Source organism: Lutjanus erythropterus, chromosome 4, assembly GCF_056507025.1.
Source record: "Lutjanus erythropterus isolate fLutEry1 chromosome 4, fLutEry1.hap2, whole genome shotgun sequence".
In the NCBI taxonomy this organism is placed as follows: domain Eukaryota; kingdom Metazoa; phylum Chordata; class Actinopteri; order Lutjaniformes; family Lutjanidae; genus Lutjanus; species Lutjanus erythropterus.
This window is the reverse complement of record NC_139320.1, coordinates 6,299,435-6,371,523: the sequence shown is the minus strand read 5'-3', so window position 1 is coordinate 6,371,523 and position 72,089 is coordinate 6,299,435. Positions and strand designations below refer to the sequence as shown.

Genomic DNA, 72,089 nt, shown 5'->3' with positions numbered 1-72,089 from the left:
CATAGTGTTAAAGTTGAATAATGTTGTTAGTAGTTACGGTTGGCAAATATGATGTTTATAGTAATGTAACATAGGTTCCATTCATGTATCTTTTACATATTTTTGAAATGCTGCTGTTTTTTTGCATGTAAGCACTAAAAATTCAATAAGCACTATAAAAATAAGTATGTATTTGCAACTTTGAGGATTTCTAGGTGTATTGTGGAAAATGGCATGTTTTTAGATAGTAAGAATCAATTTGTATGTGTACAGGCAAATTGTTTTTCTTATGTACTGGTTATAGGCAGTAGGTACATGCCATGCAATTATAGCCAATATTTTTGCGTGGTAGTTCATCTGTTTAAATCTTTTGTGTGTTTGGTTGAATTGTTTTTTGTATAGTGTGTCTTTCTAAATGTGTAATATGACACGTGTTTGTTATAGGGATATTATGTTGTAGAAGTGTTTGGTTGCTGTGTTTTTTCTTTTGTTTTGTGTATATGTTTGTAGTGTTCTCACTCAGATGTACTTTTTTTTGTGTGTGTCATAGTATGCTTGCTGGGATCCAGAGATGTCGCGCCAGGATTTGTACAGATATGCTGTCAATGTGCATGGACATGCCATGGATGTCTTAATCCAAAACAAACGGCGTTTGTGGGCAGAACATCAGAAAAATGCTGTAATAGTGGCTGAGCTGGCACATCTGAAACAGGAGAACCAGCAGCTGAAAACAAGTTGATGTTCTGCAGGCTTCACTGGCTTTTGTTGCAGATGGTAAGTGTTTTTCATTAGCTTTTTTTTTTTTTTTTGCCAAAGTTGTGATGGGTGTGTTAAACATTGCATGTGTTATTGATAGATATTTTTTTGACAGTAGTGCTTGCACTGTATTCATTTAGTAATGTTTAGGCCATGTAATTATGTCATGGTGTTATAGTGTTTGTGATGATTGGAAATGTTTTGTTTTTGATGTAAATGTTTCAAAAGTGAATGGTTGCTTTAGTATTTTTTTTATATAGTTATTGTAGTGTAAAGTACAATGACAATCCTTTGTGGTATTATTTCTGTTAAGTGTTATTGGCATATTTGTGTGAATTGCTTTGTATGCAATACATGTATCGTATGTTTATGGGAATTTTTTAAGAAGTGTACTTCTAGCCAAAGGTGTCATGGTCAAATGTAATGTTTATGTAGTGTTAGTTGTTTAAATATGTAGATAGGTGTTTTTGCAACAGTGTGATAAATGTAGTGTAGTTGTAATTGAACCTGGTGTTTGTCTGTAGCGATTGTGATAAGTTATTGTTCTTGGATCAGTGTAGATTTAGTGGTTATTTATTTGATATTAATATTTGTTGTCAAAGGTTGTTATGTCAGTGGTCTATTTATTGGTAAAGTGTGTTTCCTTTTAGGGTGTGACATGAAATTCAGTCTGGTTGATATGGTTTTGTGGTAATATCTATAGCTTAAAACAAGTGCAGTTCTAGTACAGGTGTGGTATTGTAAGACACAAACATAGTATTATGTTGAATACTTTACAATATATAAGTGCATAGTCAGTATATAATATTTGTTGTGGAACAGAGGTTTACTATGGAATGTGTTATACATTTAGCATGATGTGTTTGTACAGTTAATGGTATGTATGGTTTACATTAATGATTGTTTGTCCATTGTTATGTCTGTATTGTTTTAAGAAAAAGCTTTATTGTATTATGCATTTATGTCTTCTTTTTTTCTGTGTTTGCAGAGCAGAAAGAAGTTGCAACACAGACAACTGAAGTGGAAGAAACCTTCTTTACACAGGCAACGGATGTGGAAGCCAATGTTTTGTTGTGTGACATCAGTGACGGAGAAGATGGGGATAGTCTTTAATGCAACAATGAACATATGTCTTTGAGTTATGTGTTTTGCTGTGTTCTTTATTTTAGTTATAGTCATATGTTCATGTTTGTTTGTATATTTTTTTTAATGATAGACTTTTTATAATTTATTTTGAGGTTTTTTGTTAACTGTACAGTGAAGTGTTTTATATTGTAAATAAAGTAAATGTGGAAAAAAGGCATGATGTTTGTGCATTTGCAATTTGTTTACATGAACAAACCAGACGTTGTTGTTGTGTTGTTTCTAAAATGGTGGGAAATGAGCATAAGTTTTTAAGGTTTTTTTTGTTTTTTTTTGTTTTTTTTTTCAACAGAGCGGTGTTGTACTTAAATTGGGTGTGCATACAAAAATGGGACTAACTTGTGAAAGTAATTTTATATAAGTTTATTGGTAATTGGTCATATAAGGAGGTATTTCAAGGTAGTTTGAAATTTGGCACAGTTTTTGGACATGTACTTAATAGTTTTAGCTTGGCAGATGACATGTAGCATGCAGGTTTACTGTTAGAAAAATTGTACAGTTAGTTTTACATAGTTTCTAACTTATGTTGTAATGGCAAATAGTAGCAGTAGAATGAAGAAAAGTTGTCGTTTTGCATTGGAATGTGGGCGAGCCTCCATAGACATTAGCATGAAGATCAGCCTTTGTATTTGAGTTTATGTGTGAATGGCTGGTTGAGTTGTTTTTTTCACACTTTACATTGTTACACTGATTGTCACACTTAGTGTAGTGAATGAGGTTCAAGCAAGTTGTTGAGACAGCATTGTTTTGTTGATGTGTGAGATGTGTTATTTAGCACATCATGCATGTCTACTTACTATTCACTTTAAATGTTTCATTTTTGTGGATGTCATTGTTGAGTTTGGGAAAGACATTCAAATAATGTGCAAGTATTTTAGTATGGTTCACTGTATGGTAATATGGTAGTTTTGCAATTTTATGTAGGAGTAATCAGGGGCAATTACAATAATTTTACAGTGGTTTTGAGGAGAAATGTGGTTATAGTATTGAGGTTGAAGTTGCTAAAGGTGCAAGTCATTAGAAGAAGTTATATACTACTGGCTTGTTTGTATGACTTCATAATATTGTAGATCAGTTGGCCAAAAATTACATAGAAAGAAACATTTTCTACAATATTGCAATAGTTATTGCAAGCAATATCTATGATTGATTTGTTTGATAAAGTATTTATTTGTATACTGCTATTGTTGTAAACTACTTACAAAAAGTATAATTAGGAGAAGTGTGAAAATTAGATAGTAACATAAATAGTTACAGTGTTGCATTGAAAGTGAAGGTTTCAGTGTTCTTTGGTTGTGTGTTATTGGTATTTGTCACGCTGTTATGGAAATGGTTCTTATGGAGAAATGTTCAATTGGAAGAAGTGTTTGTGTTATATGTGTATGTACTACATTCTTAAAGACATGATGGGAAGTTGGTATTTGTTGAAAATTGTCACGACAGCACCAGGGTGTTGCAATGGGTTTTTTGAGAGTAGGGAAATCTGAAGTAGTTGCATTTTTAAATGAACAGCATTAATAGTGATTAAGTAGTTTTATTTGGTTTAGAAATGAAAGGAAAAAACAAAACTGCATTATAAAACAATTTGATACTGAACTGTTTTATGAGTTGATGTTTGTGTGAATGATTGTGGGTAATTGATTGTATTTCCAAGACTAATTATATTGTGATGGGTTGCTTTTTAAGAAAGAAAATACATATATAGAATACAATACAATACATTCCATGTTATATGTCAAGAATTCACACTGCAGAAAAAATGACTAATTTATGTTTTATTTCATACTTAAAATAGGCAAGGAAGGCTGTAGTATTAGATTTACTGATGAAACGCCTTTACAAAATAATCATTGCATTTGATATTACTTAAAATGTGTCTAATTATGTGTATGTAATCAGGCACGTAAACTATTTGTTTTAATGTATGACATTAATCTAAGTGTGTTGAGGATATTGCCAGGTTTCAAAATATTTGTGTGGTTTCATGTAAGAGTTAAAGGGCATTTATTTTGTTAACTTTTGCTAAAGCAAACTTATCCGGTATGTTTTATCAATGGTCTGCTTTGCATGCAACTTTGGTCCCGCCCCTTGCACTGTAATGTTTCTGGTTGGTCGATTTGAATTTGGGGTTGGCGCTCAGGTTAAGCTACAAATACAGGTTTCGACCACGACAGACTTGTTTACTGTTTCATATGATTCAGTAGACTCACGGAGGGTTTGAGAGGAGAGATTTAGATTTAGATAGTGATAATTATAATTGCAGTGCTTTTTTTTTTTTTTTCATTTTTCAACTTCATTTTGGACTTTTCCTTGTGGAGTCTTTTGAGGACTTGTAGTTGACTGACGGTAAGTGTTTTATTACTCCACACAATCGACATATAAAGTTGTAACATAAGTACCGTAAAGGGTCAATGTAGGTTTGCGTGCTTTTTGTTGTCATGTGTTCATGCTCTTACCATATTCATATGGCCAGAAAAGTGTGGTAACAGTGTTGTAGCTTTATGCTCAGAATTGCTGGTTTTAAGGGACATGAGGGATGCACAATTGAAATGTTATTAGTCTACTAGTGTGAAATTTGCAAAAAATATGCAGATGTGTGCAAATTTACATGCCATTGTTATTGTGTAATGGTTATTTGTGGTTGAAACCGATACTGAGAGCAGTAAATCTGAATGCATTTAGCATTGTTTAAGAGATGGATGTTAACCTTTAAATTACATGTGGGAGAGTTAGCGTTGTGCAATTTAAATGTTACACATTACTGTAGAAATAATGACAACGCCTCACTACACAGTCATACTTTTTTGACGGAAAAGGATAAGTGTGTACATGTAAAGAATTTGGACCTAATGTTAGCTGCTATTGTGCTCTAGTGTGTCGGACGTTAGCATTGCTAACAGTAGCAGCTGTTAATGTTGTTTCGGCTACAAGTTCACGTGCTTGGGCAGGTATATGTGGGTACATGAGTTTTTAGGCGTGTGCTTATGTATCAGGGTATGCTGTTAACATGTACAGTTAGCATTATTTTTATATAGTAATTGAAAACACTACTTAAGTGTACTGGGATTATAAGAGCTGCATTAGTTCAACTGCGCTGTTAAAAACTTCCGGGTTACCCGAAGAACAGCTGTTGTTTGACAATATCGCAGCTCCGTTTACTGCCTGGAGGGTGCATAAAGTCTTTCAGGCAGAAGTTAACTGGCATCGTGCTTAAATGATAAATGCACAAATAGTGTATTTGATGTTCTCACTGTTCTGTTGTAAAATTCATAAATTGTGTACATTGATTTTTACATGTTATTATATGCTGTGATAGTGTTGTATTTTTATGTCAGTTTCAAGCGGAGTATGATAGGCTCATATCGTGCTAGCAGTAACGGTTTTGCAGTTGATAGTTACGTTCTTTATGTTGCGTGTCTTATGGGACTCTGGTTGTATTAGGGATTTTTCTGTAGTAAGTGTAATTGTCATTCATTATGTTCTTGCAGGCATAATTGCATAGGCAATGTACATGGCTGGCGTCAATAAGTACACACTCTGGGCAGTGGCAGCACTATATCCTTAACTTTACTTGTTTTAAAAAGTGTGAAAGTTGGTTTTGTGACTTGAAAATGTTTTGTGATGTAATTATTAATCAGTTGTGTTTATATACTTACTCAGATGCCTCGTGACAAGTCTTTTCGCCGCTCACAGGCAGCTAGGAGGAGGATGGCTGAGCGTCGTGCTGTGGTCGTAGAACCTCAGCAGGGTGGCACTGAGTCCTGTGCAGGTATGTTGAAAACAGTTTTTGTATTAAATGTTTTTGTGTAAAATTAAGCTGTTGTGGTGGCATGGTAGTAAATTATTAGTGTTTTGATATGTGTAAGTGAGTATGTCATATTTATTTTATTTTTAAAGTAGTGCGTGGTACTGGTTATCGCCATGCTGTGTTGCGGTGGCCAATTTCATCCCTGACTGGACGCAGTCACAGATTGGTCATTCCAGCTGAGGCACCAAACAAGGAGGTATTGTTGCTTTACAAATTTTAGGACCATACGCTTTTAATAGAGGACCTCTATACAATGCTAAATATATATTTTTTTGTTGTCTTGTCAGTTTGTTCTCGTTGTAGGAGACTCTCATCTACGAGCCATTGTAGATGGTTTTGTGATGATGCCAACGCCAAGCATTTCCTTTGGTTTCATGTCCACACCGGGGGCCTGTGCGACTGACCTGAGAACTGAGTTGCTGCATGCTGTTGTCCCGCGAACACCAAATGCTGTCTGTGTCTTGGCCCCTAGCAACAACCTGACTGCGAGCAGAACCATAGACGAGGCAGGAGCGACCTTTCGCAAGCTTCTTTTGAGTGCTTGCAGTCTTTGGCCAAAGGTATGTATTTTTTTTTGTGTGTAGCATGTTTGGTACTATGTAAGTTTGGGTTGTATGAAGTGTGGGAGAACTATACATTTTGAGATTTTGCGTGAAACCATGTGCTCTTGTAATACGAGCTACTGTTTTCTACAGGTCTTTGTCCAGGACTTCCCTCCTCGTCTGAACATTGATGTGGCTCTGCAAGATCACATGCGCCAAGAGTTTCGCCGTGTGGCAGCCAGCATGGGTAATTAAAAATTTTTAGGCTGGGTACAGTTGTATGTTTAACAGATTATGAATTAATTGATTAACGCATTAATTGCTTATTATGATTAATATTATTGGTCATGTTTTTTCTCAGGGATCACGTACTACTCCACGGCCGAGTACTTTCCCCTGCATTGTCTTCATCTGTGGAGCAGAGATGGTGTAAGTACCATATGTATTGTCAAATGGGAAGTGGAAATATTTGATGTTGACTATTGTGTATTTAGAATGCAAATGTTTGTGCATCGCAATGTCATATAAACTGAAATGTGTGTTCTGTAATGTTCGTATTGTCAGGTCCACCTCAGCGATGACAATGGTATGCTGGTGTTTGCGCGGTTCCTGTGGCTGTCTGCCTTAAAGCAAGTGGTAACACCAGCGCCCACGCCAAAGGTTTCTGACAGAGCGCCACCCCCTGTGAGAAGTTTTGTTCCTAAGGTGGTCGTGAAGGGAGAGGTTGCTGTGCCACGATCGTGCAACCCTTTTGCATGGACGCTTGTTGGCAAGAACAGGAAGGTAAGGATATGTGTAGTGTTATTTCCTACAGAAAATTGTTTAATTAGTCATGTAAGAAGTAGTAAGAAGTAAAGAGTGTCATATGTAAAGTAAGAGCTCTGCTATTTGTCATTACAGAGAAGCCATCCAAGTGACATGGACCAGTTCTCTGATGCACCCAAACGCAGAATGGTTCACAAGCAGGTTTGTATTGTTTTTACTATGCTGTGGTTGGTTTGGTTTATACTTGAACACGTTGTCAACAATTGTTTTTTATGTATTTTTTCCACAGGTGGTGTTGAAGGAGTGCTTCATCCCACTGAATCCTGTTCGTTTCAGCATTGCCACGTTGGATGGAATGTATCAAGTTGTTCCATCACATCTGCCCAGCCCTGTGTGTGACGTTGATGTACCCGTTCCACATGGCAAACAGGTAATTTGTGTGACTGCTGTTTGTTGAGGCCTTTGAAAAATGTGTTTAAGTGTCACAATTTAAAAGTTGTGTTAGTTTATGTAACTTTTGCATAATGTCTATATCCAATATAATGTACATGTGTAGCCTAATAGGATGGTTTGAAGTTATGGTTAGGAGTAATGGATGTCCAGCCATGTGGGTGTCTGTATTGTGTCAACCATTGATGGATACAAGGAGTTAAGACCTAAAAATAACAAAATTCCCATCCAGCAAAGATGTTTTGCACTACAGAACATGACATGGCTTGACATGAACTTCACAGTGAATTGACTGCAACATTTGCTGGTTTCACTGACATAACTACAGTGTATGTCGTGTGTGTGTTATACATGGTAGTGTATTGGTGATTATTTTCAAGCTGTTATTTTGTTGACTACTTTTCATTGTAACTACATGTCATGTTAATTAGAATACAGCTTTTGTAGTTGCAGCTGCGCTTGAATATATGTGTCCAATTGTGAGTTTTCATTATGTATTCCCATTGCAAGTAATGGTTACTCGCCATGCTTAATCTTCTCACACAAGTTGTTAGCAGCAGTGATGACTGCTTTTACTGTACAAACGGACGTCTGAAACATGTTATTAAACACTTTTTTGTGATGTCCTTACATTAGGTGCCAGTTATGGAACGACGAAAGACAGTTGCAGCCTCAAAGAGGAGACTTGCTAAACAGCAGGTTGGTTGTTTATTTTAATGTATTGTTAGACTAAGTTGTAGTTGTATGAGTAGATACGCATCAAGTACGTTGCCATGTTTGTAGTATTCAGTGAATGACTTATGCACAAAGAAGCAAGTGCATTTAATCCGAATTTCACTTTTTTTTTGTAGGTCATGGCAAAATCACAAGTTGTGGCTTTGTCCTGTGAGTCTGCAGCGACCAGACCTACACAAGAAGCTGTGGTGACGGAGGTTTGTACAGTTTATGTACAATGTTGAATATTTGTGACTCACACATCCAGAGCTGTTGCAGTATAGATTATATTTTAAGAAAAACGCATAACGTGTTTTTCTTTGTTAGGTGGAGGCAGCATCGAGCGTTGTGGAGGTGTCTTCGTCCCAGGCTACACCTACCAGTTCTGTTGCGCGTGCCTGTCCTGTTCCCGTTGCTGGTGCTGCTCCTCCAGTAAGAGCTGCGATGAATGAGGTTGGTGCATTAACTGTGATGTATACATTTTGAATTGTATCAGCAAAGCTATGTTATTGTTGTAGGTAATATTGTGTGAAGTGACACTCAAAAGTAATGTCTTAGTGTACTTAATGTATATTGATGAGTAGGTGTAGTTGGTAAACGCATAATGTAATTAAGTAAAAGCAGCGCAAGTGTATTGTCATTGTGTATTTATCATTTATTGTAAATTTCCTGTACATTAACAACAGCAAGAGTACTGTTTGGGGTGACATTTTTTTTGAAATACTACAAACAAATTACTTGGATTATATGTTTACATTAGAAGTCTTGTGTGGACATGTGTTAGTTTTGTTTGTTGTTGGAAAACAATTGCAAAGTTTTTCTGTACACAATGTATTTATTGTGTTGTATGCATTTGGTTTGTTTAGGCAGAGGTGACCTTGAGCACTGCGGAAGTGGAGTGTGGACTGTCAACAAGTGGTCCTTTGCCAGAGGTCGCAACGGAAACAACTCTTCACATGCAGTGCACAACAGAAGTCAAAGATCAGAGTGTTTCTGATTTGTTTTCTTGTAGGTGTTCAGAGGAGTTACCATCAGCAGTTGTTGCAGGAACAAATGTCAGAATTGCACCATTGACTTGTAATATGAAGTCTTTGGTAGCATGTAGTGTTGTGGCTGCAATCAAACATTCAGTTGCTCCTGTGTGTACATGGGGGCCATCAGATGTGGATGATATAGGTGCAGAAGGTAGCAAATTGGCAGCATTTTTAACTCGTGAAAGCAAACATATTGATGTTAAACCAAAGCAGTTGTGTAATCTGATAAAACAACACAGTGTGTTTGGCAGAAACTGGAATGTGTCTATTGGGCATTCAGTTTACAGACCTTTTGGTCTATCAGAAGAGGAGACTGTCATGTGTGATAGTTTGCAAGAACATTTGTTGAAGGACAGAATGTGTTTGTTAGATCTTAGTGGTGCAGTTAGTGTTGTCATTCATCACCAAAAATATTTTGTGGTGGTTGATTTTGGCACACGTGACAGGTCTGGCTTGGTGTCTACAACTGGCTCTGCTGTTGTTGTTTTCAACACATGCCTTAATGACCTGATGCTTCACATCAGGAATCTGAAAATGTCTTTAGGTGCACAGCAATATGCAGTGTGTAGTATTTCTGTGAAGGTTTGTCCACTTGATCTTTGGACAGTCCATACAGACTGTGATGTTAACAGTTTTGCAACAGAGGCTGAGGGTACCAGCTCTGTCAGGGGAACATTTGCAAGTAATGTTTCTAAGTGTTGTGCTACGACACAAGAAGTTACAGAAAGTGTGTCTAGTGCAGTGTCTGTTGATAGTGTTCATGTGGGCAAACAAGTTGCAGATAAGGCTGAGTGCAGTTCTAACAGGGTCACACCAAGTGTGAGAGGATCATTTCATCAGGGAGATGATCGGTTTCAATATGCAGGACTGCAGTGTATGGCAGTTGGTTTGGCCAGTGTTGCAAAACATGCAATTCATACTGTGTTTACCTGGCAAACAGAGGATCTGGACACAGTTCTACTTTTAGGTGATCAGCTGTATACATCATTGCGCGAAAGCAACATGATTAGGCATGCATCCAATATGTTATGTGTTCCTGATTTGCCTAAACAGTTGACGGTTGATGGACAAGATTTTAAGTTTGAGTATGGCGATTTTGTCTCTGGCGATGTTAATGTTGTTGGTGGAGCGTTGATCCAGGCAGGTGTATATGTGTCTTTACGAACAGGCTTAGAAAACATGTTTGTGAAATATGACACATGTTTTCTAACACTGTGTAGTAACACGTGTGCAATTATTTGTGAGAATAATCAATATGCAGTCGTTGATTCACATTCACGAAGTGCTTTAGGGATGCCAGATCCAGATGGTAGAAGTGTTGTTGTGTATTTGACTGGTGTTAAAGATGTATATAATTATGTGTGCACTCTGGCAAGATCACTCAGTGACAGTGAAAAGCCTTTCGAGATTGCTGGTGTGCGTGTTATACATAGACTTAGAAGTCAAAACTAAACCTGTGGACAAAGGACTAATGTCTTAAGAGAGCAAAGTTGTAAAGTATCTCATCTGTCAGAGGTGACCAGGGAGACAGGCATAAAGCGTAAAATGTCTTCATGTGTCTGCACATCAAAGACAATTAAAAAGACTGATTTCAAGTCAGTTAATGCAGATGTAGTATTTGTTAGTGAAGCACAGCAAAAAGGATATTTCTTTAATCCTTTGCGCAATGAAGTAGCACAAGCTCTGTGCACACAATTAAATGTTAGGACAGAGAAAAGTGATGTAATATGTAGTAATGTTGGATTGTTAAGTGTTCCATGTAGGAAGGAGAAAATAGTTAGTGATGGAAACTGTTTTTTAGAGCTATCAGTCAGGCTGTGTCTGGTACACAAGAGCATCATAAAGTTATTAGATGTGCTGTAGTCAAACAACTGAGTAGGAATGCTTTGGCATACAAGGATAGGTTGAGAAGTGAATACTCGTCAGTTGCAGAATATTTTGGTAAGTCAAAAATGGGGTGTGGTGCAGGTGGGCCACAGAATTGGAGATCTGGACAGCAGCAGATTATTTAGGAGTAAATATATATATTTTGCCAGGATCGCTGGCTTGAATATAGTTGTCAAAGTAGAGTCTTATCTGAGCAGGAAATTTATTTGGAAAATTGCAGTGGTAACCATGGTGTTCAGCAACCTCACATGCAAAGTTGTTATGGTTATTGTAAAGTGCCTTGTGTTAGTTGTTATAATCTGAGGCGACAGTACAGGGAAAAGTTGTGTTGGTGGTAGTGATTATTCTTGTCATGTTGCAAATTTTGTCATGGTTTTGGTTTTTTGTTGATTTCCTGTTTTATTTTTTAAGTCTTGCTTCTCCCTCATGTGTCCAGTTTTTACTTCCTGTCTTTGTTCTTTTTCCCGCTCCTTTTGATTGTGATGTGTTTCACCTGTTTACCCTCCTGTCTCTCATTAGTTCTCCCTATTTAGTCCCTGTGTTCCTGAATGTCTTTGTCAGTTCGTGCTTGTTTTTTGCTTGTCAGCCTGTGTCCTGTGTGTCTCCCTCCTGTGATTTTTTCCCCTGGCTTGTTTTTTGAGTTTGCTCTTTTGGATTCTGTTTCATTGGACTCTGGATTTTTTACCTCCCTGCATTTCTTGTAAGCCCTTATTTTGTCGTTTCATTTTAATTAAACCGTTTTTTGATCTGCTCTCCTTGCGTCATCTGCATTTGGGTCCTCCACCTTGTGAAACTATAACAGTACGAACTGACCAAAATATGGACCCAGCAGATTTGGCTCTTTTGGAGGAGTTAAAGAAGGCATGCTGTGAGTTTGTGCAGTTAAACTCAGCCATTCAAGGATGCACAGATCTGGGGCGAAGGATTTTTGTGTACTCCTTAATGGAGAATACCTTTTTGTCAAGGCCCAGGATTTTGGTTTTTCCCCTGGTGGCTCAGAATCTGTCCGTGCTTGCTAATCACAAGAAAGACTTGCAGGCTGAAATCAATTCCCCAAGCAGCCCTGATTCTTAGCTTAACTTGGACTCCTTAAACCACCAGTCACCTGCTCAGCCTGTTAGCCAGCACCTGAATTGGCTAGCCATCTACCTACAGGCCTCGACCCTGTTAGCTTTAAGCCTACATCTCTGCCTGCCAGTTTCCTGCTTGACCCAACCCCAGAGTCTTTCACTGAGAGGCCTCCCAGACGCAAGCATGGCTCCCGCCGACATCATGCCTCTCAGCTGCCCAGCGTTCCCGGGCCTCAGCTGCCCAGCGCCACGGAGGTTTCGCTGCCCAGCAACACAGCCTTCATCTCCCCTGTCCCGGTGGGGCCGCCGCCACCATCTCCTGTCCCAGTTGGGTTTCAGCCATCACCTGTTCTGGCTGGGCCGCAGCCACTCCCTGTCCCGGTGGGGCAACTTTAGCTATCACCTGTTCTGGCTGGGTCGCCATCACCATCTCCTGTCCTGGTGGGGCTGCCATCGCCACCGCCACCACTTCCTGTCCTGGTGGGGCCATGGCAGCCATCTCCTGTTCCGGCTGGGTCGTTGTCACCATCTTCTGCTCTGGCTGGGCCGCAGCCGCCACCTTCAGTTCCTGCCCCGGCTGGGCTGCTGCTGCAGCCATTGCCAGTTCCTGCTCTGGCTGGGCCACCGCCGCCACAGCCGCCATCACCAATTCCTGTTCTGGCTGGGTCTTGGCCAGTTTCTGCTGCGGCTGGGCTGCCACCACCACCGCAGCCATCGCCAGTTCCTGCTCTGGCTGGGACACTGCAGCCATCGCCAGTTCCTGCTCTGGCTGGGACACCGCCGCCGCAGCCATCGCCAGTTCCTGCTCCGGCTGGGCCGCTGCTGCCACCGCTGCCACAGCCACCTGTAGTTCCTGCTCCGGCTGGGCCGCCGCCGCAGCCATCGTCGCTTGTTCCTGCTGCTGTTCTGGCTGGTCTGCTGCCGCTGCAGCCATTGGCGCCAGTTCCAGATTCTGCTCAGGTTCGTCCGCCCGAGGGGTCTCTCCTTCGCCGCCGGCCTCCTGCTCATCCACCCAAGGGGTCTCGCCTTTGCCGTCGGCCTCCTGCTCGTCCGCCCGAGGAGTCCTGCCTTTGCCGTCGCCGCCGGCCTCCTGTTCGTCCGCCCGAGGGGTCCTGCCTTCGCCGTTGCCGCCGGCCTCCAGAGGAGTCTCGCCTTTGTCTTCACCGCCAGCCTCCAGAGGGGCTCTGCCTTCGCCGCCATCGCCAGCCTCCAGGTCACCCTCCAGATCTGCCTGAGGTCTCCATGCTCTGGCTCTGCCCTGCCCTCAGGCCACCATACCTGGCCTCTGTCCAGTCCCTGGGGCCTATGAACTTATTGACTTCCGATCCTTGTTGCCAGGCTGTGTACCTGATATTGTGACTTTGTTTTGCTTGTCAGCCTGCGTCCTGTGTGTGTCTCCCTCCTGTGATTCTTCTGGGTTTTTTTTTCCCCTGGCTTGTTTTTTGAGTTTGCCCTTTTGGATTCTGTTTCATTGGACTCAGGATTTTTTACCTCTTTCTTGTAAGCCCTTATTTTGTTGTTTCATTTTTATTAAACCCTTTATTGATCTGCTCTCCTTGCGTCATCTGCATTTGGGTCCTCCACCTTGTGAAACTATAACAAATTTAAGTTCTGTAATTACAGTTATCGATGTTGTAGGACAGGAAGTTGGCAGTGGCACATTAGTAAGAAAGTTACAAAGCTGCTATGTAGTAAGTGTAATGTGGCCTTTTACAAACACAAGAGCCAGAAACGGTCTGTTCTTGTATATACTGCTTGTCAAACACAAAGTTGAGAAAGATGGCAATAGTTTTTTTTTTTTTTTTTAGAGCAATAACTCAGGTGATCAGTGGTTCACAGAGGGAGCATCAAAAAGTAAGGCTTACTGTTGTTAATTACATGAAGAAGCACACAACATTTGCAGGGAATGATAATCATGTCAGCTTCTGTTGACAGTCTGCAGATGGACAAAGTTGTACATAGTGTTACAGAGTTTGAAATTCAGACAACAGCAAATGCTTTGGGTGTTGATATATTTGTGTACCATGGTGAGGGATGGAAAAGATACAGTTGTAGTACATTTTCTGTCCAGTGAAGGAATTTATGTAACAGTAAATAGTAATAATTTTGAACCTGTAATTTGTATTCAGGAAGCTGATAAACAGAACTGCTTTGGTTTGTGCAAAGTTTTTGAGTTATCTATCTAGGAGTTCAACAATAAAACAAAGTACTGCAGATACTTAAGTAGTAACTACTGTGTTGTGTTAAAATCTAAAATTGCAGCAGCAGAAACGTAGGGAGTTGAAAAAAAGAAATACGAGGATAATGCAATGTATAAGCAATAAGTAATACAATTGAGTAAAGAAAAATATAAAACAAATGTGTATAGGCAGAAACTGAAAGCATTGAGTAAACAAATATGAAACAGATTTGTTGCACAAAATAAACTAAAGGCTATGAGTAAAGAAAAATATCAATTAGATTTATTGCATAAGCAGAAAGTCAAAGCCTGGAGTAAACAAAAGTATCAGGAAAATGTTACATAGAGAGAAAGTAAAAGCAATGAGTAAAGACAGATATCAGACAAATGTGTTGCATAAGCAGAAGGTAAAAGCAAATAGTAAACACAAATATCAAGCAGATATGTTGTATAGGGGAAAAGTAAAAAACGTAAAGTAAAAGTAAATATCAATTAAATATTTTACATAGGCAAAATGTAAAAGCCATGAGTATAAGGAAGTATCATGGAAATGTTGAACATAAAAAGCCTGTTATAGCACATAACTGACTAAAGAGGCAACAGAAGATAAAAGATGCGTATGCGTTTGACTTTGTTATAAAGCAGTTCTTGGAAAAAGTGAAGGAAGGACCAGAATTTGTGTGTTGTGTCTGCCACAGATTGTTGTTTAGGCATCAGGTTTTAATGTGTACAAGAGGTGATTATGTGAAGAAAGGAGTGGCTTCTTATGCAAATATTTGTCATTTATACATGTATCAGCAAAAATGCAGACAGGATTGTGCTATACCATGTCAATGGTGGCATTCAGGTAGGGGGAAGTTATGGATAGGCTACACGTCATCATTTCTCATTCTGGAGAAATTTCACCTTTATTTAGGTTATGAACAATTTAACTGTTCATCCCATTCCACTGGAATTGGCTTGTTTAAATAGTTTAGAACATCTGATAGCATTACATATACCCTTTATGCATGTGTTAGCGTTGCCTAAAGGAGGGCAAAATGGAATTCATGGTCCCGTGACGTGTGCCAGCGAATATTGTGCAGACAACCAATTTGTTACCACAGGGTGTTGATGATGGCCTTTTACATAATAGACAACAGCATTGCGTGTTTCAGGATATGTGTCTAATGCCTGTTGACATTGGCCAAGAAACATTAGACCAATACTTTGATGGCATCTTGAATGTGGCTCCAGCAGAAGGCAATAACCCTGTGAAGTTATTGTCAGATCAGCATAATGAAGCCAAGTGTTTTCCTGTGTTGTTTCCCAATGGATGTAGTACATTTTATGACAGTAGACAGCATAGACTGACTTTGTCACGTTATTTTATCTGTTATCTGCATGCAGATGGCAGATTTGTGCAAAATATAGAATATATCTTTTTTGCGCAATATATCTTTGAAGTGGAACAGGTTGTGTCTGTTTCTATCGCATTGCGTAAAGGGAAAAGTAGTTGTGGGTTTCAAAAAGTAAGTGAAGATATGTTAAACAGCGAATAACCATTTAAGAACTTGTGGAGTTTGATGATGATGATTTCAGTTTCTGAAACCCATTAGAGGCACTCCAGCTTTTTGGCAGGCAGCACAGCGTGACTTATTAGCTTGTGTGCGTCTGTTGGGCATCCCCACTTGGTTTTGTTCCTTTTCGTCAGCAGATATGCGGACAAACCTCATTAATACTGTGTTGAAACGGGAAGGTAGGACACAAACGATTGATGACTTAGAATGGGCAGATAGATGTGACTTGTTGCATTGTAATCCTGTCACTGTGGCAAGAATGTTTGATTATCATTGGCATATTTTTGTGAGGGAAGTTCTTATGTCTCCTTTACAGCCCATTGGCAAAATAAAGGATTATTTTTAAAGGGTTGAATTTCAACAGCGTGGCTCTCATGTGCATTGTCTTTTTTGGATTGACCAAGCACCTCAAATTGATAGAGATACAGATGAAGATGTAATTGAATTTATCGATAAATATGTAACATGTGAATTGCCATCAGATTATGACACGTTATTGGACATTGTGTCATCTGTTTAGCAACATTCCAAGTGCCATTACAAAACCTGCAAAAAGAAAAAGACTGTTGTTTTAATTTCCCTAGGCCAGGGGTCCCCAAATGGCGGACCGCGGTCCGAGTCCGGACCCACACGCCGTCCTATACAGACCCAGACCTATAACCAATAAATTATTAAGAGATTTAAATTTTGACGGGATGCTTCTATTTTAACTGGCGCAACTTTTCTCGTCTTTCCGCCGCTGGTTTATCTGATCAGGAAACACACAGACCAACTGCAGAGAAGCTGTGTGTGGAGGAGACTGTTGTTAATGACGGAGTTTATTACAACAGTTGAAACTAACGGGATGGTTAATGACATCGACACCAACCAGATGCACTTATAATATTAAACAACCGTATAAGGAGGCCTATACGTAAAACAGGAGAGTCTGTGTTTCTCTGTGAGAAACTTTCAGATCTTCTCACAGCAGAGTGAACAGGTGAGGGAGGAGAGGAGGGCAGACTGATCACTAATCAATCACTGATACCGTCGTCCTCTCGGACTGATTAAAAAATAGAAATGACAAAATTGGTGACAAACCAAACCTGGGTGTCCATACAAATAAAGTCTTTGTGTGAAACACTGCAGTTTAACATCGTGCTGTTTACAGACAGTCTGCTGTCTGTAGTTTGACAGAGACAGAGGGTCGTGTCTAGAAGGGAACCCTAGACCCGCGAAAGATCGCGCAAGTTTGATTATTTTAGTAGAAATGAAGAACACAAATCACGGGAGAGTTGTGCAAATAAAGCGTTACCTTCTAGACACGACTGAACAAGGTGCGCAGCTCCAAAAATAGAAAATCATGTCGTGGTGTTGATGTTTTTAATGTGGCGGACCGCCATAAATAAAACTATTCACTGATCCACAGAGAGTCACTGAAACACTGATCACTGACCTGCTGTTTATTTAGGTATTTTGACATTGTGGTATTAGTGTTTTTACTTAATTACAATTTAAAAATTGTGCATGTTATTGTTTCCTTTTTTGAAAAATCAACATTTTTATTGCTGTTGTTGTACTTACATGGTATTCTTATTGTTATTTTTTGATGACTAAATACAGACGTGCAAACTCATAAGAGGAGAAAAAGATGACCATGTTGGTAAACCAGTCCCCTGTCCCCTGTCCTCTGGGGGTCTGGGAGTGTCTGTCCTGCTCCAGAAGAAAAATGTTGTGATTTTAACATGTGAACAAAACATTCTGGTGACTGTTTCAGTTAAAAGAGTTAGTTCACTCTTCTGTTTGTGGTTTCTGCAGACATTACTACCTTTACTTTTACCTTTGTGCTAAAATAAAGTAAATACAGTAAAAGTAAATCTACATTAAAAGTAAAGTTACTTTGCTGAGTATTTTTACTTTAGCAATTTATAGTTGTTAATAGACTTGTCTTATCTTTTCTTTTGTATATTACCATTGTTCTTAAATAAAGCAAAAGTAATGTAATAGAAAAAAATGCAGAACAATATTTCTTATTTGATTACTCGATTAATTGGCAGAATAATCGGTAGATTATACTTAAATTTTACTGGTTCGGCCCACTCGAGAAAGTTAGACATTATGATGTTCCGGACCTTTGCTTTAGGAAATTTTCTCTAACTGGACCTCTTTGAATTTTAATTGAATACCCCTGCCCTAGGCCAACATTGTGTCGAACATTTATATGTCGCAGTGAAAGTGAAGACAATTGTGACAACACGTGTAAGTGTTAAGCAAACAAGGCAGACAATGTATCATGTACATGTAAAAAGGACAGTCAGGTCAAAAGTAAAATGAAAAAAGAACACGCGACTTTCATTTTGTCCAAAATTAAAACTGTTCTATCAGATGAAACTCGTAGCTACAGGAGTGTGGAACATTTGTTTGCAAGTTTAGGTATAAGGCAGGCAACATTTGAAGCAGCGTATAAGAGATGGGGCTGTTGTTGGGGCATACTCAACGAGAGGCATCTAAAGAGGGAAATGCTAGTGCTAAGGATGCTTTGAAAAAGCTGGGAAGTGTGTACTTGCATAATAGGGATGTTTGTGCACAAGAGGCAATATATCGTTTAACAAATATGCATCTGAGAGAGTGTTCCAGAAAAGTTTTTTTTTTGTGCCGACACGCGATCATGTAGTGAAAATGAGTTTGGCGTTAACTGTTCTGAAACAAAAGGCATCAACAAAACAACTCACCACAGACGACATGTGGATGATTAGTTTTGTAGATCGTTGTAAGAATAGGCCGAACAATAGTTTTTAATGACGTGTTTGGCTACATTTGCTTCCGAATATCTAGTTATAAGCAAAAATGAAACGTCTGTCAACAAAATTAAACTGCAAAATAATTTAGGCTTTGTTTTGAAAAGAACACGAAGTCAACCAGCAGTTGTTTGATATGCTCGCTTTTCTGTCACAAAGAGTCCTGAATTATATTATCAAAGTAGTTTGCAGTTGTTCTTTCCCTATCGTGTAGATGTTGAACTAAAACCTGTGACATTTGAATCCTTTGAACAGTTTTATACACATGGTCAGATCAGGTTGAGTGATGGTTGTTTACATTGTGTTAGGGCTGTTGTTCAGAGCAATAGGAAAAAGTTTGAGGTAGATGCAGATGAGCTGGATGATATCCAGAATTCCATAGATTACAGTGGTGTAATGAAAGATGCCTGGTGTGAGTTGTGCCCAGAGCAAGAAAGAGAGACTAGAGTGTGTTGAAGAACTAAAAGAGAAACAGGAGTTAGTGGATGAGCAGTTTGACAACATTCCAGATTTAGCTACAACTAGTGAACAAAATGCACATTGAGAAAAACAATAGCACCATGTGCCGGAGTGATGGTTTGGCATTAATTAGGTCTCTTAATGATATACAGATGTCTGTTTTATCAGATTAGAAAGTGGTGTTTGGACAAGGTAATGAGAAATCTAGCCCCATTACATGTTTTTCTTACAGGTGGTGCAGGGACAGGGAAAAGCCGCGTAGTTAAAGCAATTCAGTATGAGGCAGTTAGATTGTTGTCAACAATTTGTCGTCATCCTGATGATATTTGTGTGATGTTAACAGCTCCTACAGGGATTGCGGCATATAATTTACATGCTACAACAATCCATAACGCATTTAGCATTGGTAAAGATGTCCGCTTACCTCACACACCTTTGGGTGAGGAAAAGCTAAATTCTTTACGTGCTAAATACAGCAATTTACACATTTTTATAATTGATGAAATATCAATGGTTGACCACAACTTGTTGGCATACATCCATGGTCGATTAAGGCAAATTAAACAAATTGGTGATTTCTCTCCATTTGGCAATATGAGTGTAATTGCAGTAGGAGATTTTTACCAGTTGCCTCCAGTAAGGGGGAAACCCCTGTATGTTGATAATGTAGGTGTTAACTTGTTTTCCAGTTTGTTCACAGTTGTGGAATTGAAGGAAGTAGTTAGGCAAAAAGATCATGTGTTTGCAGAGCTGTTAAATAGAATTCGGGTTTCTCCAAAGGGCAGCCATCTACTTGATAGTGACATACAAATTTTAAGACTGTGTGAAACTGGTGAAGTTAGCTCAGCTTTACATATTTTCCCTACAAATACACAAGTAAATGAGCACAATGATCAGCAACTGTTTAAAACTCCCGAATACATACAAATAGATGCTCAGGATTTTAAAAATAAGAAGTCAGGCAAACTCGAACTGATTAAAGGGCATCATGCAATAACGTCTAACACCTGCTTGGCAGGTGCACGTGTCATGTTGTGTAAAAATGTGGATGTGAATGATGGTCTGGTTAATGGTGTTTGTGGTACAGTCACTCACATAGTTAGTCCAGAGACCAGTAAATTTCCTGTAAAAATTTATGTCAAGTTTGATTTACTTCTCTTTGCTACCTGCCAAGCAGATATACAGGGTGACTTGTGTTTTTGTTGAATGTGTAGTGGTAATTATTAGAGAGTAGAAAATTGTCTCACTTTCAGCAGACTAACACACTAACGGAGTAGGTTAGGAAGAACAGCATTGTAACACTGCAGCTTGTAAGCCCACAGGTTGAAACCTCACATCTGTGCACCTGCATCAATGCTCTAGTGTTCTGTATTTACAGAAGTCTTGTAAGACCCACTGGGTAGGGTTGGGGATTGCTCATGATTTTATATATTCTTTATATTTTATATATTTTTTTATAATTTTTATTCCTCTCATTTTGCAATATAAATACATATAAATATTTATATATAAATAGTTTTTTTCTGCCCCAGTTGCAACAACTACCTTTTACAAAAAAAGAAAAACAAATCCTCTTATTTACCTATAATTTTTCTCACCTACACAAAGAAGTAACCTTTGAACCTTTGATTTTTGAAAAAATAATTTTTTTTAACCAGAGGCAGGGAGTTGAATGACGACTAAAGTACAACCAGGGAATAGTCCCTCACTGTATATACTGACTCCTCCCAATGCCACTGTTAACCTAACCATATATCTTAAGATAAGATATTCCTTTATTAGTCCCACAGTGGGGAAATTTTCAGTGTTACAGCAGCAAAGTGTATAGCAAAAATAGTAAAATCAACAGCAAAAAGAGACAATAAATAGCAGCAAGCAATATAAACAGGGAAATATAACAGGGAAATATATAACATAGGAAATGGTAACAGCAAATATACATTTATTTACAAGTTTACACCATGGCACAGGGGGATTATGGATATTGCACATTGAGTTAGGAATTTTGGTACAGATATTGCACACTGGATGATAATACACCTGGTTGGAGTATTGATATTGCACATAGGAACACACAGTTGAAGTACATTATAGTGCAGTCAGTTTGTAAGACTCGGTGTGTGTGTGTGGTCTACTGTGAGCACTGCTGGTTGTAAAGTCTGACAGCTGCAGGGAGGAAGGACCTGCGATAACTTTCCTTCACACACTTTGGGTGAAGGAGTCTATTGCTGAAGGAGCTCTCCAGTGCTGTTAAAGTGTCCTGCAGGGGGTGGGAGTTGTTCTCGATCATAGATAGCAGTTTAGCTATCATCCTCCTCTCACCCACCACCTCCACTGATCAAGAAGGCCAGCTCTGTACTGGGATGCCCCCTAGACTCAGTTTGTTGAGTCTCTTCCTGTCAGCCATCAGGATGCTGCTCCCCCAGCAGACCACCCCATAGAAAATGGCTGATGCCACTACTGTGTCATAAAAGGTCTTTAGGAGTGCCCCCTGTACTCCAAAAGACCTCAGTCTCCTGAGCAGATAAAGTCTGCTCTGGCCTTTCTTGGCCAAAACCACCTCAAACAGCTTTTTCACCAAAACCTTCCAACCAACTACCACCTACCCCAAATTAATCATGGTTAACCTCCAAAACCAATCACTTTGGACACTACAACACAAATCCTTACAAAACCAATTCCTTAAAATACCCAAACAAATAAACAAGTAATTAACATTGAACAACTTTGCCCCTGACAAGTAGACAGGGGTGAACTCCCTGGACACCCCAGACAAATCAGGGTGGGGACCAGAGGACCAAAAAAACCACTGAAGGGAGGTGCCATTATATACCCACTGACCCCTGGATCCCACATCCCACAGTCATGGAAACCTATTCAGCAAAGAACTAACCACACTCATTTCATCCGGACTCCACACATTCCCCTATGCCAGAATCTACATACCACAGATCAATTTCTCACACACACTACCTCCCTTGGCACAAAGAAATCTTAAACAACTCAACAAAATAATCGGGGACACAGGTTGCCACATACCATGCCTCCCCCAAAGCTCATTCCAAACAAAGACGGACAACATTCACTGGACACCAAACACAGCAAGAAAAATGAGCTCACACTGGCTCTCTTTTTTAGAATTACCCCCGCTGGCCTAAAACGGACCAGCACACATACCAAAGACAGATCAGTGATCAGCCTATCCAGATCAATCAATTTATCACAGACACACCTTAAACTATTAAGCAGAGGCTTATCCTTCGTCCCCACACACACGCGTAAATCCTTTTCAGGCCACATGCAACAATACCACCGTCGCCTCAAATTGGCCTCACACTTCAAAAACGACTCACAAAAAACACACAAACCTTTCCATGTAAGTTCGAACTGCGAACCCGCCCTAAACACCCTACTACACCAACTACTCACATTAATCGAACTAGACAGGACAACGACCAGCCAAATACCCTTAAAAGAGGAAAAACCAAACTTGAACAAAGAAGAAATCTCGGTCTCAAAGGACCTCCAAGACAATCCCATGATAATAATCAAACCAGCAGACAAAGGATCAGCAGTAGTCATACAGGACCGGAAAGATTACATAGCAGAAGCCACACGACAACTCTCGGACACAAATTACTACAAAAAACTGACACCAATTTTCCCACACAGCCAAACGGGTACACACCATATTAGACAATATGGTCACAGACAAATTTCTAACGCGCACAAGCCCTTTACTTGAAAGGCTCATCCCCACACTGCCCACGATATTTCTACTTATTACCAAAAACACACAAACCCCCAAAACCTGGCCAACCCCACACCAAATTCCGGCAGGAAGACCAATCGTATCAGACTGTGTTGGATAATGGGTTCAGGTAGTAGTCCAGTAGTTCTGCTGATCCGTAAGATTCACTTCCAAACACCCAAGCTATGTCAAGAACACAAATGACTTCATAGCCAAAATCAAAAACCTCTCACTACCACAAAGCTACCTTTTCACAATGGACGTGGCAAGCCGGTATACAAACATAGACACAGAGATGGAAATGAGAGCAATCCGCTTCACCACCTGTAGAATGTACTCCCAAACACCCCAGGTGGGCAGAGCCGAAGCTCCTAAGAGGTCACTTGAGCCAGTCTTGAGAGATGGTCGTGGCATTCCTTCACCTCTCCTCAGAAGAAAAGGACAGGCTTGACAGTTATGACAATGAAGACTGTCATCCGGCGCTACAGAAACTCGTGGATTACGCCAACAACCCAGCAGGTAAGCCAGAGTGCACCATCCAAGACTTATCGCTACAGCGATCCGAGTGACTCAGGAAGTTCAGAATCGGACGGTCAACAGTCGTACCATAGTCGGGGCCTGCGTACCCGACAGCTTGAGTCTCTTGCCAAGGACATAGAGTGCTTCGACCCGAATAGCCCCGACGCCAACATCGAGGACTACTTCCGGGAAGTCGAACACTGCCTTGTTGACTTACCTGACGCTACGTCAAGAGAAAAACTTAAGTTGGTCTGGAAGACCACGGCAAGGAGCATCCATGTGTTCATGGAAACGCTTCCACCTAACACCCAAGACCGCTATGCAACGCTTCGGAAAGCGCTGCGCGAGGAGTATTCGCCATACACCAACGAAGCTTCTGCCACCCTTGGTGCCTTTGCCATCTTGCAGAAGAAACATGAGCTCCCTCGAGAATACTTCATGCGCCTGAGAACTGCCCGTTTTCAGGGTCGTAACGCACCAGGCCTGGAAGACGATCATGCTTTCAAGTCCTTGTTCCTCCACAACCTCCATGACAGCCTGAATTACGACGTCATGATGCACTGCAGAACACGTGGGCTCACCATGCTGGTATGGGAAACACACACGCGTCCCACTAGAGGTCACGAGGTCGACGCCAGGGTCCTGGGGATCCAAGCTTTGGAGGACACCAACTTAGCACTGGAAGGAAGTGAGGTTCCTCATGCTAGAATGGACATCAGAGCTAGACCCCCGAAGCAGCGACCGCCTCCCCAACAGGGTGGGTGGCGAAACCAGGGGGTGGCAGCCATCCCCAACCCCAGGGCCAAACGAAAGCGTCACGGCCAGACACCTTTCAGCAGAGAGGGAGAGGCCAGTTCGAACCCAATGCCAAGCAGGGAAACCAAAGAGGTAAGTGGCGTAATGGCACCCCAAGCCCCTCCAGAGAGAAGGGCATGAAACCTGAGATGGAGGACTTGATCCGAAAATGCGTGTCAGAAGCAGTGAAGCAGCTGGACATCCCCCGCCGTCCACCAGGCCCGCCAGACTCCCAGACAGAAGCCGACACTGGCCCTCCGTCAGCAGGACTAGGCCGGGCAACCATACCCTCTATCGCCAAGGTTTACCTTGTAGGTTGGGGTACGGAGCCAGGGGAACCAAAAACACTCCCATCAACTGCCATACACACCACTCCATGCCCTCCTTTCCTATCATTCCCCCCCGCTGGTGCCACCCCCTACCACCACCAACGCCCTTGCTCTCCTTGATTCTGGCTCTGAAAAGCCTGATAAACTTCAACACCTTTTCAGAAGTTGCCAGGGCAACGGCCACCCTTGGCAAACCCCTGCAGATCAAGGCCTGTAGTGTGAGCATCACCAGCTACACCCAAGACAGTTCACCCATCACTAGGCGTGCCTGGGGCAACCTCACGTTCCAAGAGATGACGCTTGTCCACCCCTTACACATCTGCACCATTGACACGGAGCCACTGCTCATCGGTCAAGACCTGTCTGCTCGACCGACTTGCTCCGCTCATTGACTGCCACTGTGGACACATTTGGGCTCAGGTCGACAACCCCAAACCACTCAGTCAGTCAGCCTTAAGTGGACATGTCGCCGCCAGGCTCATGACACGCTCATGCCTCTTTCAGAGCCTGATCCTGGCTCTGACCTTCTGCCACCGCCTGCACCCACTCAGCCATTGCCGGCCAGTACCTGTGATTCTCACAGCCATGGATCATTTCTTTGTGCATTAAAGAATACAAACCCAGCTTTGTACAGTCCCCTTGGGCTTGGAGGCGTGCACCTCAGTGGCGTCTCAGCCCCCTGACGCGCTCCTGGCACTCTGGTCCGAGAAATCCGTCATCAGTCAGGACTTCTATAATGACCTGTGCCTGCTCAACCCTTCTCCTACTTTTGCGCCACGGAGCCACTGCCTGCCTTCTGCACAGACACCGCAGACCCCTGTCAAGGCAATTGGGGTGTGTGCTCTCTCTGTGCGCATTGGAAGAAAAGAGGTTGTACATTTAGTGAGCGTAGTCCCCAAACTTTTCCCATCATTCCTTGTGGGGGCAGACCTTCTGGTCAGACTTGGCGCCCAGCTGGACACAATGAACCAAGTCCTGTGGTCACAGGCCAGTGCCGAAAAACACCCTCCGTCTCTTGAATTAGAGTACATGACATCAGGGCAGACTGTACCTCAAGCATGTCAGGTGGCCAGTGAAGTCGATTTGACTATCCCAGCATGCACAGCGGGCGCCCCCATTTGCTTGGTAATTCTTAAGGGGCAGATGACTGAGTAACGATAACGGCTCACACTTTATCAATTCTGCAATAACCCAAGTCAGCGAATTTCTTTCCATTGACCTCAGACAACATTCTGCATATCATCCGGCCAGTGGAGGTGCTGTTGAAAGAGAAAATGGCACTCTAAAATCAAAATTAGCAAAGTGTTGTGAGGAAACGGGATTGTCATGGACAAAAGTTCTGCCGATCGTTTTAACGCACATGAGAATGAGGAAAAGGTCCAGAGTAAACATGAATCCCTTTGAAATTCTTTTTGGCAGACCTCCATCCCTAGGAGTGGAACCTGTAACCAGGCCACTCCTCTCCACTGGCCTACGTGAGGATGACATGTTAGAATATTGCAAAAACTTATCTTCCCTTCTCTCTCAAATCTCTCAGGTGAAATCCGCCCTTCCACCTCCAGCTTCCACACCGCTCCATGACTTCTAACCTGGCGACTGGGTGGTGATAAAAGACCTAAGAAGGAAGCACTGGCACTCCAGACGCTGGCGAGGTCCATTCCAGATACTCCTGACGACACACACTCGCTGAGAGAGCAACGTGGGTCCACGCCAGCCACTGCAGGAAGGTCCCTGAGCCAACAGACGAATCCAGCTGTCAACCGGAACGACGTGAGGACAGACGACGCGAGGACGGACAGCGCGACGACGAACGACTGCCACGAAGGACGACACGAGGGACAACTCTGAGGAACTCAACTAACACCACCTAGACGTACAAGACCAGCAGCACAAAACCCTTCTCCATCAGACCACATCATGCACCACCTGATCCTGCTCCTATCATGTTCGACAATGCTGATAGAGGCCTACACCTACAAACCTGCACAAAATGTCACTCTGACTGAAGGACAAAGTGCAACATTCACCTGCACCGTTTATCCTGAAATTTGGCAATCAGGCCAAGTTCATGCATATTATGCCAACTATGACAAATACATATGCAAAGACCCTTGTGGACCACGCGACTGGCATTTGGTCATGGCTGCCACTGACGAGACCCTTGCCCCAAACAGAAATCCCCGCTTCACGATAACAAAAATTCCACATTCCAACGGAGCCCAAATCACCATCTCTGATGTCAAATTCGCTGATGCAGGTACTGTCCCTTTGGGAATGATGATGCTACTACTTGCCGGACAACAAATCAGAAACAATGTCTCAGTTACCCCACATCCCAATATTATCTGTACTGATTCCCATCCTACCCCTCATAACATGGCATTTGAAGTTCCTCTACAACATGCAGAGACTTGTGTTTGGCCTAGATAAGGACCTGATGATGATACTGAACAATCAAGTTGTCAAACTAAAATATTTGTAAACACTACAGCATCAACTAATTGTTCTCATAGATGGCCTAACAACACTCTTAACAAGATTTGCCTGCCCATTTAACCAACTTTCATCCCAACCTGGAATAGTGATAATGAAGATGAAGATAATACAATCCTCTACATATGTTCATGCGAACATTAATGATCATCAAGATTCAACCTCATTTCACATCCCTGATCCCCATCATTACTCCAGCTCAGACCTAGACTCTGATGATGACATTTTGTAAATATTGTACCTTTTTTTTTTTTTGGTGTTATTACTGTTATTTTTTGCCCTCTTCATTGCTACTCATTTTCATTATTATTTTTATTATTATTATTATTGTTATTGTTGTTGTTGTTTGATCAATTATTATCTTTTACCATATTTTTTTATTTCCCTTTCCCCATGTCTCCTTCCTTACATGACAACTGCCATGATGATACATTTTAAAATCCATGTGAATTAATGTGTCGGATAATCAAGTTGTAGTAATTTTGGGAGCTGCATTTATTTTATGTCTATTCATTTTCTTTTATTGTGATTAATCAATAATCAAAAGGGAGGAATTGTAATTGTAATTTTGACTTCTTTATGAGACACACAACCTCCCACTGTCTCACCAAAATGCCAAACTCTTTGATTGCAATTGTTAATACAATTCCTTTGCATTTTAACCACGTGAGACATCCTTCCCCTCTGTCTCTTCATCAATGCTTAGATCCTTTTGTCAACCACTTGAGGTTCTCAACCTCCCTCTGAGCACATCAAGATACCAGGTCCTTTCGTGTTTTAAATTAATCATGTCTAGACCTCTTAACAGTGGGAGCATCTGAATACAAAACCTTGCAGGATGCCCCTTATGCGAACCACACCCTAGGGAGTCGGTGCCGATACCTGACAAAGGAGTGTGAAAACACTCTTTGTGGGGTACCGATACCTGCAGCAGACAAAGGGGTGTGAAACACACCTTAGGGGGCGTTCTTCAGGCATAAATGTTCAGGTCTCCCCATGTTCTGGGTCTTTCTCCACTCTGACCGCTGGTGTGCTGATTGACCTTTTTAGCAAAGAAATAAAACCTTGTCGGCCGGCAGAAGTCTATTTCATTATTCACCAGTAGGGGAAAATTTCCACAACAGCTGTCATCTTACCAAGAACACCATGTCAGCCTGGTTGCCCTCAGGCTCCTCCTTAGTGGCTGGGTCATCACTGCAATTATTGCACACATCATGTACAGACACATACAAACACTACAGACCAGACTGGACACCCTCCGAGTTGTTCAACTGCGATTTGCACACCAGTCTGTATCCACACCACGGGTTAGCTCCAGCCCGCTCCAAGAGTAGGTCACTAACCCCTGACCACTTCCTGCTTTGTGCTTTCCTTTCCTTCTTCCTTTTCCAATTAATCAGATGTTGTGAAGATAAGCTGAAAAGCATGGGGTTCATTGTGAAGTTTGAAGTAATTTTTTTTTCTCTTCTCCTTTCTCTCTTTTCTTTTGTTTGTAAGAAATATTTAGAGTTAGTAAAAAATCTGTCCAGAGATAGCCTCAAGTAATTGCCCAGATACTAAAGTCCTCAATGCTTTATAAACTGTACAGACTAATTATCTTTTGGTTCCCAGGAACACATGGACTGTGAACTCAATTAACATCCAATTTAGGAACTGTCTGGCCCTACGTTGATCCAAAAACTGACCGCCACCCCCACTCTTCAGATCAAAGAGGGGGATGTTGTGCCGTACAAGGATTTCTAATAAAGGCCTACACTTTCTCCATAAACTTTTGGGCCTACATGTAACAACCAAAGCCTGAGACCACATGTTGGTGCCGAAAAGAACAAAGGAATCAGTCAACCCCCTTTCTCTGTGTGAATCAGCTGATTCAACCCCCAACACAGAGCCCCAGCTGACCAGCAGGGGTCCTGTGAAATCCACAGTTCCCATTGTGTGAAATCCGCCATGGCCAATGACGTCACGCCGAGTATATTATCATGAAGTGTACCTGAGGGAAATGCTTCCGGCTGTGACTCTCATAGCCAATGGAAATAACCGTAACTGTTCCTGAAGCTTAGCAACTCGTCCTGCATGGCGAACGTTTTAGAAAGACTTATTACTGTGCACAACTAGACGCGTTTTAGGCCTACGGATTTCCCTCGCTGGTTGAGCTCATCTCCTCTCCTCTCCCTCACTCTGTGCACCGAGAAACACAGAGTAGCCCGGTACGAGACCACGGATCGACCCTCTCACCCGGATGGCCGCGGATGTGAAGCTTGGTAGATAACAAGGACTGCCCGCTTCAAGAAGAAGGACAAGGATCCCCTTCTTCCCCCGCTACGAGCCAGAATGAACTCGCCTCGCCAGAGACTTGCCCTCCCCTCACCGAGGACCCGTTAGCCGCTGTGAGCCACTAACCACGTTACCTCTGCCGCAACAAAGGACGCACGAGGAACAACCGACACAGCACTCCACCTTCTGCAAAAGTAAGAAGCTTTAGCTCTGGGCAGATATTAATTAGTGTGTGTTTTCTTGTTAAGATTTGTAAGGGCTTGTTGATACGGACGGCTGTGTCCATTTTTGGCTGTATTAATATTGTAAAAATATTGCCTGTGTTGCTGCTGCCTGTTATTCTTCTGCTCGTTTGTGTCTGCTTGTGATACATAGTGATCCGACCTCATCGGACCGCTATTGTGTTGCCCCGCACGCGGGATTTATCAGTACTTCGGCTGTGTTGGTTCAATGTCCAGATTCACGCCGCTCACCAGCTGAGCCGAGCGGGTCTCTGCGTAACACAGACGGGTTACTGCATCTCAATACCGCCTGCGTGACCACACTTCTGAGTGCTTCCCCCTCTCTCTTCCTCTAACTAACCTACACTTTGAGTCGAGCAATTTGAACTTCCCTCTCTACTGGCTCCCCTCCTTTTGTTGTGAGTCACATGCTTCCTTTACCATTACGTGACGTGATCAGTGACCCTTGCATGACGCAGCCTGCAGCGTCACAGCCGCCATCTTGCTACGCTTTAACCCCCCACTCAAGCTCACACACACACACACACACACACACACACCCTTCTTGATGCTTGCTGATTGGTTTTGTAATGTGTTATAGTTGATAGGGTTTATACAGCAATGTTGATGTTGGTTGTAAATTAATGTCATCAGTGTGAATAAACCCTGTTATACTGCAAAGAGAAGTTGTCCTGGTTTTTCATGTGTATTGTGATGAAGCTGGTTGACAAAGTCAGTGCCTGAGCTCCACTCCTTCCTGTTCATCTTATAGTTGCTGATATCTCCCCAGAATCAGCTTCCTAAGTGAACACTTTTGAGACTGAATTTACGCCTGATCATTGGTCTGGGTTTTCCCGGTGGTGCCCCGCTGTAAGCTAATTTGATCATTATGCTTATGTAATAATTAATTATTAATTAATCAAATATTTTAATAATCCATAATTAATATTAATAATTATGAATTATTGCCACTGATCATATTTAGCTCCTCCTCTTCCCAACACTAGCATGGGCTCTAACAGTCCATAAAGTGCAAGGATTTACTGTAGATAAAGCTGTGGTGTCACTGAGAAAGATATTTGCACCTGGTCAACCATATGTAGCCTTGAGTCATGTGAGAAGTTTGTCAGGGTTAATTATAGATATCTATATATAGATTTTGATGAGGAAAAGATATATTGTAAAAACAACATTAAGGATGTACTAGAAAACATGTCACTCTTCTTGGTAGAAAATATTACAAGGCTGAAGGTAAATTCACATACTTTCAATATATTTTTAATGAATGTACAAAATTTGGTGGTATGTACACATCGGCCACTACATTGTAGTGCTGTTACAGAGACGTGGCTACGTGACGTTCCCTCATTTGATAGCGTCAACATTAATGGTTACACTTTCCATAGTCAGCCACATAGTCTAGCATACAGTAGTAGTAACCCAATATTGATTGATATACAAGGCCAACAACATGGTGGAGTTGGCCTGTATAGTGCAGACAATTTGCTATGTAAACAGATCCAGCCACCAAATGTAAATATAGAGTGTTTAGTTTACAACTATCTTACTTACAATATATTAATAGCTGTACTGTATCGACCACCAACTTATCCCATGTCTTTGTTTAAAGAATATGTAGGCAAATTACTTGATTGGCTCAATCCTCTAACTACCACAATAGCTGTCATGGGAGATTTTAATGAGAATATTCTCAAATCTGCATCACTGTGCAACTTTCTAGCAAAAAAGGGGTTTATCCAATATATCACAGAACCAACAACTGAGAAGGGCACATTAATTGATCACATTTATGTGAAAACAGATTGTAATGTTGAAACAGTAGTGTTGCCGACATTTCAGTGACCATGAGGGGATTCTGTGTCCTTTTGCATCCAAGAATAGTATCAATGAGGAAGAAACCACTACACAATAACTAAGACCATATTTACATGTGTGTGTATTTTGTGATTAAGCTGATCATGTTAAAATTTTGTAGAGCTGAGTCGTTTCATCATGTCATAAAATTAAGCTATAATGAAATGTTTTTTACTGTATATAAATTAATATGTACATATTTAACAATGAATTTAATCTATTGAGATCATCCAGTGTGAACATATATCTATTTTGATAAATATTTATGGTATATTATATTTATTATGTTGTTACATGTTTGTTATGTGTTTGCATGCAAAAGTATTGCAAGTTTTTTTTTATGTACTGTCACTAGGTGAAGGTGTCAACTCTGGCGATACCTTCTGGTCCTGCACCGCTCGCGACTGCTGTGCCAGCGGCTGCCCGTGGGGAGGTTGTTGCACTTACTGTGGTTTATGTCAGTGTAATGATCAAAATGATGCTGTTGTTCTTGTTATCATGGCATATACTGACATGTACAAGCAAAGATGTAATGGAAGTTGTGTTGATTTATGAATGTGTTTAGTATTTACAGTAATGAAAGTATTTAAAAGAATATATGCTATGCATCAGTCTGTTGATGCAAGTTTTTTTTATTTTTTCCTCAAGAAATCAACAGGTAGGTGGTGTGTCCCACATCAGTGACCACAGTATTTTGTTTCTGCAGTTCATTCAGTTTTAATTTTTTTTTATTTTTGGTTTGTTTGTTCTTCCATCTAGGTGTCAAGCCAGGCAACACCTTCTGGTCTTGTACCAACCACGGTGCCTGTGCCTGTGGCTGCATGGGAGGAGGTAGTTGCACTTTCTGTGGTTCATGGTGTTTGAGTGAAATTATCAAAAATGTTATTGTTCTTTTTGAAATGGCATACACTCAAGTGTACAAACTAAATTCAATACAATATCTGCATATTTATAAAAAAGTTTAGTAATTACAGGATTGAAGTCGGTAAAAGCAAATTGGAAAACAATACCGTGCCACAGATGTACATATCTGTAGCACGGTATTGTTTTCATATTTATACTATAATGTTGTATGTATGACGATTATAGAAGTTGGATGGTGAATGTCTTTACCCTCTTATTGTCAAAGTTGTAAATCAATACCATGTCATGTTTTCATTGGTTTGATTTTGGTTTCTTTTTTTCTGCTGGGCACACATGACCCTGGGTTGTCCTGAGGTGGTTTTTGGCTTGTCACCTAGCAGTCCTGTGCAAGTGACTGTGATGGAGAAGGTTGTGTTGGAGCAGCACTTTGTGATACCTTTTTGTTTGTATGATATGTGACGGCCCCTAGGCCTCTGACCTACTTTTTGGTTGGTTGCTGAGACCTGGGGAGTGGCTCATTAGTAGAGATGGCTAACACCTGAGGTGGTGTGGAGGCTCACCTATATTTATGGGTGACTGAGCATTCAGTGCCCTCTCTCCTCCTTGAGCTGTTTGGTTTGTTTGGGTCTTGGGTTATTTAGTTTTTGTTGCCTTACATTTCAACACATTCACACACCCATACACTACAAACATTACTGATGAACCGACTTACATAAATACTTAATTTAGTTAATTTAAATAAATTTAATTCTTTTACTTTTAAATGTCATGTGTGGTCTCCATATTTTGTCCTTCCTTTGAGCCAGGTCGTGACAGATATGTAAACAACATCTGTTTAATTAATACAGAGGCCAAAGGATAAGAGTCTCCACCTGCATCCCCCTCCAAATGACGATCATAGTGTGTCCAATGATAATATGTTGTCTTGCAGGTGTTCAAAAAAGGTGTTGTTGCCAGTTGTTAGAGGGACTCACATCAGAGAGACCCCTTTGACATTTGATTTGGATACATTAGTAGGATGTTGTACAATCAAGCATGTGAGTTCTCCTGTCTGTACTTGGCAAGGGGCAGATGTAGATCAGATATGTGTAGAAGGAAGAAAGTTGGCCATGTATGTAGCTGAGGAAGCTAAGACAGCTGATGCTGAGAAGAAGTAGTTTGAGTTCATAGCACAGCATAGTATTTTTGGCAAGAAATGGAAAGTGCCTCTTGGTCTGCCAGTATACAGGGACTTTAGGTTGTTGGATGACCACTCTGCCATGTCTGATGGGTTGCAGGAACTTTTGTTAAGAGATGGAATGTGTCTGCTTGACCTCTGTGGTGCTGTTTGCCTGATCATTCAACACCACAGTTATTATGTAGTGGTTGATTGTGGTCCACGTGACATGGCAGGTTTGTTATCCAACAGTGGCACGGCTGCAGTTGTATTCAACACGTGCCTCAGTGATTTGATGATTCATATTAGAAATCTCAGGAAGTGTTTAGGTGTAGAGCGTTATGGCATTTGTAGCATTTCAGTGAAGTCAGGTGAGGTTGAAGGCAAGTTGGCGAGTGACAGGAAATGTAGTGTCAGAGGATCATTTCATCAGGGGGATGTTCTCTTTCAATATGCAGGAGTTCAGTGTATGGCAGTAGGGTTGGCAAGTTTAGTGAAACACACAGTTAATAGTATTTTCACATGGCAGACAAAAGATTTGGACACGGCTGTATTGTTGGGTGACCAACTGTACACGTGTTTGCGTGACAGCAACAAGATTAGTGGCTTTTCTAATCTGCTGAGTGTGCCTGACTTGCCAAAACAGGCAGTGATAGATGGCCATAAGTTTGAATTTGAGTATGGCGAGGTTGAATTTGGGGATGTAAATGTAGTTGAGGGAGATCTCATCCAGGCAGGTGTATACATGTCGCTACACAATGCATTAGAAAACATGTTTGCCAAAAATGACACATGTTTTCTAACTTTGTGTAGTAGCACATGTGTAGTTATTTATCAGAATGGCCAGTACGTGGCAGTTGACTCACATGCTCGCGATTCAGCTGGAATGCCAGATCCAAATGGCAAAAGCGTCATTGTGTATTTTAATTCATTGCCAGAGGTGCATGATTACATATGCAATCTGGGAACAGCACTGACAACAAGGCAAAAGCCTTTTGAGATTTCCGCTGTGCATGTTATTCACAGAGGCAGAACTGAAGACACATCTTCACTTCTGCCTCTGTCTACTGGTCAAGCAGTAGGAGCTGGTGAGCGTAGTTGTACTCTATCTAAACAGTTAAACACAAACAGTCTTTCAGGTGTGCAGTGTAAGGTGTCCTCAGTTGGTTTGACATGAAAGAAGTTAAATATGACTAATGTAACTGCGGATAAATCAGATGATGTTATTGTTGGCGAGGTACAGCAGCAACTATTTCAGTTTACACCTCTTAGTGGTAAAGCAGCAAATCTACTGTGCAAACAGTTAAAGATCAATTACGTTAAGTCAAAGGAAGTTGATGTATGTGCACAGGCCGGTGCCTTAGGAGCTCCATGCAAGAAGGAGAAGATAATTGGTGACGGAAACTATCTGATACCCTCAAGTTGGTGCGGGAATATGAAAGGTTGGCTCGGAAAGTTGCGGATTATAGGAACCATTTTAGGTTCAACCTGAGATGCAGGCAAAATGGCTTCACACCATCATGCCTACGCCTACGCTCCACCATAAAAGGCTACAGGACCAACAGCATCCTGGAAAAGGCACAGAAACGACTACTCAATGAGAGAGTGAGAAACTTAACCATTGAAAACTTAAGTGAAAATTGACAACATACTCCACAAACTGACAACACTACTACCTGAAGGGATCTATGGAAAAGTCATGGACTTTACCATGAAAGCCCAAATGGCACAACATAACAAAAAAAAGGAACTGCACACAAGAAAATTTCAGAATTTACAGTGGAAAAATAACAACCTTTCCCAAACACATTTGCTTACTTGGAGGCAAAGAACCGAGAATCCAACACACAAAGACATACAAGATATATGGGTAAAGAACTTGTCAGACAGAACTTACCCAACCAGAAAAAGAGGTTTTGTCCAAAGGATTGAACTTTGCCATGACACCAAAACAACTTCCTATAGTTGATCTCATCACGGCTACTGAATCAGCTATAAGGAAAAACAACCTAACTGAAGGGGAACAACTTAGGTTGAAAGTATCGGCAGCTCTCTCTAATGCCAAGCCCCCCCCCCGCCCCCCCCCCCCCTAACCTCACTTTCGAGGAAAGAAGAGCTGTGGCATCGCTGAGCAAAGATGAGAACATCACAATACTGCCAGCTGATAAGGGGAGATGCACAGTAATTCTCAATACAACTGATTACCTTGACAAAATCCTCTCGCTTCTCAATGATGCCAACACATACAAGAGCCTAAAACGTGACCCAACCAGCGGTTACAAGAGGAAAATCGTACACTACCTACAGGAATTGCAGAAAGAAGGAACCATTGACCGTCTACAATATCACACAGGAGTCCATCCCAGGTATTTATGGGCTCCCTAAAAAACACAAAGAAGGGGCTCCACTCAGACCCATTGTCAGCAGCATTAACTCAGTGACTTATAACATTGCTAAGTATGTTGCCAACATCCTAGCACCCCTGGTGGGCAAAACCCCACATCACATCAAAAACTCTATGGACTTTGTGGATAAAGTCAGAGGCCTGAAACTGGACCACAATGAAACAATGGTTTCCTTTGATGTCACATCTTTGTTCACCTGCATTCCAACTCAAGATGCAGTAGAAACCGTGAGAAAACGGCTCCTACACGACATAACACTCCGAGACAGATCCTCTCTCAACCCTGATCAGATTTGCCGCTTACTGGAACTTTGTCTAAACACCACTTATTTTCAATTTAAGAGGAAGTTTTACAGGCAAAAACATGGCTGTGCTATGGGTTCACCGGTATCTCCCATTGGGGCCAATCTGTACATGGAAGACATGGAAACAAAGGCGTTAAACTCCTTTGAGGGAACAGCACCAAGTCATTGGTACAGATATGTGGATGACACATGGGTCAAAATCCAAAACCAAGAAGTGCAAGCCTTCACCGAGCACATTAACTCAGTGGATGAAAACATCAAGTTCACTCAGGAGGATGTCGAAGTCAACAGGTTGCCCTTTTTGGATTGTGAAGTTCATATTGGAGACAACAGAAGCCTCCACATTGGGGTGTACAGAAAACCCACGCACACTGACCAGTACCTACTTTTTGACTCACACCATCCACTGGAACATAAACTGGGGGTTATCAGAACTCTACAACACAGAACTGATAATGTTCCCACCAGCTGACAGGCCAGAGAAAAAGAGCACAAACACCTGAGGGAGGCCCTAAAACCTGTGGTTATCCCAACTGGTCTTTTGCAAAAATCGCGGCTAATTCCAGGAGGAAAAATGACTTTTTGGTGGAGGAAGTAAAGAAGGACAGACGGAATAAAATTGTCATTCCATATGTCTCAGGTTTATCTGAGAAACATTCCACTGCATTTCAAGCCTGGTAACATCCTCAGACAAAGGTTGGTACACCCTAAAGACTGCACTCCTCATACCCAGAAGAACAATCTGGTGTATGCTGTCCAATGCAGCGAGGAATGCTCCAGCCTTTATATTGGGGGAAACAAAACAAAAACTAAGTATGTGCATGGCACAACACAGACGAGCTAACTCTTCAGGTCAAGACTAAGCTGTCTACCTGCACCTCAAAGAGACAACACACTCTTGAGGATAAAAATGTACATATTCTTGACAGAGAAGACAGATGGTTTGAAAGAGGAGTAAGGGAAGCCATCTATGTCAAAGTTGAGAAGCCATCCCTGAACAGAGGGGGACGTCTACGACACCACCTATCCCCAACTTACAATGCCGTCCTTTCATCCCTTCCCAAAAGATTCAATAGTTTAGCCTCTAAAGCTAACAACAGTCCAGCCACACCTGGCTGCAGGTGCCTCCAACGACCATCGTTAGAACAGAATGGAACACTAACGAGTGAGACACCCCCCCACGACTGTCGTTGGCTCACTGGGGTTTCACCCCACTCAACCCTAACGACTGTCGTTAGGCCTCACAATAGGGAGTGAAACCATTCCTGGTCTGGAGGCGGCATCTTAGAGGATAAATGTTTGAATCCAACTACTGTTCATCAGACTAGAGCTGTCCTATCTAGTCTGATGAGCATGAACTGATGAAGCCTGCTCGGATGAGAGGCGAAACGTCTTCCAAGACAATTTTTACCAGTCCAGTTGCGATCGATTCAATGCCCTAAGATAACTATGACCTGGATGAATGAGAATATTCACAGGCATGTTTTTTTAGAGCAATTAGTCAAGCAGTGTCAGGTACACAGGATTACCATCGCGTTATTAGAGATGCTATAGTTCAGCAGTTAAGCACTAATGCTGTAGCTTATAAGGACAGGTTGAGGTGTCAATTTTCATCTGTTTCAGATTACCTCAGCCAATCTAAAATGGGCTCTGTTGGCAGCTGGGCCACAGAAGTAGAGATATTTGCAGCGGCAGAGTGTTTAGAAGTTAATATATACACATTATGGGGATCGATGGTTCAAATATAGTTGTCAGAATAGACGTCTGTCAGATCAGGGGATTTGTTTAGAAAATTGCAATGGCAATCATTATGAGGCTGTTGTTTGTGTTCAGCTGCCTGGAGTACAAAGTTGTTGTGGTTATTGTAAAGTGTCTGATGCCACAGGATACAACCTTAGAAGCCACAGTAGAGTGAAAAGTTGTGGCGTCAATGTACAAAACTTTAGTCCAGTTGCAGGTTCGTGTTCTATAGATGAAGTACTTGCTAGCCAAGGTAATGTTGTACAACAGCAGCATGAAAGCACAATCAATTTTAAGCCTTTGTGTGCGGACATTGCAGAAACTGCTGTGCCAGAGTCACACTACATGCGTAGGAGGAGCTCCACAGTACAGGCACAGGCAAGTGCAGATATATCAACTTCCCCTAGTAAATATTGTTTATCTAAATATATGAAAAGCAAAAGGAAACTGAAATATTGTTTGAGTGTAGAACATTTGCAGAAACTGAGACATTCGCAAAGACGACTATCATGACAATGACATGTATAGGCAGAAAGAAAAGGAAATTAGTCAGAGGAAGTATGAGAATGATGTGCTGTATAAAGAAAAAAAAGCAATGAAGAAACAGAAATATCATACAAATGTTTTGTATAAAGATAAAATGATAACATTAACTAAAGAGAAATATCAAACTGATGTGTTGTATAAAGAAAAATTAAAACGCACGAGTGAAGAGAAATACCACACAAATTTGTTACATAGGGGGAAAAAAAAGCACATGAGTAAAGTAAGTATCACTCAAATGTGTTACACAGACTGCATGTAAAAACCATATCTGTAAGAAAGTATCATGACAGTCCTGAACATCAGAATCGTGTTAAAGCAGGTAGCAAATCAAGAATGCTCCAACTGAAAGAAAACAAAAAAAGAGTTTGATTTTGTTATGGAACAGTTTGTGGAAAAGTAAAGGAAGGGCCAGATTTTGTGTGCTGCGTTTGTCTAAGACTATTATTTAGACATCAGGTTTTATCGTGTAAAAAAGACGATTATAAGAAAAGAAAATGTGTATTTAATTGCAGATACATGTATCAGCGAACAACATTTACATGAATGCAATGCCAACTGTGTTCTGCCATGTCAGTGGTTGGCGACATCCAGAGCACAATTGTGGATTTACTATTCATGTCATTATAAGATTAATAAGGGTGAAGTGCCACCGGAGTGAACAACTTGGAGGTTCATCCCATTCCACCGGAATTAGCATGTTTGAATAGCTTAGAGCAGCATTTGATAGCGTTACATATACCCTTTATGAAAGTGCTAGCCTTGCCTAAAGGTGGTCAAAATGGAGTACATGGGCCTGTGACATGTGTGCCAGCAAATATCATGCAGACCACCAATTTGTTGCCTCGTTCGGACATGGATGGCTCTTTGCTGCGTGTGAAATTGAAGCGCAAGCTAACTTACAAAGGCCATCATGAATATCAATTTGTTGATACTATGCGCATTAAAAAAGCTTTGCAATATTTGAAAAAGACAAATGCGCATTACAAAGACATAGAATTTTATCAATCATGGCTAAATGAGTTTTGCAGGGAAGAAAATGAGGTTTCCCATAACGCATGTAATATTGCAAACGGCAATGAATCTGAAGATGTGCTTCTCCACGACAGGCAGCAACATTGCATGTTTCAAGACACATGTCTCATGCCAGTCGATATTGGTCAGGAAGCTTTAGATCAATATTTCGATAACATATTGAATTTGGCTCCAGCCGAAGGGAATAATCCTGTCAAATTGCTATCTGATCATAATAATGAAGGCAAATGCTTTCCCGTTTTGTTCCCAACCGCTTGTAATACATTTCATGTGAGTAGACAGCATAGGTTAACACTATCGCGTTATTTCAATAACAGGATTCTACACGTGAATGGTAGATTCACCCAAAATATAGATTACATCTTCTATGCTCAATACATGTCGGAGGTCGAGCAAGTCGTATCAAATGTATCAATAGCATTACGTAAAGGTAAAGTAGGATGTACGGCCCAAAACATTAATGCTGACAGAGTAAATAGTGAAGAATTTCTGAAAAACTTGTTAGAATTTGACGACGGATTTCGTTTCCTAAAACCTATCAGGGGGACGCCAGCTTTCTGGAAGGAAGCACAGCGCGACCTGTTAGCATGCGTGCGTCAACTTGGTATTCCGACGTGGTTCTGTTCTTTTTCCTCGGCAGACATGTGATGGAAAAATCTTATTAATAGTGCCTTAAAACAAGAAGGTAGGACTCAAACATTGGACGACTTAGATTGGGCAGATAGATGTGATTTGTTGCGTCGTCATCCTGTTACTGCGGCAAGAATGTTTGATTTCCGCTGGCATATTTTTGTGAGGGAAGTTCTTATGTCACCTTTGTGTCCAATCGGAAAAATAAGACTATTTTTATCGTATAGAATTCCAGCAATGCGGATCCCCTCATGTGCACGCTCTTTTTTTGGATTGAGGGGGGCCCCCAAATTGACAAAGACACTGATGAAGCAGTAATTGCTTTTATTGACAAATATGTCACTTGTGAATTACCATCACATGATGACACATTATTGGACATCCTGTCATCTGTGCAACAACATTCCAAGCGACATTCCAAAACTTGCAAAAAGAAAAAAACTGTTTGTCACTTTAACTTCCCATGGCCAGTATCAGCTCAAACATTTGTCGCAGCCCAACTGATGAAGACGATGACAAATCATGTGACTGTTCCAAAGACAAATCAGGGAACTTGCTGACATGTGAATGTGCAAAACAAAAGCAGGAAAAACCTAATCGGATGAAGAAAGAACATGCAAGTCTGATTTTAACTGCTATTAAAACAGCGCTATCAGACGACACGTTAGCTACAATAGTGCAGAACATCTCTTTGCAAGCTTAGGGATAAGTCAAGCTTCTTTTGAGGAAGACAGAAGTCGTCTTAAGACCAATTAATGAAGCTTGGATAAATCAATATAGCAAGCCTTTACTGAAATGCTGGAATGCAAACAGACATCCAGTATGTTGTAGACGCATATGTGTGTGAAGTGTATATCATCTTATATTTCGAAAGCAGAGAGAGAGATGGGACTAATGTTAGGGAATGTGCAAAGAGAAGCTTCAAAAGAAGGAAATGTTAGTGCAAAAGATGCACTAAAAAAGTTAGGGAGTGTTTATTTACATAATAGAGATGTTGGCGCCCAAGAAGCAGTATATAGATTAACAAACATGCATTTAAAAGAATTCACTCGGAAGGTTGCGTTTGTGCCAACAGGTGATAAGATAGTGAAAATGAGTTTGCCTTTAAATGTTTTAAAACAAAAGGCATCATCACATGAACTCATCACAGAAAACATGTGGATGACTAGTATCGTCGATCGCTATAAGAATAGGCCTAATGACGTTTTCAATGATATGTGTTTAGCAACATTTGCATCACAATATTGTGTTGCAAATAAAAATGAAAAGTCAGTTAAGATCGCGTTGCAAAATAAGTTAGGTTTTGTTATAAAAAGAACACGAACACAACCTGCAGTTGTACGTTACGCGCGCTTTTCAGTAACAAAAAATCCTGAACAGTTCCATCAGAGTAGTTTGCAGTTGTTTTTGCCGTATCGTATAGATGAGCAACTTAAACCTCCAAGTTATGAGTCTTATGAACACTTTTATACAGACGGCCATGTCAGATGTAGCGATGGCTGTCTATGTTCAGTTGTTCACAGCAACAAGCAAAAACAAACTGTGACCAGAACAGGAACGCAAAAGATTAGAGTGCGTAGAGGCAATGAAAGACAAAGCACATGAAGTAGAGGAAAATGTAGACAATATTCCGGATTTAGCAGCAACAAAGGAACAATTATCACATTTAGAAAAACACAATAACATTAGTAGACGTGACGGACTAGCCTTAATTAGGTCTTTAAATGGCAAACAGATGAGTGTCTTTTACCAGATAAGACAGTGGTGTTTAGTTCAGGTAATGGGGGAAAACCCACAATCATTGCATGTATTTATTACAGGTGGTGCGGGGACAGGAAAAAGTCACTTAATTAAAGCCATTCAGTATGAGGCAATAAGGCTTCTATCAACACTTTCTCATAGCCCTGATGACATTACTGTAATGTTAACTGCTCCAACAGGCATTGCTGCATACAATTTACATGCAAGCTCAATTCATAATGCCTTTAGAATTGGTAAAGACATTCGCTTACCTTACACCCCTCTGGGTGAGGAAAAGTTGAATTCTTTACGTGTTAAATATCGTCATCTAAAATTGCTAATCATTGACGAAATGTCCATGCTTGACCACCATTTGCTGGCATACATTCATGGCCGATTACAACAAATTAAACAAACTGGTGACTTTCCCCATTTGGAAATGTTAGTGTAATTGCAGTTGGAGATTTTTTCCAACTGCCTCCAGTACAAGGGAAACCACTGTATGCTGATAATATTAGTGTGAACTTGTTTTCCCCTCTATTTAAAGTGGTGGAACTCAACACCATCGTTAGGCAAAAAGATGGCTGTTTTGCAGAGTTATTGAACAGGCTACGCACACGTCAAAAAGGGACAAAAATACTAGATAATGACATAAAAATATTAAAACAATGCGAAACAGGTGAGGATAGTCCGGTTTTACATATATTTCCCACAAATAACCAAGTTAATGAACATAATGACGCAAAACTATTTAAGATGTGTCCTGAGTACATTCAGATAGAGGCTCAGGATTATATGAATAACACAAGAACAGGGAAATTAGAATTAATAAAGGGACATCATGCCAAGGCACCTTACACTGTCAGAACAACTGTTATTGGGAAAGGATGCACGTGTGATGCTGTGCAAAAATATTGACGTGAATGATGGCCTTGTGAACGGTGTGTTGTTACACACATACTTTGTTCTCAGAAAAGTAAATTTCCTTTAAAAGTGTACATTAAATTTCATGATAAACATGTTGGTGCACAAAGCAGGAAACAATGTGCAAATGTGTCTGCAGATTTAGCTGATTCTACTGCTATTAGTCCAGAAGAGGAAAAAGCCACAACCAAAGGCGGATTGCACAGGCAATTTCCTCTTAAGCTAGCATGGGCTATAACTGTCCATAAAGTTCAAGGCCTAACCGTAAAAAAAGCAGTTTTATCTTTAAAGAGGGTCTTTGCACCTGGTCAAGCATATGTGGCCTTAAGCCGAGTAACAAGTTTGACTGGTTTAATTATTCAAGACTTTGAAGAGAAAGCCATATACAGCAAAGATGGCATTCTGGATGCAATTAAGAACATGCCTCCCTTCTTGGTGGAAAAAACACAGAATCCAACTTCACCTCCGATACCTTTTAATGTGTTTCTGATGAATGTCCAAAACTTGAGACAGCATGCAGCAGATTTGGTGGCTTGTACACAGCATTTACAGCTTAACTGTACTGCTGTTACAGAAACATGGCTGCCTCAACTGCCCTCATTAGAAACTGAACATTAATGGTTACACTTTTCATTGTCAGCTCTGCAGTTTAGCATACAGTAGTAACAACCCCACATTAATTAATATACAAAGGCAAGAACATGGTGGTGTTGGCATGGATAATGCCGACAATATATAATGTGTAGTATACAACTATGCACATTAATAGCAGTTATTTATCGGCCACCAACATATCCAATGCCTTCGTTTAAAGACAACCTAGGCAATTTACTTGATTGTACCACTGAGTGGTATTAACCAATCGCTATTATGGGCGACTTTAATGAAAACATTTTAAACACATCTCTCTGCACATTTATAACCAAAAAGGGGTTTGTTTAATATGTTAGTCAACCCACAACAGAGAAGGGCACACTAATTGATCATGTGTATGTGAAAACAAACAATTATGACATAAAAACATTAGTGTTGCCAACATATTTCAGCCACCACGAGGGGATTGTATGTTCTTTTGTATCTAACACATACTACAAATGAGGAAGACAGTTCAGCAGGATAGCTCAGACAAAATCTCTGCTTGTTGTTACATGTTGTGTTTTCTGTGACTGTTCTATCATTGTGTCTGCTTTGTGCCCTACATGTTTTGCATGCTTTTTGAGCCAGTTCCTGCAGCTATGGCCTTTTTTTCCCCACTATTATTTTTTATTTATTTACATTTTATTCATTTGTTTGTTTTTGTAATTGCAACAGGTCTGTTACATCCTAGTGTATGATGGCTGCCTGTCTTTGTATGTTCTTGTTTCGTGTGAACAATGCACAAAAAAGGTTTTGTTTACTGTTACTACAGCATGTTTAACAGGAACATATCACGCAAAATGTGTTGTCTATACAGCACATACTGCCATTTGCACTACGTATATATTTATTTACATTTGGTGTGAAAAAGTATAAATATGGCACCCTATGCAATGGTGCAACACACATGCTGTTGTGATGCAGGTTTTGCTTTGCCTTCCATGTAACATCAAAAAGCAAAAGGCACTGGTAATGGTACTCCTAGTTTTACTGGGATGGGGTTTGATACCCTGCGGTGCCTTGCTGATTATTTTGACATGTACATGAAAGACCATATGATGTGCACTCTATAACCTAAAGCATGCATATCTATTAATGTTTGTGATGCTACTGTGAATCAATGTATGCCAATACAGTGTTGTTGTATCTATTATGTACAATTCGTGCAAGCAGTAAAAACACACAAACAATAAAAAACATAATTTACACTCCAAAACCAACAGTTTGAGTCTGTCACTTACAATGTACAGTATGTTTTACTACATAACTTAAATTAATTCTGCAAGAAGTACATGTAAATGGAATGTACAGCACAAGATCAAGTGAATGTGCATTCAGTGTTTGCTCCAAAAAATGTTATGTCTTGTTGCCAATAGGTGGAACACTGTATGACCCATAATGAGCATGATATGGCCCAAAGCTGGGTTGTGTGTGAAATATGAAAAATCTGGGGCTTCTACAATGTACACACTGTTTATATTCATGCTGACCACATCTTTTTAAAACTTCTAACCACACACACACACACACACACACACACACACACACACACACACACACACACACACACACACACACACACACACGTCTAGATGGTCCACTCAAGTTTTGAAGTCAATTGAAACATTTTTGTTGGAGGAATTAGTTAAAATAGGTCATGTGGACGCCAAAATTGAGCACGCAATTCAAAATGGCCGACTTCCTGTTGACTTTAGCCTATCGGTCCAAGAGACTTTTTTGTTCATCTCCCAGTGATACATGTGTACCAATTTTCGTAAACATCGGCGAAACTCACTATTTGCAGCGCCGCACATCAAAGGGTGTGGTCAAGCTGTTTGGCCACGCCCATGGACAAAACTCATCATATGTTCAGACTGGGACTGTTAATGAACATGTAAAGTTTCAGTTTTGACCAAGTGCAGGGAGGTTAAAGCCACTTCCTGTGTTTTGGCAAAACACGTTAATGGGCGTGTGCAGGCAGTCAGGCATGGTTTGTAAGTAGTTTTGGCATCTGTATTTTGTTTTTAATCACACCGAGAAAATGGTGGCAGACGTGATTGGTTAGTGAACTCTGGCCTTGTCACTTTGCTGTGCCAAGCTGTGAAAGTGTGTCAGAGAAGCATAGTTTTTTGCATTGTATGTTAGACTTGTGTATGCTGCAGTATGTTTTAGTGCGGCAATGTCATTAACCAGCGTTTTATGTGGATTGTTGTAAGCAATGGTGTCATTATCAAGATGCGTGCATAGGCAGGGTTACGTTTGCTGTGAGAACTCACAAAATGCGAGTTGTGTGTTTTGCAGTGGTGGACAGTAACGAAGTACATTTACTTGAGTACTGTACATAAGTACATTTTTTGAGTATCTGTACTTTACTTGAGTATTTGTTTTTTGGACACTTCAGACTTTCACTCCACTACATTTCTAGAAAGGTTATTGTTACTTTTCGACTGAGCTTTGAAGTCAGCTGTTGGTGTTTTTTCTTTTCTAAAATGCAGTTGGTCACATGCTGTGTTCCTCACAGAAGGAAACCAATCACAGTAGCTCCTCTCAAATGGGACTGATGTAAAAGTGGAAATACATCATCCAGGCGCTCTCAGTAACAAGAACAAGCAAGCTCTCCCTCTTTCATTCAAACAAAAAGAGGCAATGGTGACGGCAGGAAAAAGACTAAATGAAATCTCAAGATGTTATAATTATTAATTATTCCAGGTAGCTTTTAAAGTTGGATTGTTTTTATCAGGGTGAAAAATACCACATAATTCATGTGTATATATACTGCCTCTGAAGACAGAAAGAAATGTCATTTAACAGACTTGGAGAACTCCTTACAGTTAACTTCAATCTGCTTTTATGCAGTGATTTTAATAGTTACATCAGAAAATGACAATAGATGTCCATTTTGTTTTTGATTGTATTTCTATGTTGAAGTTTTTATAGGTGTTTCTATAGACTTTGTGTGGCAGAGTGGTTCTACAAGCAGGTCAGAGCATCATCAGCTGGTTTCAGAGAGTTTCAAGCTTCTGTAAATGCATCATGAAAACAATACAACATGTATTGGTATTAGAAAATGTACTTTGTACTTTTGAATACTTAAGTATTTTTAAAATCAAGTACTCTAGTACTTGAACTCAAGTAAAATTCTAACTGAGCAACTTTCCCTTGTAGTTTAGGAATATTTGACCAGGAGTATCTATACTTTGACTCAAGTACTGGGGTTGAGTACTTTGTCCACCACTGGTGTTTTGTGTGTGTGTGTGTGTGTATTGTTCATGCGCGAAGGGGGAGCTGCATTGTCAGATGTTGCAGCTGTGTGATGTAAGTGTTGTAACCATTCAATATTAGGACCCAAAAACAAGCACAGCCTGGAGACAGAGAGGTTTAGACAGTTTATTATGTACTCTCTTAATGGTGGTCCGAAGGTTTGGCTGAGATGGACAGGATTCAGGCTGCACAGGGCTGAGCAGGGCAGGCAATGAAGCTGGTGGCAGAAGACTGAGATGAGGCTGGTAGGAAACTGGCATTCTGGCAGAGCTGGGTTGGAGAATCTGAAGCACAGGGAAAACAAAGAGTTACTGAGGTCCAGGAAAAAATCCAAAAGACACACTGACAAAATCTTCAACAGACCAGAGCCTAGATGTCTGTAGCACATAGGAGATTGAACAATCTGGAAGTCTGAGCCGGGGTTATATACTGCAGTGTCTTGAGTAGTGGATTGGGTGCAGGTGAGCCTCTGCAGCTGCAGAGGATCAGATAGATGAGCAGGAGGAGGGAACAAAAGAGTCACGTCCAGCAACACAGAGACAAACATGACACACTAGGGAGAGGGAAAACAGGAAACACAAGGAGAGATAAAGCCCAAACTCTAACAGTAAGTATTTGTATCGGTATTTTAATGTCCACGTAATTGGGTCTGTAATAAGTTTGTGGAATAGTGTGTGTTTATTTAGATGTAGTGTATTAATTGAATTATTTGAAATACTGGAGGAATGGTTTTAGTCATAAATAAGGTTTGAGCAGTAATATGCGATTTTGGCAAAGTCATGCTGTGGGTTGGATTGAACGATCTGGCGTGCCAGTTTTGGGCCGTGGAGCATAAGTGTGGTACTTTTGGTGAAAAGTGTAAGCAGGTTTGAGTTTTGTTTTGCGTGGAAGTATGTGTTGGCGATATCATTAATTGGTTGCAGTAAGTGATGTGTCAATGTGTCCTTGGTGTTTCTTGAGAAGAGGAGTAGTATGTATCTTTACGTGTGGGCAGACATTTAGACAGGTGTGCGTAATACAGTGTATTGTGTGGGATTGTACACAGACAGTGTGCCCATGTGCTGCAGCGCAGTGAAAAGGGAGAGAGACAGAATGAAGTGTATGAATTGTGCATATGTGTGAACGAATCAGAAAATGTTTGGAACGTGGAAGACGGGGGCACATGAGTAGTGTGTGCTACATTTTATGAGATTGTAAACAGTGGCACATTTTTCAGCAGAAGTGGGAGGCGGAGTTGTTGTGGTGTGGTCATGGCTACTGTAATGTGGTGTAAGGTTTTTTATTAATGAGTATGTGTTGTACATGGTCGTGTGTGATGTTACTGTCGGTGTGTAATGTGTGTTTATGGGCGTTGCAGGCAGATACAGATGAGGGGGAATTTTTGTCAAGGGTATTTTAAAGTGTGAGAAGTTGCATTAGGCATGTGTTTTATCAGGTAAAGATTTGTAGCAATTGCAGCTGAATGTTGTGAGGTTTCAACAAAGCGTGAAAGTGTGGTAGTGCTAGTGGAAGACATGATTCGTTTGTATTTATAATGGCCAGTCTATTACAGTGTAGCAGGAAGAGTTAAAATAAACAAAGGTAGAAAAGGAGAAGACAGGACAGCAGCAGTAGTTATTGCAGTGGGTTTGCAAAAGCAATGTATGTGTTTATAAAACTAATGCTGCAGTTGTGTACATGCACATGGGTGGAATATGTGGGTGTGTAGAATAGTAAGTGAAAGTGATCTGCAGCCAATTAACATGCGCGAGGGCGGAGCTGGCGGCAGGTATTTGTGGAGTACAGCAACATCTGTAGAGACATTGGTCTCGTGGCTGCGTGTGTGTTAAGAGGTGTTCTTTGTGTTAAGCACTTGTGTTTGTTGTTGTAGTAAATGTGATAGTGAAATGTGTTAGTAGATGTTGTTGTGCTTGTAATGATCATGACTTGTTACGTTTACAGAACGGCTATGGAGTCTCCTTCAAAGTTTCCCAGACTGGACGTTCCAGACATCGAAGACCTACGCAAAGACCTGCAGTTGTGCACTGTAAGTTGCTTATGCTGGAAATATATTTGAGGGTGTAGCAACATATCTGAACATTTGTCGTGTTGTTAAAGTTGGGTGCAGTACGTTTTGTTGTGCATGACATAAGTGCGCATGTTAGAGGATAGAAATGTGTCTGCAGTGTCTGTTCTGAATCAGCAACATGGTTGTATGTTGTGTTTTTCAGTATGCGTGCAAGGATGGCGCTGTGTCTCATGACGAGCTTTATTGAAATGCCGTCATGGTGCATAGACGCGCTATGGACCTTTTAATTATGAAGATGCGGCAGCTCCGGGCGTCCAGGCAAAAGGAGGCCTACATAACAAATGAGAACGCCATGCTGAAGGCAGAGAATGGGCGTTTAAGGGAGCAGCTGGACGTCCTTCAGGCGTCGCTGCAGTTTGTTGAAGATGGTAAGTGTTTGTGTGAAATTGCGAAATGGCTCTTGGCAAAGTTCTGTGTATAGTGTTTTTGTGCTTTAGATTGTTTTGTGTTCGACAGGTGTAGTTGCACAGTAGCTGTGAGGCGTGATGCTCATTGTTTTGACGTAGATGATTTGTGGTGTTACTAGGTAGTAAGACAGTAATTGTATGAATGAGGGTGATACATTTTGTTGTAAAGTTTGTTTTTGTACAGTGTCAAAGCAAGGGTATGTATGAGTCATGGCACTGATGTGTGAACATTGTCAGCTATGTATTGTGCGTAAATAAGGTTGGTGTGCAATTTATGTATGTTTTTGTTGTGTGTTTTTGCAGAGTGGACAGAGGCTGTCAGCCAGGCACCTGATGTTGAAGAGGACAGTGGCAGTGACAGCCTTTGAAGTAGAGGCGGATTTTTTTTGTTGGCACTTGTATATAGTTTTGCGTTTGTATATAGTTTTGTGTGCTGTGTGGCTTGCTGTGTTTTTTTTGTTTTGGTTGCAGTGTTTATTTTGTAAATAAATTTATTTTTGAAAAAACAGACTTTTGTTGTCATTGTAGTGTTTGTATTTGCTGGTATACGTAATGTTGGAGGTAGAATTATAGTGTGGTAGTTGCAGCATTTAGTGCACATAAAGAGTACTTAATCTAAGGCAATAGCTGTTCACATAATATGTGGCTGTGTGCTGTATGAAGTTTTATATAGTGTCAGGTTGTGTGTGATTTTGTAACGAGTTCAGTATTGTGGTAGTGCAATTATGAAAAGGTGTGGACAGATGTGTAATGCAGTGCAGTGATGTCCAAATTAAGCGGTATCCAGTAGTGTTGGTTTTGTGTGGTGAAAATGTTGAAACTGATAATTGCTCTGCCATTGTGGGGCAAATACACCTCAGACAACCACTTCATCCAAAACTAACATTTAAAAACGGCTGATTGTAAGACACACTTCATTGCAGTCATTATATTTTTTTAGCAAAATGTTTTATGTAAAAGAGAAAATGGTATACTGGAAGGTTTTGTAGCACACTCAATAAAAATCAAGTAGATGTAATTGTGCTGAAGTGATCTGGCAGGAAACCGTTCTATGTGATAGTAATGGCATGTGGAATATAGTTTGTTTTTACTAATTGACACACTTGTAATTGAGGATTGTTTATCAGTAAGAGTGGGTATTCTTTACATGCAGTCACTCACTTTCAATATAAAAGTTTACATAGAAAGCTAATAGGACATTTTATTTTGACAAGTTTAGTCGAAGCAAGAATATCCTGTATGTTCTACGTTGCCTCAGCTTTGCATGCAACAGTTGCCCCGCCCTTGCTTTGAAGACGTGTGATTGGTTGAATGGAAATGTGGATGGGTGAGCAGGTTAACTTATAAATACATTAACGCACCTACTTTAACTTCTTTACTGTTTCATAAGATCCAGTAGACTGACGGAGGGATTGAGAGGAGAGTGCGTTAGATTTTGAGAGTGATTATTGTAGCGTGTTTTTTTTCCCTTTGGATATCGATTTTGTGAAGAGGTGTAGTGGACGCATGGTCAGTAATTGTAATAGCAAACAAATGAAGTACAAAGTATGTAAGTTATGTTGTACATGGTTGATGCCGCTTGTGTGCTACATATTTGATAGCCTTGTCGTAGGAAATTAGTTTGCAACAGCACGCTTTAAAGTTCTGTGCTATTGAGTAGGTCATAGGATGTTACTGGTGCGACGACAGGTTCTCTTGTTGTGTACCCTGTTAAGTTTAATTGAATGATAAATGAAAAGTAAGGGATCAAATTAGTGGATTTAATGTGCTTTGTGCAACGTATTGATTGTGGGTGATGTATGGAGCGGTGTTTGGCACTATGACCGAGTAGTTTGCGGGGAAGTGTAGTTGTGGTTTTTCTTTGTGGTTTTCCTAAAACAGTAGTGGTGATAATTGGATCAATGGAAAATACATACAATGGAGTTGATCTATGTTTGTGTTCGGTGCCTTACAGAGACTGTTGCAATGTAATATCAAGGCAAGTAGTTGTTAACTGTGCGAGTAATTTCCAAGCCGATTAAATGCGACACGTAATGTAGACCACTTGACTGCTGTAATAGAAATTAAATTGTCAAAAAAAGTAGGTTAATATAGCCGCATTTATGAATTGATACTATTAAATACTGTATGTGAAAAGAGTGTGTACTAAGCGTTATGTGGTGGTGGTAATCACATTTTACATTAGCCAATTTGTACTTTAAAAATAGTAGAAATGCACGCGGTTTCACAGCAAATACTACAGTTACACAAATGTACAAAATATAATATTCAACTACCTTATTTTCGGTTAAAGAGGGTGATAGTGTGTGTTGGTAAAGGACTTAGAGCGCTTGTTAATTGCCAGTCTGCTCTGCACCGTGGCTAGTGTTAGCAGTGCTACAGCTGCACCACCAGCATCTCCAGTTGATTTAAGTTTGTATTTGTGTTCTCACATGATGTCCCAGTGCAGTATTTGTGTTCTAACATGATGTCCCAGTGCAGTACATATATATGAACTTGCTGTCGTAGGCTGCAGTCAACAGAATGCATGTTGTAGGTGACAGCGTGTATAAGTTGAGGCGTTTTGTATGAGCTCACACTGTAGTTGACGTAAACACGATGGGTTGCCATGGCAACATGGTTGCGCACCTGACACAGCCTCAAGCCCTACTAGTGGTAGGCAGCTGAATACAATTTCAGGGGTTATAGATATTGGCAGCATGTATGAATTAAACATGACAAAAACTTGAAATGATTACTAGTTTTGGTGTCATGTCTAATTGTTTACTTGAGTAATTGCACACATGTCAAGTTCACATAATCAAAACAATAATACACTGCATTTTTTTAAGAAGTACGTTAAGATGTTGTGACAGTAATGTACTTCATGAGTGATTTTGCTTTGTAGTTGGATGTGTTTAAAGTGTAGTAGTTGTATTATAGTTGATGGTTGAATTTGTAAGTGATTTTAAAGTGTTGGGTTTTGTGTGTTGACAATGTTTGGCGATATTATTAATCTTTTTTTTTTTTTTTTTTTTTTAAACACTTTCAGATGCCTCGTGACAAGTCTTTTTGCCGTTTGCAGGCAGCTAAGAGGAGGATGGCTGAGCGTCGTGCTATGGTCGTAGGACCTCAGCAGGCTGGCACTGACTCCTGTGCAGGTATGTTGAGAATTGATTTGTTTTAAATGTTTTCATTGTATGTAAAATGAAGCTGTTGTGACATGGATTATTAGTGTTTTCATATGTGTAAGTGACTGGATGCAGTCACCGATTGGTCATTCCAGCTGAGGCACCTAACAAGAAGGTATTGTTGCTTTACAAGTTTTGTGACCACAAGGTATTAATAGAGGACCTATATATGATGTTAAATTTATATATTGTTTTGTCTTGTCAGTTTGTTATCGTTGTAGGAGCCTCCCATCTACGAGCCTTTGTAGATGATTTTGTGATTATGCCAGAGGGATGCATTTCCTTTGGCTTCATGTCCACGCCAGGGGTCTGTGCAACTGACCTGAGGACTGAGTTGCTGCATGCTGCTGTCCCTTGAACACCAGACGCTGTCTGTGTCATGGCCCCCAGCAACAACCTGACAGCAAGCAGAACTGTAGACGAGGCAGGAATGGACTTTTGGAAGCTGCTTGTGAGTGCCTGCTGTCTGTGGCCAAAGGTATGTGTAATTTTTAGTGGACCGTGTTTGGTACTATGAAAACTGTAGTTATATATTAGGTGTGGGAGAAAAATATATTATGTCATATTGAGTGCAAACAATGTGCTTTGATAACAACAATTACTCTTCTGTACACGTCTTTGTTCATTTAATGAATATAGTAATTGTTGACAGAATTGTTTAAGAAAAGGTTTATATTTACGCAATTATTACCTATATTATGAAAATAATGTGTCATGTGTTCATTGTTTGCAGGTATCAAGTACTACTCTACTGCTGAGTGCTTCCCCTTGAACCGCCTGGATTTGTGTATTCCTTTTTTTGAGATTCATTTATATATTTCTATATTTTCAGGTCCACCTCAGTGATGATGGCAGTATGAAGGTGTTGAGTTGTTGTGGGTGTCGCCTACAAGTGTAGTGGTATATTTTTTAACATGATGTTCATCCAGCATGAGATTTACTCAGTTATGCTGCAGAGTGTTTTTTTAGGTACTTCCCAAGGATAGCTGTAATGAAATGATCTAATCACAATATTAATCACCGTCACCCTGGTACTTGTTGGTACTTTCCCCAACACCTGATGCTCGTCACTCAGAGACCAATCGTCAGACCAGCTGTTTTTTCATTGAAATGATTTTTCCTGTCATTTTTAAAAAAAATATGATTAAAACATTCAAATCTAAGGGAAGCAGCAGCAATTTGCTAGAATATGAATGACACTAAGGTCCAATAAGACAATTTAATACACAAATATGTTTCAACGTAAGCCAAAATGTTTAAAGTGGGAGGAGGCTCCTAGAGCCTCCAAAATAGTATATAATAGGGTGTTTTGAACCTCTTTCTTCAGTCTAACCCCGGGTTTTACTCATGCTTGTTGATTTTTCTACATAGATCAATAAACTTTGTGTGGCAGAACTTGTTGCTCCTCCAGTGATTTTTCAAGACTTTGTCTGATTCTTCTTTTCTTTGATGGTTTCAACTCTGAAAATACTAGTGATAGTGGTTTTTACCAAAGTTGTTAAGGTGTTGTGGCTTTAAGCCCAGATCTCACTGGCTTGTTTTTCCTCAGACTTTGTCACAACACAAGCAAGTAGTAGCAGCACTGGCCCAGCCAGAGGTTTCTCACAGAGTGGCACCTTCTGAGAACCTTTGCTCCAAAGCTGGTTGTGAAGGGAGAGGTTGCTGTGCCACGGGCAACCAACCCCTGTGCTTCATGCCAAGGGGCTCACAGACTCAGGAGTGCTGTGACTGGGTCAACTTTGACAGCGTTAAAGAGCTGGCTGAGGGTTACCTGGAGCGTTCAGAGGAGGGTGTCATTGACACCCCTCATCAGCAGGTTGTATGTGATAAAGGGGGTTTCTCTTGAAAAATTCAGAAAAAAAAAATAAAATCAAAAGTTTAGAGTGGTGTATGATAAAAGACACCTGTTTACTGATGGTATGACTCTGCCTTTTGGGGATTAAGGGATTTTTTTTTTTAATGGAGGAAACAAACTTTGATCCTAGATTGTGTACCTTGTTTATGTCTGATTGTAGGTTGGAAGAGTTTTTAAATACTCTGTCAGAATTGAACGTTCCCTTATCCTCCATCCACAACCCCTGTGTCTGCGATAAATGTTGCCTGAAGTTGGAGGAGAAAGCCCTAGGATCAGAGGAGGCGGACGCTTGTGAAAAAAACCCCACAGACTCGATGGTACAGATAAACGCAGTGCTGACCGCACGTGTCAGATAAAGGGTGTTCAAGCTGGTGGTTATGGTACATTATCTTATTGGAGCAATTTTCCGGAAACTGTAAGATGCTTCGAGGATAGTAATTAAAATCGGGAGAAAATCCAAAAGCGTCAAAGAAAGTCCCCGTCCCATCTTCTTCCAGCGTCAAAGAACCAGTGTTCTCTGGGCTGATGTCCTTTGAGTGTTGACGATAAAGTAGGAGGGTAATGTAAACGAGCGAGTCAGTAAAGGTAGCTGGTCAGAAGCCCGTACGCCGCAAAGAGCATCTCCCAGCAGCCGGTGCAGAAGACCCTAACTGATGATTATTCATTCAAAAATGTTTTAATACCCCTCATGCCTACATTATGGATATGCTAATTAAGGCTATCCATGTCTAATGAATGAGCCAACCCTGGACTTCCTCAAAGTCCACAGAGTCCTTCTGAGGCTGGCAAGGTAGTCTTGTGTCTGACATGACAGCTGCAACCCTCCTAAATCATAATAATGTGATCCAATTCCTGGATTACCTGAAGACCCGGCTGGATCTGGAGCAGCAGGACCAAGTCTCCAACTGAAAATTACAGCTGACAAGGAGATGCTGCAGACACTTAGAAAGCCGGTGTCCAAGGTCCACTCGCAGGAAGTGTATAAAACCAGGTAAATGTTTTCCTTCATTTCCATCCATTTTGCACTGTCCTTTTGTAACTGGTGTTACTGACCTCTGCATGAGAGTAGTGTATTTAACAACCCTTCTCCATTCTTCTCCCTTGTAACATTGTAGTGGCCACAGCAATCCAGCTGGACTCTCGGAGTAGGTTTCTTCATCTTATTTAAGGCATAACATCTGACAGCTGTTTACCAACTTGCAATATTTTAATCCTTATTTCCCATATTTCCTTTTTATAGCTGCTCTCCTGAATCCTGTGGCCAGGTGTCACCAACCACCCCTTCCTCTTGCAAAAACGAAGAGCCACTGGCAGATTTCTCCTTGAAATCTGTATTCCCGGTCACAGTGGACGGTCAGCCTCCCTGCAAAAAGGCAAGGGTAGATGCCGGATTTCCAAGTGAGTGGGCGTTGAATTCACAGAGAGGGGAGTTTCTGCTGTGTAAGTTCTCCAATTCACAAATGCAAGAGTCTACTCACAAATCAAGAAGTCAAAATGGGTCATTATTTAGTGTGCCCATGACTGAAGTTATGCGTTTCCACACAGCACTGGAAAGGCCTTGCAATCAAGGACTTTGGTGATGGAAAAGGTAAGTAAGGAAACATTACTGGAGGGTTGGTGGGCGTGAAATTAATGAGGATATTAGTGTTTTTAGTCGAATCTCAATTTTCTTGTTCTCTTGATTGCAGGAGTGGTTCCAACTCCCCCTTTTTCGAAGGGTGAGATAATCTGATTATCACGGGCGACTGATCTCCGCTGCAGAGGGAAGGCAAATGATGCAGGAGATGACGGATGTAGCAGGATACCCGTTTTTTCCATAATCTCTGCACTGATGCCCAAACATTTCCCTGCCACTGCCATCCAGACATGGAGGGCAAGAGAATTAATCATTCCCTTTAGAGGCCCAACTTGAAACCACTTCTCTGTACACCGAGGGTGGAAAGAAGACAGAAACGTTATTCTCTTTAAAGCCGTCATGGACATAAGTGGATACAGAACTCAAGTTCTATTACAGCATGAACAGAAGTCCTTCAGGGGTGAAGGCCTGGACCTAGAGTGGCTGGATGAATGAGCTGTCTCCACATTGACCTCGATAGCCTGCCACACTGTCACTCACTGCCCCATTGACATTTTGGACATGTTCCTTACCTGGTGAAATGTGAAATGATGATGCCAAATTCTCACTGTTGTCTTAATTGTGTCCCTTTCCCGGGCAACGCATCAGGGAACCATTTGTTGCCATTTTTCTGTTCCGTTTTCTGTCCCACATGTCCTGCTGACTCCACCTGCTCTGATCTGCATCTGTAACTTTGTTTCTGATGGCTGAGAAACAGCAAGCAGCATCCAGAGCAGAGCAGGTAATGATAGTTTGCCACTGTTCTGTGCAGTATGGCTGATATTTTATTCCTGAAGAAAAGCTTCCCAGAGGCAAGCGAAGACCTCCTAATTTCTGCTCAATATAGGAGAGCACAGAATGTCACATCCCCTGCAGAAAGTACATTAAACTTGTGTACTTTGCTACTGTGAGCATGTACATTTCTTCATTGTGTGAAAAATAAAGCAATATACCATCTTATTTTGTCTCATCTTTCATGTTATTTTCTCTGTATAGCTGAGGTTCAGTTTTGAAGGTCAGCTATAACATGGGGTACTGTGGCACCTTCTCACACTCTGCATTTTTAACAGTCACTCACGCAGTTAATGACTAAAGCAAATTTAAAATAAAACACCTCTTAAAACCAGGATGGTTTTAGAATAGCACTCATGATTGTTAAGGACCCTTGATGTGTAGAGAAAGACAGGTAAAACATTTGCTCGCTGCTTATAACATTGAAGCCAGCCAGTGAACACATCCACCAATAAACACACAAGGCGGTCCTTCAGTGGGGCATGGAGGCTATGACACCCCCACCCACAGACAGTGTGGTTGTACCTGCACAATGATTATTATCTGATTGAAAACCAGACTGTTTTGGTGTCCCATGTGTCATGGTTACAACACGACACCCCTCTGTTAGATACAGTGTCTGCTTTAGATACGGCTTTGAACAACGTTAGATAAGAGGCAAAGCAAAATCTAATACTTTGTGATACATTGAGGTACTGTGAGGCATGTGGAAAAACCCACAAGGAAAAAAAAAAAAATCTAAATGTGGACTAGACTTTACAGTGTAAAGCTTTGTGTTGAAGAGTGTTGCACTACTTCATCAAAGTATCAGTTTTACTTTGTGTAGTCACACATACACAAAGGGTCAAGGTAGAGATTATTGTATAACACATTAATTCTACTGATGAATTATTGACAGCAATATTCTCTTCCCACAAACACTAAAGAAACAGGTTAAGGGGACCAGTGTTTCAGCTCTGACTTCTCAGAGCAAACAGATCAAGTGACTGCACTGACAAGCTGTGGAAGCTCAGATGGGTTAGTTACATTTTTCTTTTTTTCAGACAATGCTCAAGTTTTAGAGGGCGTGTGTTTTTTTTGTAATGCAGCCTTAGGTCTTAAGAGTTAAAGCAAACTCTTTAAAAGCTTTGGAATCAGGAGTTTTTAGAAAGACTTTAATCTTAATAGAGCAGCAACATTATGAATCTATAATTTAATTGCCACCTATTTGGGTAATCAATTAATCTGTTCAGTATTTTAGAAAAAGAGCCAAAATCTTCAGATTCCAGCTTCTTAAATGACATGAACTACTGGGCTGATTTGGATGGTAAAGAGTTAACTGGTGTGACCCGACAATTCAGCACTACACGGTTCAGTGTTTTCACATGTTTTCTGCAACTAATCTAACATGTATAATGAGTCTGTATAAAGAAAACACTTTTTCCAAGGACTTTCAGGCCAAAATAAAGGCTTTCAGATTCAGTATGTCAAGACCAAAATTAGTGTCAACACTTCCAGAGATTCTACTTTAAAAAATAATAAAATTATATACTCCAAGTGGTTGAACAGCAGATTTTGAAGTCTAAAAGTTTGGTATTTTATGGAAATAGCAAATATTAAAGTCTGTTAACTTCTAGTGTTAGTTATATTCAAATATTTTAAGTACACCACTTTAAGGTGCTGCATGAACTCCTTAATTCAAGAGCATGTCAAACAAGTGAACATGTGCTTGTTTGTTCAGACAAACTAATACCTTTTAGGGACTGGAGCTCTGATCAAAGTGGACATAAATGAGAGTCTTTCTATACTGTTGTCTTAAACTAAATCAAAGCCCTGCACTCCTGCTGACACAGACGTTAGACTGACCTGATGGTCAGAAGCCTCTTTATATCCTGTTTTGTCAGGCACATACAAAGCATCCTATTGGATGATTGCACTCTCAGTAATCAGGCTGTGATCTGTGTCACCTGTAGCTCCACCTGTCTTCACTTTGCAGGTAATCAGTACCATCTTATGATCACCTCAATGTCAAACAGTGACTGCTATGACGCATTTTACACCAAATCCAATTATGTTTAAGAATAAATACTAAAAATCCATCTCATGTATTAAACAAAAATAAATGTGTACTTCAAAAGAGAACATCTAAGTTGTAGAAAACACGTAGCAATAATGATTCATTAGGTGTCCAAAACACATCCTGTTTAAAATGTAAGAAATTCAGATTTCAGACTCATTTTATTTGTGATACTTCAGACTGGTCCAGTCTGTGTGCTTTGCAGGTTGGTCAGAGAAACACAGACACACACACAAAATAATTGTGTTTGTGCAGAGGATAAAATAAGGTGATTAAAACATGTGTAACATTTCCTAGTGTTGAGCTGTTGGCTTATATATATATGATTAACAAAACTGAAAAATTAAAGCTATTTGAAGGTTTTTTTTAAAGATAGCCTATTCCTGGAGCTTTTAATGATCACATTATGTTTTGTATGTCTAAGGAGACCATATATGGAAGAAACAGGAAGTGTGTCAGGAGCCTCACCTGCTGATTGATAACCACACCTGTGGGAGGTGATTTGCTTTATAAAGTGAAGGGTGTCACTTGCTCTTTGTTTGCTCTGAGAAACATCAGTAGAGCTGAACGTGCTCTAGCATACAGAGGTTCACTATGTTGATGTGAAATATGTTGTAGGTTATGAGTCTTTGCACAGAGACAGAATGATAGACAGACAATTGAAGGGACATGTGTGTTTGTAGGACAAGTACCAGCACTGTGGAGAAGTCCTGGTTAGAGATACTAAACACAAATGCTACATGCAGCCCGTCCCCCGAGGAAGATCCAGACACAGTTGGCCAGAGAAATCTAAAAGCTGTGCAGCAGCCAGACAACTGCCCAACATCAGCACTTGTTTCGTAGCACAAAACATTATGGAGCCGAGCACCAAAGAAGGTTTTTACGTGACTGCCCTCAAAATCCCCCTTTGTCTTTTAGGATACAGTTTCTTTGGGGGTTTTACTCCAGAATCACTGTGAAAGAAGCTGTTTTTTAATCACTTAAAAGTGCTGCACTCAGCTTTCAAATGCCCCCAGATCTCCCCATTTTTTAAATAGGATATAAAGAGGTTGTGGTTTGTCAATTGGTTGGCACAATATTACACAGTGTATGTTGTGGATATAATTTTACATGTGTGCAATCTGGAAAATGTATAATCTAGTGTAAATTTTTTGCCGTGATTTTAAATGGACATGATTTTATCAAGCTCACATTGTTTCATTCTTGCACAATAACATGAGGACTGAAAAAGGTGTAAGGAAAAATACATAATCGCATTTATACACTTTGTGTTCTCATAAGAAATGCATTCATTCGATCATTGCTACTTAAATCCATCTTTAAATTCAATTAAGTAGCAGACAAAATAATACAATGGATTAAAAAGGAAATAATTTTAAAAGGTTTATACAAATTAAATCTAGCCAGTCTGAGTCCATTTCTACTGACTTAAACCCTTTGACCTTGGTGTGCTAAACCTGTGTATCAGTCAAGTGAGAATTTATCTTGATGGGGATATGGCCCATGACAAAAACTCATTTCATCAGTCTGTGAATATTCTCATTCATCCAGGTCATGGTATTCATATCAAGGTTTGTAGTAGGCAACTGGACTTGATAGAGTTCTTGAAGACGTTTCGCCTCTCATCCAAGAGGCTTCTTCAGTTCTGCCTGACTGGTTCGGGAGTTCAGGTATTAAACCTAATGGGGTCCTTAGCACCTAGGGGGGCATGTGACTTGTGCCCACCTCTCCATTGTGTGACTCATGAGTTTCACTTGGGGGGAGGTGTGAATGAGAGTCGTTAAGGACTCTGCTGTCATGTGACTTGTTAGGGTCACATGATTTCAGGTGGGTATCCAACTGCCTGGGGAGTGACCTTAAGACTGCATTGTAAGTGGCAGATAAATTGTGCCTTAGACCTCCTCTGTTGAGCGATGGCCATTCCAGGTTAACAAAAATGGCCTCTTTCACTCCTCTCTCAAACCATCTGTCTTTCCTGGCCAAATTACAGACATTGTCATCCTCAAAGGAGTGTCCTTTGGCTTTTAGATGTAGATGGACTGCTGAGTCCTGACCTGAGGAACTGGCTCTCCTGTGTTGTGCCATGCGCCTATACAGCGGTTGTTTTGTCTCCCCAGTGTACAGGTCTGCGCACTCCTCACTACACTGGATAGCATAAACTATATTTTCTAGTTTGTGTCTGGGTGTTCTGTCCTTGGGGTGGACAAGTTTTTGCCTCAGGGTGTTGCTGGGCTTGAAATGGACAGGGATGTGGTGTGTTGAAAATCCTCCTGAGTTTTTCAGAAACACACACAATGTAAGGAATAACAATGTTTTTCTTTTTGATGGTGTTTTCTTCTCTCTCAGATCTGTTTCTTTTCTTGGTTTTGATAAAGGCCCAGTGGGTAACCACAAGTTTTGAGCGCTGCCCTGATGTGTTTTTGTTCCTTATCCTTTCCTTCCATACTGGTTGGAATGGTCTGTGCTTGGTGGCGGAGGGTTCTGATGACCCCTAGTTTATGTTCCAGTGGGTGGTGTGAGTGAAAGAGGAGATATTGGTCCGTGTGTGTGGGTTTCCTGTAAACTTGGATGTTGAGGCTTCTGTCCTCTTCAATGTGCACTGCACAATCCAAGAAGGCCAAACTGTTGCCTTGGACATCCTCTCGGGTGAATTTGATGTTTTGGTCCACAGCATTGATATGATCCGTGAAGGCTTCAAGCTCCTGTGTGGTTATTTTAACTCAGGTGTCATCAACATACCTGAACCAATGCTTGGCAGTGTTTCTCTGAAGGAGTGCAGGGCTCTCTCTACTTCTTCCATGTAGGGGTTGGCCACTATCAGAGACACAGGTGAGCCCATTGCACAGCCATGTTTTTGCCTGTAAAAACCCCCGCTGAACTGGAAATAGGTGGTGGTCAAACAGAGGTCAAGCAGGGTACAAATGTGGTCCATGGTGAGGTTGGTTCTGTTGGACAAAGTCTTGTCCTGCAGTAACCGTTCTCTTACTGTGGCAACTGCTTCTGTGGTAGGAATGCATGTGAACAGTGATGTAACATTATAGGACACCATGGTTTCATCTGGGTCCAATTTCATTTTTCTGATTTTGGTGGCAAAGTCCTGTGAGTTCTTGATGTGGTGTGGCGTGTTTCCAACCAAAGATGCCAAAATAGTGGCCAGGTGTTTGGCAATGTTAGAGGTGACAGAGTTGATACTGCTGATGGGTCTGAGTGGGGCCCCTTCCTTATGTATCTTAGAGTCCATAGATACGAGAAATGGCTTCTCCTGGGTATAGGCGGTAGTACAGCTGTCTGTCTATGACTTGATCCTTCTCCAGTTGTTGTAAACAGCAGACTACTTTCTTCCTGTAGCTGCTGGTAGGGTCTCGCCTAAGTGGTTCGTAGGTGGCTGTGTCATTGAGTAAACTATCTACCTTAGAATGGTAGTGTGTTGTATCCAGTACCACCGTACATCTCCCTTTGTCTGCTGGGAGAATAGTGATGTCCCGGTCTCTTTGCAGAGATGTCAGTGCCTTACTTACTTGTGTGGTCAGATTGGAGGGAGGTGCCTTGGCGCTGGAGAGGGCAGCTGAGACCTTCAACTTGAGCTGTTCAGCCTCAGTGATAGTAAGGTGGTTGTTCCTGATGGCTGATTCAGTTGATGTAATGAGGTCCACCACCGGTATTCGTTCTGCTGTTACTGCAAAGTTCAGTACTTTGGCCAGAACTTCCCTCTCAGGTTGTGTGAGGTTCCTGTCTGATAAGTTCTTAACCCATTTGTCACTGGTGTCTAGTTGTGTTGCTGTCATTCCTTCTCCAAGTTAGTTCTTGTGTTCTGTGGGACCTGTTCAAATGTGAAAGTAGTGTCTGAAATTTGTTTCGCTGGCGTTCTTTGCTCTTGAGGTGCTGGGATGCCTGAGCTTTCTCCATAAACTTGGAGAACTCCACCATGACTTCATTGGGAAGAAGTGATGTAAGATCAACACGAATCTGGTCAAGCTTTACTGTGAGGATGTCAATGGTGAAGTGGACTTGTCTCAGTCTCTCATTAAGTAGTTGAGTTTGTGCCTTCTGTAAGATTTTCTCCGCTCTATGGCCTTTCACAGAAGAGCCAAGGTGTAAGCTGTTGGGGAATACCCTCTCTTGCCTGCATCTTAAATTGAAACTCAGATGGTTTCTGAAGCCCGCCAATTTTCTGGAAGTCTTCTCATACTCCCGCACCAGTCGAAGGGTGTTCGTCCCAAAGTGTGTAGCAACATCATGTCATCAGCTGTGTCTTTGCCCCCTTTATTGTGCAACAGTCCTGTGCACGTGGTTGTTCAGGACAGCACATAGTGGCACATTTAACCAGCCCAAAGTTTTTGAAAACAGTTCCCATCCCAAGGGTCTAAAATGTCTGCAGAATTATGTAGTGCAGTGTCACTTTACCAAATCATACAAATGCAAATGTTGCGCTTCCTTTAGCTAATGTTGTTCAAAGCCGTATCTAAAGCAGACACTGCATCTAACAGAGGGGTGTCGTGTTGTAACCATGACACACATGAGGCACCAAAACAGTCTGGTTTTTAATCAGATAATAATCATTGTGCAGGTACAACCACACTGCCTGTGGGTGGGGGTGTCATAGCCTCCATGTCCCACTGAAGGACCGCCTTGTGTGTTTATTGGTGGATGTTTCTGTGGGTGTGTTCACTGGCTAACTTCAATGTTATAAGCAACGAGCAAATGTTTTACCTGTCTCTCTACACCGACGATCCTTAGAGATCATGAGTGCTATTCTAAAACCATTCTGGTTTTAAAAGGTTTTTAAATTGTAGTAAGTTTTGTGAATGATAATAATTGTAACTGATAATTGTGAATGATAATAATTGTAACTAATAATTGTGAATAATAATAATTGTGACTAAAAGTATACAAGAATCTGACTGCGAATAATAACAAATGTGATTAATAGCACACAAGAATCTGTTTCTGAAATTGTATCAAACTGTCTTATAACTATGTTGCACCAATTCAAGTTCATGCACAGGTCAAGTAGACACATTGCAACAATTAGAACATAACAGGATATGGGGACAATACAAAAGGTCACAAAAAGATCATAACTGATAGACACTTACGCAAAAGAGGAACTAGTACTTATAACTTCCACATAGACAGGCCCCCACCATGCATGCACCCACATAGTCTGATAATTTTCAAGGAAAACACCTACACACATAAGATGCATGCGTTGATCACGCAACACATAGGCCAATGAGACACTCCAAAACAAATAAACAACCTATCAGAAGATGACACAACTCTAAAGAGAAGAGTACAAAAGATACAGGATCCCTAGACACGAGTCAGATCTCTCTCGGTACTCGTACTTGACCTGTGCTGAACTGATCTCCACGCTCTGCAGACCGTGAATAAATGCTGTTGCTTCAATCCTCGATTCTCTGACTGTTTTCTTCGCCACATCAACGGACTCGGTGAGGCAACCAGTAGCAGTTCCCTGCCTCAACAGTTTGTATTTGCTTTAGTGATTAGCTGCCTGAGTGACTGCTACAGAGTGTGAGAAGGTTTCACAGTACCCCGTGTTACAGCTAACCTTTAAAACTAGGAGATCTTAGCTTGCCTCTGGGAAGCTATTCTTCAGGAATAAAATATCAGCCATATTGCACAGAACAGTGGCAAATTAATACTGTCAAACTATTTCCGGATGCTGCTTGCAGTTTCTCAGCCATGAGAAACGGAAGGTTAGATGTAGATCAGAGCAGATGGACTTGGGAGGACAGAGACAACAAACAAAAACAGAAAAATGGTTCCCTGATGCGTTGCCTGGGGAAGGGACACTATCAAGGTGACAGTGAGAATTGTGTTGTGGAGACGTTTGTGGTACATTTCACCAGGTAAGGGACATGTCCAAAATGTCAATGAGGCAGTGAGTGACAGTGTGGCAGGCTATGGAGGTCAATGTGGAGATGGCTCATTCATCCATCCACTCTAGATCCAGGCCTTCACCCCTGAAGGACGTTCTGTTCACGCTGTAATTGAACTTGAGTTCTGTTTCCACTGGTGAGCCCGAGCGGGGGTAAGACGTGGCAAGATGGCGGCGGTGGCGCTGCAGGCTACGTCACGCGAGGGCCACTGACCACGCCCGTAATGGCGGCTCGCCAAGAACTCACGTGACTCACAATAAAGGAGGGGCGTCAGGAGCGAGGGAGATTCAAGTTACTCGGCTCCAAGTGTAGCTTAGTAAGAAGAAAGAGAGAGAAAAGCACTCAAGGGTGTCGTCACGCAGGAGGTATTGAGGTGCAGTAACCCATCTGTGTTACGCAGAGACGCGCTCGGCTCAGCTGGTGAGCGGCGTGAATCTGGACATTGAACCAACACAGCCGAAGTACTGACCAATCCCGAGTGCGAGGCGACACAAGAGCGGTCCGATGAGGTCGGATCACTATGTATCACAAGCAGACACAATTGAGCGGAAGGAGAATAACAAACACAGTAACACAGACAATGTCTTTACAACATTAAAAATTGCAGCATAAAGCCAGACGCGGCGGTCCGTATTACAAGCCCTTACAGCTGGTATAAAGAAAACACACACTATCTTATATCTGCCCAGAGCTAAAGCCTCTTACTTTTGCAGAAGGTGGAGTGATGTGTCGTCGTTCCTCGTGCGTCCTGGTTGCGGCGGAGGTAACGGGGTTAGCGGCTTCCAGCAGCTAACGGGTCCTTGGCGAGGGGGTAAGTCCCTGGCGAGTCGATTCCGGCTCGTAGCGGGGAATCACTCGGAAAGAAAGGGGTACTTATCCTTCTTCTTGAAGCGGGCAGTCCTTGTTATCTGCCAGGCTTCGCATCCACGAGAGGATTTGAGGACTGGTCCGATCCAGTCCATCTGGAGATGGGACCATGGAAATGCAATTCCTCTGTTTTGAAGTGGGGCACGGTTCAGCGGTTGAGACGGTTGGAACTGGCAGCAAGTCAGGCACCCCTTTACGTATGACTGGACATTGCGAGCCATTGTCGGCCAGTAGGCAACCTGCTGAAGGGTGTGGAGGGTGGCCTTGGAGCCCCGGTGGCCACTAGTGGGGGAGGCGTGGGCGTGGGCCAACATGACTCCCTATGATCAGTTGGAACGACCCAGCGGGTCGGTCCTTGGCCATTGCGAGTATGGACCAACAAGCCTTTGTCAAACCTGAGGTGTGGCAGCTCTTTGTGTAGAGCACGTAGCTCTTTGGATTCAACGGAGGAAGTCTGTAGCGCACCCTGAACAGGGGGATTCAAGATGAGCTGCCGAATGGTTTGAATGGTCGGGTCTCGTTCCTGCATGGTCACCAAGTCTGCATCACTGGGTTTACGGCCCAGGTGTAAGGTCTGCATGCAGGTTTGGGGGTCTTCTTGTCTTTCCTTCGTTTGCCGGCAGGTGATAGCATTCACCGCGCAGGTTTTGGTCGTCGAAGCCACTCGTCTCTGAACTCCCAGGGTGTACCCTGTTCGGCGCCTAGCTTAGCCAGGCGGTCGGCTTCGTCGTTACCGTCCTTGTCAGGACCAGAGGTTTGGGAATGACCCTTGACTTTCTTCCAGTATACGGTCATTCCTCGGTCCATGACGAGTCGGTCGCATGCCAGGAAGAGTTCAGAGTTCTTGACTTCCTTGTTCCTGGCGTTTCTCATGTCATTTTCCTTCCACACAGGAAGATGAGAAACGAAACTGTGCCGAGCGTAGTTGGAGTCAGAGCAGATCACCAGTTGTTCCATAGTTGCCTTAACGGCTTGTTGCAGTGCGATGAGCACTGCAGCGATCTCTGCATACTGGCTCGTCTTGGGACCCAGACAGTAGTTGTTTGGTTCGTCAACCACAAAGTTGACCCAGACGATACCGACCCCTGCCCGGAGTTGGCGCTCATGTTGGTATGCACAGCCGTCTACATAGACCCTTGGGAGGTCTACGCAGATGTTCTCATCATAATAGTGGTGGTTGGAGGGAAGCAACGGAGTGGTGACGAGTAGAGGTTGGATGGTTGGCTGCCCTTGGCAGTCACAATGCTGGCATTCTGCCAAACCCTGACTTAGAGCCATTTTATGGTTCTGGGCGTATTTAACCTCAATGTCATAGCCTTGCAAGGCCATCATCCAAGAGGCGATGCGGCTGTTTGAAACCCGTCCTTCCCACAGGCGTTGGCTGTTCAGGAAGGTGACAGGTTGGTGACAAGTTTCAATGAGCACCTTCTGGCCTCCAATGTAGCTACGGAAATGTTCCACAGCCCATACGGTGGCGAGGAGGGCCTTTTCAGTCAGAACTTCATCTCGACACTGCTCAGGGGTCGGCTCGCGTAGGCAACGACCCGTTTGTCTCTATCATGCCTGTGTGTCAGAGCGGCACTGAGGCAATGGAGGGAGAAGCTCGCCTCCAGATGAAACTGCCGAAAGAATTGTTCCTGGGGTTCTCTCCACTCGAACAGCTTGTCTTTACGGAGGAGTTCTGTGAGTGGCCTAGCTATTTCCGCGTAGTCTTCGACAAACTGTCGCGAGTAGTTACAAACCCCCAGGAAGCTCCTGAGCTCTGACACATTTGTTGGGGCAGCTATGTTCTGAATGGCTCGAATTCTCCCAGATTGGGGCTCGATGCCGTCAGCGCCCACTGTGAGACCCACATACTCTACCTTAGTGCGGCACCACTGGCCTTTGGCGAGCGCCAATTTGGCTCCTGCGGTGCGGTTCCCGAAGGAAAACGCCAGCTTGTACTGGTCAGCTGGGTCGACCCTCATGGTCCAGAAGCCATTTGCCACATCCACTGTGGAGAAGAAGCGAGCAGTCGTCACTTTAGCCAGTTCTTGGTCCAAGTGGATCATGGGCCAACGAGACAGTGGAACCTGCTTGTTCAGCAGACGGTAGTCGATAGTGAGCCGCCACTTGCCGGTTGGTTTCAACACTGGCCAGATTGGGGAGGTGTACGTTGAATTGCATTCCCGGATGATTTGTTTCTCAAGCAGCTTATCGAGGATCTCCTGGATCGACTCATAAGCTGCTAGCGGAATCTTATATTGATGTCCAAACGTTGGAGGTGCATTCGGATCAGTTGGAATGCGGACTGTGTGGAGGTTCTTGACCCCACAGTCATGACAGTCTTTGGAGAAAATGTGCTGGAAGTCATGGAACAAGCTCCGCAGCACTTCTCTCTGATCGTCTAATGTCAATGCGTCTGCCTTCGCGAGCTGCTGATCGATCTCTGCCTCAAAGTTGTGGTCAGATGCCTCCGGTGGTGAGTGCACAGCGACGTCGCTCAAAGGTGCGCCATCTGACTGAGCCACGAGAGCATACACGACCAGATCACCCCCAGCATCCACAGACGCGCTGCAGATTGCTTCATTCCGCAGTGTCTCATGACGGGTGACGGCGATCATTTTGGTCGGGAAAGTGAAGAAGACGTCGCCTGGACTGCCATCAGTGATCATGGATGGAGGCAGTTCTCCTATGACTGGTATCACCAGCTCGAAGTCATGGAAGGAGCTGTCAACCAACATCCCCAGCGGTTGTCGTGCGGTGACTCGAATCTGACTGTTTGTTAGATTCTGGACTAGCAGGTAGGTTGAACGGTTGTTCAGTTCCAGAAGGGGCGTGCCATAAACTAACAAGTTTGACTCACCAAAGCGGGGCAAGGACTGAAAGAATGCCCATGAACTAGGGATCTTCTGCCCCTTAAGAACCACCAGACGGATGGAGGCACCCACTGTGCGTGCCGGGATAGTCAAATCGACTTTGCTGGCCACCTGACATGCCTGAGGTACAGTCGCTTCAAGCTTCATATTTCAGAGCCGGAGTCAAGGAGCGCAAGGGCGTTGGTGCACCCCCCTATCACCACTTGGGTGTAGATACGTCGAGCGTTACCTCTTCGGACCAGATCGCCCAAGAATGATAGGAAAGGAGGGCTTGGAGTGGTGTGGATGGCAGTCGATGGAAGTGCTTTCGGTTCCCCTGGCTCCGTACCCCAACCTACAAGGTAAACCTTGGTGGTAGAGGGTACGATTGTCTGGCCTAGTCATGCTGATAGAGGGCCAGTGTTGGTTCCCGTCTGGGAGTCCAGCGGACCTGGTGGACGGCGGGGCCTGTCCAGCTGCTTCACCGCTTCCGACACGCATTTCTGGATCAAGTCCTCCATCTCTGGTTCTATGCTCTTCTCGGTGGAGGGGCTTTGGGTGCCATTGTGCCACTTACCTCTTTGGCCTCCCTTTTTGGCGTTCTGTTCGAACTGGCCTCTCCCTCTCTGCTGTGAGAGAGAGCCAGTGTCTGGCCGCGACGCTCTTGTTGGGCCCTGGTGTTTGGGATGGCTGCCACCCCCCTGGTTTCGCCGTTCACCCGGTTGGGGAAGCGGCCGCTGCTTCGGGGGTCTGGCTCTGACATCCACTCTAGCACGAGGAACTTCGCTTCCTTCCAGTGCTAAGTCGGCGTCCTCCCAAGCCTGGATTCCCAGGACCCTCGACCCCTAGTGGGGGCCACGCCAGCTGTGCGTACCTCTTAATTTCGTGCATGGAGAGCCCACGGGTTCTGCAATGCATCGTGACGTCATAACGCACACTTTCATGGAGGTTGTGGAGGAACAGACTTAAATGCGTGATCCTCTTCCAGGCCTGGCGCGTTGCGGCCCTGGAAATAGGCGGTTCTCAAGCGCCTGAAGTACTCTCGAGGAGGCTCATATTTCTTCTGTACGATGGCGAAGGCGCCAAGGGTGGCAGAGGCTTCGTCGATGTATGGCGAATACTCCTCACGCAGCGCCTTCCAGAGCGCCGAGTAGCGGTCTCGGGTATGGGGTGGAAGCGTTTCCATGAACACATGGACGCTTCTTGCCGTGGTCTTCCAGACCAACATGAGTTTCTCCCTTGACGTAGCGTCGGGTAAATCGACAAGGCAGCGTTCGACTTCCCGAAAGTATCGAAACGCTCTGTCTTTGGCGAGAGACTCAAGCTGTCGGGTACGCAGGCCCCAGCTACGGTACGAGTGTTGATCGTCCGATTCTGAACTACCCGAGTCGCTTGGATCGCTGTAGCGATACGCACAGCTCTTTCCCCGTGGCAGTGACGACGGGGTGCAGTCGGTGTACCAGCGTGGGCTACGCGCTGCGCCCAGCTCCTGGGTTAAGGAGCGTCTCGAGTCGTCCATGCCACCTTGGGCGTTGGGATGGTCTCCCCCCCCTTACGTTGAAGCGGGGTTGACTGAGTGTTGAAGGAGGTACGGTTCCACGGCGTGGAGCGCTGTCCTCCCAAGAGCGACCAGATGGGGTTGCTTGATAGTCGTCTCCGACGACTAAGTCGGAGGTTGCGCTGCTGAAATGTGCTCGACTCCTAGTGCGCACCTCCTGGCGTGCGGGGTTGGACAGCTGCATGGCTTCCATCCTCTGCGACAAAGCAGCCTCGCTTTTGCGGGTTCCTAAATGGAAAGGAATGGTGGCTGGGGCCACCATGTGCAATCTCTTCCAGCCCAGGAAGGCTGTCATGCCTTTCTTTGGCTTTCAGACCCCCGGCTAGACTTACCTGGCCAGGCCGGTCTTCTCCATACCTATGCTCTGCTCTTCGTTGAGCAGAGTGGACCTCAGCGCGCAGGAGATCAAGGTCCTCCTGCGCCTGGTCAAACTCAAGTCTGGGCTCTCTGGGCTCTCTGGGCTTCGCACTGCAGGCTGGCATTTTCCTGCTGCAACTGGACAACCTTTGCTTGTTGTCCCATTGTTTGCAGGTGAGTTTTGCGCTGGTGTACCAGGAACATTTCGCCCACCACGTCCTGGATGGTGCGCTCGGGCTTACCTACCGGGTTGTTGGCGTAGTCCACCAGTTCCTGTAGCGCTGACTGACAGTCCTCATGGTCGTAACTGTCAAGCCTGTCCTTCTCTTCTGAGGAGAGGCGAAGGAATGCCACGACCACGTCTCTCAAGACTGACTCAAGTGACTCCTTAGGAGCCTCAGCTCCGCCCACCTGGGGTGTTTGGGAGTACATTCTACTGGTGGTGAATGTGCCCTACCCGGTGGGTCTTAAAAGAGTTCTGTGGGTTCTGTAAATACAGAGGACCAGAACGTTTATACGGGTGCACAGGTGTGGGGTTTCAACCTGTGGCTTACAAACTGCAGTGTTACAGCACTGTTCTTCCTAGCCTACTCTGTTAGTATGCTAGCTTGCTAAAGTGACAATTTCCTACTCTCTAATAATTACCACCACCATTCAACAAAACACAAGTCACCCTGTCTATCTGCTTGGCAGGTAGCAAAGAGAAGAAAGTGGAAAACCAAACAATAATAACAAAAAAAAAAATTATATTATTATTATTATTATTATTATTATTATTATTAATTTGGTATTAATATTCGTGAATACTGTGATAAATCTGGTATCTTCAAGGCCTCACACGGGGCACCAAATGTTGTGCAGGGAAGGAGCTACATAAGATCATTGGCAATAATTTTATATATATATATATATATATATATATATATATATATATATATATATATATATATATATATATATATATATATATATATGAATAAATATATAAATAAAATATATAAATAAATTATGGATTATTAAAAAAAATGATTGATTGATTGAATTATTAATTAATTATTACATAAGCATAATATTCTAATTAGCTTATAACAGGGCACCACCGGGAAAACCCGGACCAATGATCGGGCGTACGTTCAGTCTCAGAGAGCTCGGGCACTGACTTTGTCAACCAGCTTTTATCACAATATATACGAAAAACCAGGACAACTTCTCTCTATAGTATAACAGGATTTATTCACACTGATGACATTAATTTACAACCAACATCAACATTGCTGTATAAACCCTATTAACTATAACATGTTACAGAACAAGCATCAAGAAGGGTGTGGGTGTGTGTGTGTGTGTGTGTGTGTGTGTGTGTGTGTGAGTGAGTGAGTGTGAGGGAACAAGGTGTGTGTGTGAGAGTGGGGGGGGGGGCTGGTGAGCCCGAGTGGGGGTAAGACGTGGCAAGATGGCGGCGGTGACGCTGCAGGCTACGTCATGCGAGGGCCACTGACCACGCCCGTAATGGCGGCTCGCCAAGAACGCACGTGACTCACAATAAAGGAGGGGCGTCGGGAGCGAGGGAGATTCAAGTTACTTGGCTCCAAGTGTAGGTTAGTAGGGAAGAGGGAGAGAAAGGAAAGCACTCAAGGGTGTCGTCACGCAGGCGGTATTGAGGTGCAGTAACCCGTCTGTGTTACGCAGAGACGCGCTCGGCTCAGCTGGTGAGCGGCGTGAATCTGGACATTGAACCAACACAGCTGAAGTACTGACCAATCCCGAGTGCGAGGCGACACAATAGCGGTCCGATGAGGTTGGATCACTATGTATCATGAGCAGACACAATTGAGCAGGCAATATCTTACGACATTAAAATTGCAGCATAAAACCGGACGTGGCGGTCCGTATTAACAAGCCCTTACAAATGGTATAAAAGAAAACACACACTATCTGATATCTGCCCAGAGCTAAAGCCTCTTACTGTTGCAGAAAGTGGAATGAT

The 72,089-nt window shown here is 42.1% G+C and overlaps 1 protein-coding gene and 3 pseudogenes across 1 annotated transcript; 3 read left to right on the top strand and 1 right to left on the bottom strand.

Moving 5' to 3' along the window:
* Window positions 1–5,538: 5,538 nt before the first annotated feature.
* LOC146327409 (uncharacterized) lies at window positions 5,539–7,450 on the top strand. Its single transcript, XM_084716261.1, has 8 exons — window positions 5,539–5,647; window positions 5,779–5,882; window positions 5,974–6,246; window positions 6,382–6,475; window positions 6,590–6,657; window positions 6,793–7,011; window positions 7,129–7,194; window positions 7,283–7,450. Exons 1-8 carry the CDS (start codon window positions 5,539–5,541, stop codon window positions 7,448–7,450), a joined length of 1,101 nt encoding a protein of 366 aa, XP_084572387.1.
* Window positions 7,451–24,324: 16,874 nt separating this feature from the next.
* On the top strand, window positions 24,325–26,691 carry LOC146327408 (uncharacterized; annotated as a pseudogene).
* Window positions 26,692–34,806: 8,115 nt separating this feature from the next.
* On the top strand, window positions 34,807–48,872 carry LOC146327407 (uncharacterized; annotated as a pseudogene).
* Window positions 48,873–60,278: 11,406 nt separating this feature from the next.
* LOC146327406 (uncharacterized) lies at window positions 60,279–62,819 on the bottom strand (annotated as a pseudogene).
* Window positions 62,820–72,089: the final 9,270 nt, after the last annotated feature.

Coding starts and splice junctions, on each gene's coding strand:
- LOC146327409 (XM_084716261.1), top strand. CDS start 5,539: ATGCCTCGTGACAAGTCTTTTCGCCGCTCACAGGCAGCTAGGAGGAGG. Junction 6,476..6,589: donor CCGTGTGGCAGCCAGCATGG/GTAATTAAAAAT, acceptor GTTTTTTCTCAG/GGATCACGTACTACTCCACG. Junction 7,012..7,128: donor TTGTTGGCAAGAACAGGAAG/GTAAGGATATGT, acceptor TTGTCATTACAG/AGAAGCCATCCAAGTGACAT.